This window comes from Thalassophryne amazonica, chromosome 10 (assembly GCF_902500255.1).
Source record: "Thalassophryne amazonica chromosome 10, fThaAma1.1, whole genome shotgun sequence".
NCBI classification, from domain to species: Eukaryota; Metazoa; Chordata; class Actinopteri; order Batrachoidiformes; family Batrachoididae; genus Thalassophryne; species Thalassophryne amazonica.
Window position 1 is genome coordinate 7,997,595 of NC_047112.1, and position 72,089 is coordinate 8,069,683.

A 72,089-nucleotide genomic window follows, 5' to 3' on the forward strand; every position below is an offset into this window, starting at 1 on the left:
TTCAATGTCATACAACTGTTGTGATTTTGTTTAAACAAAATGTAGTTGTCCCACACTATTGCCGTAATTTCCACCACAACACTGTAATGTCCCTTTAAACAGTTTGTATGAAAGATTGTTTGGGTAGTTTCTATGGAGATAAACAGTGACATCAGAGCACATATATATAGTGCCAAATCACAACAAACAGTTGCCCCAAGGCGCTTTATATTGTAAGGCAATGGTGTGGTGGAAATTACATTTACAAGGCCAATAGTGCCCGTAGTTAAAGACTCACCCATAAGAGTGGAGGAAAGTAGGTGCACACAGGTGGACTAATTCTTTGTAGGAGATGCAAACCAAAAGAAATTGGAGACTGTAAGATGGCAGCAGGAGAGAGTGTGGCCAGATAGCATAGGATAGTGGATTGTAGGATGACTTTAGAGACAAAGAAGAAGAAGGAGTGAGAGCTCAACAAAGGATCAGATGGTGGAAGCTGCAGGAGGAAGACTGTTGTGTGAAATTCAGTGAGCAGGTGAAAGAGACACTGGATGGAGGGGAAGCAGCGTTAGACAACTGGATAAGTACTGCAGACATGGTGAGGGAGACAGACAGAACAGTACTGGGTGTGACATCTGGACAGCAGAAGAAAGACAAGGAGACTTGGTGGTGGAACAAAGATGTCCAGGAAAGCATAAGGAGAAAGAAGTTGGCGAAAAAGAATTGAGATAGTTGGAGAGATGAAGAAAGTAGTGAGAAGTACAAGGAGATGTGGTGTACAGCAAAAAGAGAAGTGGCGAAAGTTAAGGAAAAGGCATATTGCAAATTGTACAAGAAGTTGAACTGAAGTATACTGTACACATAATGTATTTGTCATGATCTCATTATAAATTAAAATAAACAACCTTAAAACATATTTTTTTAATTATCTGAAATGTTGTCTTTTTTCTCAAATAATCTTTTTTTTTCTGAAAACTTTTTTCTCTTTTATTTTCTCATAAAGTAATTTTTCAAGAAATCCTTTCTCAAAACAACTTGTTTTACCATTATGTCTTCAAATCATTTGTTAACGAGTGTACTGTATAAACATTATAGTCATTCAGTTATTCAGTTTACGTAGCAGTGAGGTAGCTAACACTGGAAAATAGCAATTAAAAACTCTCCCTTTCAGCATTTTATTTCTTTAAAACTGAAAGGGACTAAAAATTGCACACAGTACAGCTGACTACCGCTAACAGCTAACACAAATGCTTGTTAGCTAGTCCATCGTACTAGCTAACATTACGCATGGTAGTATCAACAGCTTCAATTTTCACCATTTGCTCGGTAGCGTAGGTTAGCTAATGAGCTCAGCCATTGCTTTTAGCCATCCTGCTGCAGTGAATGTAAATGTGCTTATTATCACAGCAGTGAAATGGCTAAAACAAAATTCTTTAGTAAAGCTGGTTAGCTAGCTAGCTGATGAGGAAACGTACCTCCAAGTGTTTCTCCAGGCTTGATGAAGTCTTGGCGGATGACAACACCTATATTTTAGGTTTACAGAAATTACACTCAACATTTATGCTCTTGTAGCACACATTTTTTTAAGATCAAATTTATGGCAGTGTTGCCTGAAATTAAAAGCTGTTGTTATTATTATTTTTTTTTTCCACGTGGCATGGATGAACTGCTGCTGCTCGAGTCCTTCATCTTGTGGAAATTTTCGTTTTCTTCTTGAAAGTGTTGCAATTAGCTTAGAAAAAGTTTCCTAATTTTAAAATTGACATATTTTAATGATCAAAATATAATCAAGTAATCCTCGACAATGTAACTATAATGTGATTGCACATATTTTTTTTACAAGTAGTGTGATTATAGTTATCATTTGTAATCTGATTACATAATGCTGATTACATGTAATCTGTTACCAACCCTGATTATGAACTACTAAGTCATAATAATGTGGTAAGTCATATTATATACTGAGTTATAGTTACAGATCACTGACTCATGATGTGTCTTGTTATAATTTTGAAGTAGCATGACTTGATGTCTCATAATTCTGACAAATATTCTTAAAATTCGCATGTCCTGCTGTGAATGCTTTTTTATTGTTGTTGTTGTTTCTTTTTTTTTTTGCAGATGTGTGTAAAAGTGGCACATTACCTGTGACAATCAAAATACTACAGTTTGATAAAGTTTTGTATGAACTCCGTAATGATTTGAATCTAGTACATTTTTTACCTGGCTTTTGCCCCTTCACCCAGGACCTTATCAAAATTCAACACAATTAATTTCAAGTAACCTTATTAAAACAAATAATAATAATAATAATAATAATAACAGCAACAACCTTCATGGATATTATCAAACATATAACATCTTTATAAAACTGGACCTTAAGTGGTGAAGGATACCCCCCCCGCTCACCAATTAAATTCCAGGCCACACCCCTGCAACTATGACACTCTCGAAAAAGTAGCACATGCACAGGCCACGTGCATGTTTGTTTGTGTGTTTGTGCATGATGTGACGCTGATCCGAAGTGGAGGTCCGGCCTAACTTTAGATTGCTCGGATATGCAGCTGTGGCCGGCCGGTGCAGCGCCGCCTTTTGACCCGCTCTCTGTTTGCCGTGGTCGTGCACAGGAATTCGCCTCGGCCTCTCATGCCCGGTGCCAGCCTGCCTGGCACCACCAGATTTATTTTTATTCTTTACAAATTAAACTTTTTCTTTATACCTATTGACACATTCCACGACAGCTGGGAGCCTGATTGCATTCAGAGAAATAAATAGCAACAATTTGTGTCCCTGATTGCTTTCTAAATGAATCTGGGCTCCAATTAACTGCTAATTACAAATCAAAGCTCTTAAAATGTGTCTCTGAGACACTAAAAAGTAAGAGAGCACCAATTAAAGTTTATGTAACACAGTTAATTGCTTCTTGTTGCCAATGAATGAGACAGTCAGTGGCAATCTATTTGAAATGACGCAGTGGAGAGCAGCGCCACCTAATGGACTGGAGGTCAAGATACAGTCATCATCAAAAGTTTATTTACATTTAGTGAGGTAAACATCTGCATGTTTACCTTTGTAGGGATCATATCCAGGTAAAAAAGTCATTTCTAATGTCATTTTCATCTGATTTTAGCTTTCTCTGCACAAAAAATTGTGAAAGTCATTACTGCCAAAACAGAGTCAAGGATGAAAAAAGTTCCCCTTTAAAGTAAACCGACATGAAAACATGACCTCACAGGAGGATCGCACAAATGATCAACACAGTGTCTTAAAATGAGTTCATTCTTTGTTTTATTTATTTATTTAAAAAAAAAAGACATTAAATACAAATTATATCTGAATCAGATTCATTTCTCGGAGAAAATAATAGCTGTGTAATTTCAGTTTAGTAACACGAAAAGTTTGAATCAAAAACTCTTTGAAGGATAAAGTTGAAATTAAAACCCAAAATACATTTACCCGTGAACAGAGAGATTCTTAAGTGACCAGCAAGAGGAGGAATAAAATAAAATAAAATAAAATGTCAAAGCGTCCCAGAGACATGACCCTGGCTCTGAATGATAAAGTGGGATGACAGGGCATGCATGGAGAAAAGTGACGCACGGAGAGGTTCACTGGCCTTATATGAAACAAGGTGACCAGCGTGCCCAACTGACAGAATTAACCTATGAATTAAAAAAAAAAAAACACTCAACAGCTGAGCAACATAAGGAAAAGGTTCATAAAAAATTATTAGTGATTATATTCCCCAAAATACACTGAATTATAAAGACTTTACTGTGCAATCGGCGAGTCACTGAATTGTACATAAAAACCTAGTTTGGATCAGCTTATAGTTCTTTCTTCGATAAATAGCTTTATTTTTAAGTACTGTACATGATGTCAGACACGTAGCTGGCCAGAAAACAACAACAACAATAATAATAATAATAATAATATACACATAATAAGGAGTGAATAGCTTAATCATGTTTTTACAATCCTCCCTATGTGTCCAGTCTTTGTGTCGATGGGATGTAGCACCAACAGGTTGGTTGTAAGTTGTTGCCTTCTCTGGAGGATACGGCCGATTCCGTGCTATCGAGCTACTGGGCGAGCGTTCTCTGCCGCTGCTCTCCGCGCTTCAAGTCTTTACACAGGATTTGGGAGAGCATCCTCCTCCGCCAGGGGCCGCGCCTCCTCCTCCTCCGGACCCCCTGCCGCTCGTGTGAATGCATATGTGGTGCTGTGTCCACTTTGTGGAGGTTTGTTGGCATATGATCATACAAGCGTTTTCAAAGAAGCACAAAAACAAGCAACAACAAAAAGAAAATAGTTGCACTGAATGGAAGAGGGGTGTTTGCTAAGTCCGCTGTCAGAAGTCCCGGTGTAGCTTTGCTTTTATTTTTCTTTTCTTCCGAGGATGTTTTCTTACAGTATCGCACAGTTTCATCTATAACATTACCTCTGAGGAAAGGTATGCAGCTGCAGATAGGTCCAATTGTCTTTAACTGCATGCATTGACAGGTAGCGGCGCAGCTAAAGTGCTTTAAGTGCTTGTGCTTGGGCTTGAAGCATAGGGGCAGCTGGCACCTGCAGAGTGGGTCACACTGGGCTCACTCACTTAAAAAAAACCTACACTAGGTTTCACCAATGACAGATAAGCATGAGAGGGAAACAGATCTGGATTAGGGGGGATTAGAGACAAGGACAAGTTAGGCACAAAGACAGAACTATATGGGAGTGGAGGACAGAGACAGGCGCTTGAACAAACCCAGACCCGTTGGGGTTTTGGGAAATGAAGATCGGACAGACTAATCCACCCCAGTGAATTCAAAACTCTATCAAACTGTGAAGTTCCAACACAAATTTTATTCAAGTGTCTGTCTGAATGGGTGAGAATGAAGGGTTGGTGATGGAGTGTCTTCCTGTAGGACCTGCAATGGCTACTGTGTTTCCATACAGTTCAGCTATTTAGTAAAATCAGGAACTGGCTGGCAGTAAAAAGGTATTGGGCCAAGTCTAGCAGCATGTGCTGGATTCTGCAACCACAATCCTACTGACCGTCCCTGGATCCTGATTGGTAACCACCCATCCAGAACAGCAGCCCATCTCTGTGTCTAGAAACGAGACATTGATCTACCACAGTCAGGTGACTCATGGTTTTCCCCTTGGCGTTGCTCAATTTCTAGTTTCCTGAGCACAGAGGCACCTGCTTGCTTCATTATACTCAACCAAAGGTGCCACATGGCCACAACCTCGTAACTGACATTCCCTCACAATCAAAGTAATGCCGTGTAGTGTATGTGCTGTCAGGAAGACTCAGATTTCAAAGCTTCCAGTCAGATTATCCTAATTAGGAACAGCTGTAATCTCTAATAAGAAGAGGCTGGTTCCCCTTTCAGTCATAAAGTCACGATCAACAGGAAACGCACATTATTTTAAAACATCTATTCTAACATCTTTGCTGTTTGCAGTCGCTGACCTTAATACTACCTCCTCCACCCCAACTTCACCAGTTGGTCTCTGTCTGAGGCCGAGGTAGGCTCAACTCCTGCCTTCTTCTGATGGCAGGGTTAGAGATCTATGTACCTCAACACCATCATGACAAGGATGTCCATCACAGACTGTTCTAACATTTTCTACAGTATCACTATAGATTAAATTATTTAACTTTTTCTTGTCTTCTGAGTCATCATGGCAGAACTACACCTCATCTGGGTCTTGCTAAATAATTGCTCCTTTTGTACCTGTGGATACTCCGGAGAAACCATGAAACATGATTTCTTCACATACGAACTCAGCAGTCTTCTTTTAAAGATAGCTGTGTGATAGCTAGTTCAGTTAGTTTCAGTGAGTCGAGGTTCAATTTAATTTATTTAGTTTATATAGCACCAAATCACAACAGAGCTGCTTCAAGGCGCTTCACACAAGTAAGGTCAAACCTTATCAACCTCTCTAAAGCAAGCACACAGGCGACAATTGTAAGAAAAACTCCCTCTGATGATATTGAGGAAGAAACCTCAAGCAGACCAGACTCAGAGGGGTGACCCACTGCTTAGGTCATTCTACCAAAAAGGTTTAGAATAGGTAGAGTGTATAGGAGGCAGGACACGAACAACAAAGTACACTGCAAAATCTCAACTGATGAACGGAAATGTCATCAACACACCCATTTGCTCCATTGTGAATCCTGCAGACAGTGTTCTGTGGTATATGGACATGGGACACAGACTTTGCTGAACTGGCAGGTTGAAGCCAGTGTCTGATCCAACTATTTCTCTATCCAACTGTTTCTTGATCCTCTGGGTAATGTCTATATGAGTTCAGACTTCAAGTGCATGTGAGAAACATTCTTAAGTTATCAAACACTTGAAGCAGCTGTACCTGGACATCACAAATTTACTCCAGATATGATATTATAATGACTCTGTGGATGATGATACAATATTTGCTAATATCACAAAGTCTTCTGTGGTTCTTTCAGTTCCCAGTTAAAGAAAGGGATCTAATGGCAGTAGGCCACTACCTCTATCTGAATGTTCAGGAAGGACATGCACATGGATAGAATTTCAACATAAAGGAATGATTTTCACTTTGCATCAGTCATACTGGCTCGTTGACGAATCGATACATCGATATGCATCAATGTGTCTTTGCAACCAGACTAATCAGCATTTAGCTGCTCTGAGAATAAGGCTATTGAACTTGTATCTTACTCATACCAATTCATAATATTTTCATGCAAAAGGTTCGTTTTGACCGAATGTCAATATTTGACGAGTTGGGAGTGACAATACATGGCTCATATATGCTCATGGATTCATTCAGGCTCCTACCCAGTTAATGATTTTGCTAAATTGTTTAAATTTGCAGCTGTAGCAGGAAGCATCCAGCCTCCAGCCTCACCAATCACACTGGGCCACTTTGGTGAAATTCGTCTTGCAAACAGCTTAATGTGATTGGAAGTCCCATTAGGAATCCATCGTAAGTGCTGCTGTGTGTGTCGCCATGAACGACCAACAGCTGCCATGTTCTTTGAGGGCGCTTCAACACAAACTTTGCAGAGACCCGTTTCATGCATACAGGCGGTGAGTGGTGGTTACTGTCCTCATGGGGCCTGAACCTTTAATGTCTACTGAAGGGAAGACCACGTGGAGATGTTCGGTTTGAAGGCACTGGAACTTCACGGCTTGTTTCCCTTCCCTTGTCCCTGCAGAATGGTGAGAAGAAAGACCCTTTGGTGCCAAATACACGCGACACAAGTCAAAGCTTCACTTTGAACTGGACCCTGAGCCACATATGGTTTCTGCATTGCTGATGAACAGAGCACAGGGCTGGAGATCATCTTTCAAACGCCTCCGAACTGAGCTTAGCGGCACGTAGAATTGACACAACGGAGCGCTTCAGGAAACCACACTCACAATGCCATCATGCACAGACATGCAGCTGTGCACGAGTATGCCTATGTTTTGCAGGTGCATAGATGCTCAAGCATAAGGACACGCCAACACATGCGGTTACACACTGACAGACACACAGACACGGTGGTGGTGCGTTTTTGTTGTCACAGTCACAAACAAGTCCTCTTTTAAAAGTGAGTGGAAAAGTCCCTTCTTCCCCTCTCTCTAAAAGAATAGTGCAGATGATAGGATTCATTCTTTCTTCACTCTTTCAGCTTTTTTTCTGTTATAGAAAGGATAGAGGTTCCCAAAGCACGGGACTGAGAGCTTTGATAGACAGGAAGCTTGGCCAGTCCCCTCCCTCGGACCAAAATGTCCAAGAATCCTTCAAATTTTTACAGAAAACTACATGCAAGAGCAAAGTAAGTGCTCTCTCTCTCTCGCTCTCTCTCTCTCTCTCCCCCCGTTTCTCCACACTTCCTCCCTCTCTCTCTCTCTGCTCTCTGTCCCTTCTTGTCCCTCTGTGTTTCATTTGCTCTCCAGGTTGTAGCACTGCGTCTCGCCGCGCTCCCTGCCATCATAGCCAGGCAGAGGCTGTCCAAATTTGTCCACGCACCAACAGTAGCCCCGCCTCCTCCCTTTGGACGGACGACACTGCAAAAGAGACACCGAAAGAATGTTAGTACAATGTGGGTCAGAAATTATTTTATATATAAAACTCATCAAATTAAGCTATTTTAAGACATAAAGTTTTAAACAATTGGGGCGGGGTCGGTTTGAGTGGCAGGCAGCGTGTGCTGGTGAGCTGAGACCAGAGCCCCGCTAGCAGTGTAAGCTAGCTGTTGTGGGGCCAACTGCGTCTATCCTTCATTAGCATTCAGTGACACCAATGGACCCTCTAAGAAGTCTGTGCTCCAGTATTTCTGTTAAGTGAAATTTTCTTGTTATTTAATTTGTATGTTTGTATGGCTAGCACGTGTCAGTAGCTTGGTGGCATTAGCTCGACTGTTACCCCGTGGATACAGAATCAATAAGCTGCTCACAATTTTTATTACCTAAGACACCCATCATGAAGACCACTTCAATAAAACACCCGAACCAAGATTAGCCTGTTAGCTTAAGCATGTTCAGTAACTCTGAAATGGGCGTGAGTTTGTGCTTCATTCTACAACGCGCCACACACGGATACTGGAGTGCTTGGCACTACACAAGGCTAACAGTACAGTGATGGAGGAGGTCAATGGAGGCCAACTCCAAGGCAATCGCACAAGTCACCATCGGTTGCGGAGTATATCGAGTTGAAGCACTGTCCCCGCTGTTGTTCTGCATTGGCCTCAACCTCCTCAGCCAGCTCATCACAAACAGTGGATACAGATATCGTTTCAGGAGAGGACCATCAACCACTTCCTGTACATGGATGACATCAAGCTGTATGCCAAAAGCGGAGGTGTCAGAAGGCAGGACAGCAGATATGCAGGACAGCTCCAAGTACCTGGGAATCCAACAAGCCAACTGGCTCCATGAGGAAGATGCAAGAAGGTTCCACAGCCAAATACTTCGAGAAAGTCAGACATGCGGAGAAGATAGCTCAACAGTAGGAATAAGATCTGAGCCATCAATACATACGTGCTACCAGTCATCAGGTACCCAACTGGAATTGAAGTTGGCCACAGGAGGAGATAGATGCCACTAACGACAAGACATGAAAATCCCTCACAATGCAATGCTAAGGTTCTGTGACACTTCATATTCCAGACAGACATGCAACTATTGGCCAACCAACCAAATATCGTGGTGGTTGACAAGAAAAACCAAGAAGTACCAAGGACTGAATAGACAGCTGGAACAGATGTGGAAGGGTACAGTAATGTCCAAAGTGGTCCCAGTGGAAACAGGAGCACTAGGAGCTGCAACCCCCAAACTGGAAGAGTGGCTCCAGCAGATTCCAGACATCAGAGATCACTGTGCAGAGGAGTTCAGTCCGAGGAACAGCTAAGGTTCTGCCAGAACCTTCAAACTCGTGTGCTTGAGGAAGACACATACCAACCTCCCCTGCTTTGAAACCAGTCCATTCTTGATCGAGAATAACATTTTCTGCACATCAGCCAGTTTCCCACTGCTTTTAAACCAGCACAAAATTCAAGTATCTGCTTTAAATCAATTTAAGATGTGACCAAAGAGGTTTAAAAGTGGAAAAACTTCATCTTTAAGCAGCTGCAAAAAGTCTATATAACTAAAACAATTCTGTGCTTGTCACTGTAGCTGATGATGACGTTTGCAGTCTCGCTCACCATTTTGATTAATAATGGCTTCAGCTCTACTGCAACATCAAGGATGTGAAGTTTGAACAGACTGTACCAGCAGAGCAAAAACAAAAAACAGGAAAAAAGCACTAACGTCACTCGACCAGCTCCAGCTGAAGCAGCAGATGATCACTTTGAGACAAGTTGTGAAAACAGATTAGCGTTTCCAAGGTGAGGAATTACACTTTTCAACACCGATTTTCCATGTGCACGTGTGTATTAGCAACCATCTGCAGAATCAGGCCAAGTCCTGCCTCAGCAGAACACAACAGGGCCGCGCACGACTCGCACTCTCTCCCTGCACACACTGCCACAGGTGATACGTGTGTGTGGCGGCGTGCGCGGCCGTGCACGCCTCGGCAGGCCGCATCCTTCATTTTCAAGCATATCCACTCCGTTTACCTCGCGGAGCTGTTTAGTTTGCCCCGTCTGGCTGCTGCTGCACAGTTTATTTATCAGGCCTATATGCTCTCCACCAGTGGGGGTCAAACGATGAAAAAGTATGATTATTTGTGACAGATGGGGGAAGGGGATGAAGAACGCACTGAGTGAGGGAGAGTGAAGGAGTGTGAAGGTAAACATGGAGTTGCTAAAATATTTGCCAAGGCCAGTTGGAGGGCTGCAGGGAAACCAGTGCTGCTATTCTGGGCAGCTGGCAGACACTCAAAATCATCTGGAGCTGATTATGGGCCTGCGCGCGCACCGCCAAACATGCAGGCACATTCGTACCCCCCACCTGCTTACACACACACACACACACACACACACACACACACACACACACACACACACACACACACACACACACACACACACACACACACACACACACACATGTGTGCAGTTGGATCAAATGGCCTACTGGGAGCCGGGTTCTGTAAAGTGCCAACTTTATGAGCTCCATTTAAGGTGCACATAAAACAACGCAATTAGTTGAACCAGGATAAACTCTGGCCCAAAATATTCCTCCAATCCAGTGAGTGAACAAAAAAATCCACTGTTTGGAATTTGGAATACTTTGGTTCTGCACTTCAACATACAGGAATAAAAGAAACAAGCAAAAAATGAAGTTAAAACGGCTCATTTTGACATTTGATCTCCTCAAGGAGGTGCAATAACAATGAGCTGACTGAGAAAACATCTCGATCCTCAAAACTCAGTGGTATTTTTTTTTAACTTTATTCAACAATTTGTGATGAAAGAAAAAAGAAACAAACAAACAAGCAAGCAGTGGCCTCTAGTGGTCATCTTATGTTACTTATGAGTAACAACAGGCCTTAATGAGCAAAATGTGCATTTTTTTTAATGCTATGATTTTTGTGAATGTGATCACAGCGTTCCTCCAACCTCAATATGTAGTATATTTTTTGATTGAATAAAATTTGGTTGGGTGGTCCATGAGCAACCCCTAGTGGTCTGGGAGTATATTGGTAAAATATGACAAATTAAATCAAGATTGTATGCCAACGTAAATGTGCTTCTCAGAAACGACTCCAAAATCTTATAGATAGCAGCAAATATGTATAATTTTTTTTAAAAATTTTGAACTCAACTCGTACATAAATTCAACAATCTGAATGTCCTGTTTGGTGATTCTAGTACAACTGACCACTGTTTTGCAATATACTTTTTCAAGAGTTTTAAAAAAATTGGTTAAGTGGTCCCTGATCTGAAAAGTTACACTGATCTATCTATCTATCTATCTATCTATCTATCTATCTATCTATCTATCTATCTATCTATCTATCTATCTATCTATCTATCTATCTATCTATCTATCTATCTATCTATCTATCTATCTACCATAATTTCCGGACTATAGAGTGCACCTGGATATTAGCCACGCCCACCAATTTTAAAAAGAAAAAAGAAATTGTACATAAATAAGCCGCATTTGTCTATAAGCTGCAGGTCTCCACGTTGTAACATGAGATATTTACACGGAAAGATGTTAGACAGAAAGATTTTTTAACTTTTAATTAAATATGTACTGTAAATGCTTTTTTCCCGTGAAGTGTTCCACATAAACACTGTGTCTCTGCTCCGTGTGGAGCAGAGACACATCGCGCGCGCGGTGTCTCTGCTCCACACGGAGGACTGAGTAATTTAAAATTTTTCTTTTTATAACTTTCATTGCGTGCAGCCAGGATCGGATGGAGTCTGTGGTAAATGAGACGTTAAATGTAAATGTGACTTTTTTGACTTGTTGCGCCAAGACAGAGAACCGGTTTGGAAGGGTGGGAGGAGAAGGCTCCGCTCCGCTAACTGATCTGACAGCGCAACTTTGGTGCAAAGTGCCAGAGAGGGACTTTTCTTCACTAAAACTAACGGGTAAGAGCTTATATTTACACTGTGTGTGAATTTACACCACATGAGGAGCGCAGCTTCAGGAAACCAGTTGACAGCGTCAACTGACGTATTTCGAGTTATGAAAAAGCCTGTAAAAATCCATAAATTAGCCGCAAAGCCGAGTGTGAAAAAAGTAGCGGCTTATAGTCTGGAAATTATGGTAAGTAATTATTATTGTTAATGTTACATGTCTGCAGAAATTGTTCTCTGTGGCCTCCAGCCAGTGTTGCCACAGTAACTTTGAAAAGTTACTTTATTTACTTTATTTATTACTTCATACAGTTACATTTTACAGTTACTTCATCAGCAGCTGCGGACAACTTGCAGCTGAATGTAACTAATAAAGTAACTAGTAATCTAACTTGGTTATTTTTAAGCTTGAGCACTCAGAAAAGTAACTATTAGTTACTTTGCTGATTAGTGACTTTGTTGATTACTCAGTTTAATAGTAACCAAGTTAGATTACTAGTTACCTTATTAGTTGCATCACTTATTAGTTACAAGATGTTGGCAGCTGCTAATGAAGTAACTGCGTAAAGTAACTGAATGAAAAAGTAACTTAAAAAGCAACTTTTCAAAGTAACTGTGGCAACACTGCCTCCAGCTGGTAATAGTGTAATATGCTATACACACACACACACACGCACACACACACACACACACACACACACACACACACACACACACACACACACACACACACACACACACATATATATAAATATATATATATATATTTAGCATGAACGTCAAAGATTTTAAGCATGTTGAAACTTTTTCCAGGACCACGAAGAACAACAGCGTTGCCCAACTGACGCCAACTTTGCTCGTGCAGAGTCTGCCAGACCTCGACGCTGGTCGAAGTTTGTCAGCGTTTCACTCTCCATTGGCAAACGGCGGGCCGATTGTCAGCGTCAACCAAAGAAGCCACTGGCTGTTGTCCATTTTGGTTTTGACCCAGTTGAGGCTGCATAAAAGGTCAAGCGTCTGTCTTCAAATTCCAGGCACACAAACCAAAAGGAGCGAACCTGTGTGAATGCTTTGAGCCGACACTGTAGGTGGCAGACAGACAGGCTTCAGCACGTGACCAGCAGTCTGTTTCCGGCACAGTCAACATCCATGTGCAGCCGGAGTGCGTGATCAAAGGCAGCCATTAAAATACCTCACCAACAACTCCTGCAGCTAACGTGCTCCATCTCCTCACACGCCAACACACGAGGATACTTTCTACCTGTTCGGCCCCCCTCACAGTGCCATCAGCCGGGTCTGTGGCCAGCGTCTATTTTAGCTTTGACCCAGCGGGTGAGACTGCGGAGAGTAGCTTAACATTGTGTTCCTTCACTCCGATAAAGACGATCGAGTCGTGCATGTGCGAGCGCTCCAATGGGAGAGTTGAAAAGCCAAACGAGAGGTGGAAGGAGGAGGAAGCGCAAACTGTGCATGTGTGCATTCCCGTTGCTTGGCTACCTTTGAATTTCCGCTCAGTCTCTCTTTCATCTGGGAACTATTAGCAGTCATCTCGAGCGATCCTTTCTTTACAGCTCAAGTCCGAACATACTGCCGAGGGCCGGGTGTCCTTTTACAGCGACCCAACACTGGCGCAGACCTGGAAAGACAACGCTGCAGCTCCGCTTGGACGACGGTTTGCTGCAGAAATCAGGATGAAAAAAGTCCACGAATCCAGCTCGATTAAAGGAATGTTCCAAACACAAAATGTGGAAATTTTGACATTAGCAGCTGCTGTAAAACTTTTCCAATCGTAACCCAGTTTTATCGCAAAATAAAAACGCTTAATCAGGACGGGCCGGCGGGGTCACTGGTCTCTGTTGATGTCTACATCAACAGAAAGTTGTGTTTGAAATGTATCCTCAACTTAACAATCAACCTTATTGTGTTACCCTAAAACAGAGTGTCAGTGTTTTAGAACCAAATCTTATAGAGTAGATTTTAACTCTTAAAGTGTTGTTTTATCACTGCATAGAACTGTGTTGAGTGTTTGTTTTGTTTCTCAGATTTTATTGCATACAACATCCAATTTTTATATGTTATGTCCAAAAGTGAACCACTTCAACCTCAACTAACACACAACTTTTCCATTAATCCCTATGGGTTCCAAACTGTTAAGTTAAATAGTCACAGCCTCGAGTTTCATCTTTCTCAGTCAGCCGAGGCTAAAGGTTATGCAACAAATAAAACTGTGAAATTAGTGTTTTATCTTAACTGGGATGGGAACTGATCAGATTTCATTTATATTGATGTTATTGGTGCAGTCTTTTATCAATTGATTCCTGATCAGTGTAGATCTACACAGGGAGATTGGCATCATGGCATCACTATCAGAAAACCATGATGGCATTGATAAGCAGGAGTGATAACATCTGAGGCATATGTCTGTGATGGTTTGAAAAACTGTACCAAATATTAACACTGATTTTCACAGGTGGTCAAATACTTATTTGCAAAACCACAGGGTGTTCAAATACTTATTTTCCTCACTGCATATATATATATATATATATATATATATATATATATATATACACAGACACACATAAGGACTGGACCCAGATTTTGGCCGTAGCCCATGACCTTGACACTTACCCGAACTGAATCACCTTTTTCTTTGGCCGACCTTCAATCACTCCATGAAGTTTGATCCGTATAGGATCAAAATTCTTCAAGTTATTTGGTCACACGCAGACAGACAGGACTGTAAACAAAACCCCTGCGTGTGCTACCGCGTGCCAGGTAATAATTAAATAACTAAGCAAAAGCACAGGAGAAGAATCAGGTATGATGGAGAACCCCGTGGTCGTCCTGTGCCGCAAGTCAAGTAAATCATTCTTAGCCTGACAGCTCTGGTCTGCATGGCTGTCACTGAAAAAAAAGCACATTTCAGCCACGCCGCACATTCATAATGCCGACTTTATGGGATTTATATGAGTGTGTGTTGTGCGAATGAATGCATGCTCTTGTAATGTCCATCTTTATAGCTAATAGCAGCACCGATGGGCTTCACGGACATTAAAAAGAGCCTAGTCTGACCACAGGATAAACATGAGCTCATAAAATTTAATGTGTGTGTGTGTGTGTGTGTGTGTGTGTGTGTGTGTGTGTGTGTGTGTGTGTGTGTGTGTGTGTGTGTGTGTGTGTGTGTGTGTGTGTTGAAGCAGGAGATGGTGCATTCGTGTATTTTTGAAAGTGTGTTGGGAATAGTTCCCGGCTCTATACACTTTGCTGCATGAGTCGTGCAAAAAACGACCTTAAAAAAACGGGAATAATGTGTTTGTTTAGAGCAGCGGTCACCGAGCCTAGAGCCAAGAGATTACCGAGATTACCTGTGCTTCATATTTTCCTTCCAGATATTTTCTCTCTATAAGTGAGAAACTTCACCGGCACACCCAGGGTGTGTACAAAAGATAACAGAGGATATTTTACTTTATTGATCCATGTGACTGTTTTTTTTGCCTGAAGGGGGTTAATCCAAAAATACTTAATGTGTTTTCTGGAGTATAAACTGCACCTTTTTTTTTTTTTTTTTTTTGTAGGTGGCGCTCACTTTTTATCACAGCATTTCCTTGGGGGAGAGTTTAACAATGGACAGGAACTCAGTGTAGCACATGTGCACACCACAGCATATACTGCTGCTTCATATAAGGACCTTTAAATTCCAAAAAATATACAAGTAATTGTGGGAATGACAACATATTGGATGCTGCAGTTTGGAAGAAAGAAATTGTAAGATGGACTCTGATGAAGTGAACAGTGAATTTATGCAGGAAGCCCTCAGCATGTGGTGTGTACCATAAGGGCTTTTAAATTCCAAAAATGAGCAAGATGGACAACGGATGTGATATGATTTAAATGAAGGCAGACTGTTGACACACAGCTTTGGAAACACTACATTAAAAATCTGCTCTATAATGGATTTTTTTTTTTTTTGCATTGTTGTCTTGAAATTTTATTATTGGAGTTTCTTTTGTTTATTGCAGTGATTGTGGGATTTTTCTGGTAAACATGTTGCACCAGAGTACAAATCGGAGGACCTCCAAGGATAGTAAAAAAAACAGTGACATATACTCCAGAAAACATCACCGTCCAGTCTGAAGGGGGTCAAAGTGAGCAGATCTTAGGATTCAAGCCAAAATTCTTTCCTGGTTTAACAGCAACGCAAATGATTTGAACTCCACATTGGTAACCGATGATGAAACAGTTACTGGTTTTGTTTCCACAAGCTAAAGTGCAAACTGATCAACAAATCGTGGAAACATGAATCGCCAATCTCAAGAAGACAAGCTCCAAATGGAGACCACGTTCACTGTCTTTGAGAGCCAAAGCTTCATTCACATTGAGAACCTACCACATGATCCTACAATCAGGTCAAGCTTGGAAACATGAACCAGTACCAAGCATCGTCACATCCACAAGACTACGGAACCATCTCAGGTCCTGGATAGCAGCCACCCAGGCAGACAACTGGTCCGTCCCAACTTTTTAAAAGCAACCATGTATCTATAACTCACCGCTTGTTAAACACAACGTCATTCCAACAGCACCCAAGGATTCTCTGAAGAAACCTAGTACCAAAGACATCCAGTCCTCACCTTAGATCATTATATCCCACCAAAGTCTCACAACCATACACTAAGACAGGAAGCACCAGGACTCTGAAGACTTGGACCACCGCTCTCCTGTGTAGGTATTGGCATCACTAAACACCTCTGTCTAGGGACATCATGAGTCCATAAGCTCGTCTTAGGCACCTCTCAACCTCGAAGGCCAAGCAACTATTTATTTTTAACCTTTATTTAAGCAGGAAAAATCCCATTGAGATTAAGAACTCTTTTTTGACCAAGACAGGCAGCAGCAAATACAAATCACAAATACACAAATAAAAAGATGAAAACAATTAAAATTACAAGCATATTATAAAAACAAGTGCATGTTGGGAAGTTGGCCTCAAGTACTCTCAATGTGGGTTTAAGTGCTCAGCGAAATTAATTTCCACTACTCTTGCAACATATTCCAAGCAAAAGGTGCGAAGTGGAAAAACTAGAAACATGAATGTTGTGGTCAAGATGAGTGAATGCCTCGACAGGTTCAACACATTCACCGTATACACATGCACTTCTGATGGAGTCAAGGAATTCATTAAAAGCCTGGATCTTTGTCTTGATCCAGGATAATCACAAACCTCATCTTCTTGAGTGCTGCAATCAGGGCATCCACTAACTGAGGAAAGATCACGGCATTGTCTGGAAAGTCAAGGTCAGTAAGCTTTTCCTCATCGACAAACGCACCTAAGCTGCTGCTTTGCACAACCCGACCCTAGACCAACACCAAAGCCTCATCACATTAATTATAAGGCTGCGTCTCTAAGGAAGGGGAGTCCAATCCCTTGTACCTTTCCTCAAGTCATGCAAATGAATTATGTTTTTCAGTTATAACATATGATGCTGTACAGGCTCCACATCCACTACTCTTGCTTGCCTCTACTGGTGGTTGGCTCTCACTGCGGTATTGTATCACTTCCTGTTCCGGAGCACAGCGGTGTTTTTCTGTATCTGTTAGCTGTTTAATCTGCGCAGTTAGATTGATCTAGTTATCTAGATTACGATTTGTTTCCCAGTGTAATCTTTACGTGCCTTAACTAAAGCACTCCTTCTGCTGAATCACCTCTAAATTATTTACACATTATTCACTTTGCGTGTTTTTAGGAATCCGCTAGCTTAGCGTAGCTACTAGCTCTTAGCCGATTTAGCATGGCGGCTTCTCCTGTCTCTCTCGCACTTTTCTGCTCTGGGTGTGAAATGTTTAGTTATTCCTCGGCCTCCTTTAGCAGTAATGGTACTTGTAATAAGTGTAGCTTATTCGTAGCTTTGGAGGCCAGGCTGGGCGAATTGGAGACTCGGCTCCGCACCGTGGAAAATTCTACAGCTAGCCAGGCCCCTGTAGTCGGTGCGGACCAAGGTAGCTTAGCCGCCGTTAGTTACCCCCTGGCAGATCCCGAGCAGCCGGGAAAGCAGGCCGACTGGGTGACTGTGAGGAGGAAGCGTAGCCCTAAACAGAAGCCCCGTGTACACCGCCAACCCGTTCACATCTCTAACCGTTTTTCCCCACTTGACGACACACCCGCCGAGGATCAAACTCTGGTTATTGGCGACTCTGTTTTGAGAAATGTGAAGTTAGCGACACCAGCAACCATAGTCAATTGTCTTCCGGGGGCCAGAGCAGGCGACATTGAAGGAAATTTGAAACTGCTGGCTAAGGCTAAGCATAAATTTGGTAAGATTGTAATTCACGTCGGCAGTAATGACACCCGGTTACGCCAATCGGAGGTCACTAAAATTAACATTAAATCGGTGTGTAACTTTGCAAAAACAATGTCGGACTCTGTAGTTTTCTCTGGGCCCCTCCCCAATCGGACCGGGAGTGACATGTTTAGCTGCATGTTCTCCTTGAATTGCTGGCTGTCTCAGTGGTGTCCAAAAAATGAGGTGGGCTTCATAGATAATTGGCAAAGCTTCTGGGGAAAACCTGGTCTTGTTAGGAGAGACGTCATCCATCCCACTTTGGATGGAGCAGCTCTCATTTCTAGAAATCTGGCCAATTTTCTTAAATCCTCCAAACCGTGACTATCCAGGGTTGGGACCAGGAAGCAGAGTTGTAGTCTTACACACCTCTCTGCAGCTTCTCTCCCCCTGCCATCCCCTCATTACCCCATCCCCGTAGAGACGGTGCCTGCTCCCAGACTACCAATAACCAGCAAAAATCTATTTAAGCATAAAAATTCAAAAAGAAAAAATAATATAGCACCTTCAACTGCACCACAGACTAAAACAGTTAAATGTGGTCTATTAAACATTAGGTCTCTCTCTTCTAAGTGCCTGTTGGTAAATGATATAATAATTGATCAACGTATTGATTTATTCTGCCTTACAGAAACCTGGTTACAGCAGGATGAATATGTTAGTTTAAATGAGTCAACACCCCCGAGTCACACTAACTGTCAGAATGCTCGTAGCACGGGCCGGGGCGAAGGATTAGCAGCAATCTTCCATTCCAGCTTATTAACTAATCAAAAACCCAGACAGAGCTTTAATTCATTTGAAAGCTTGTCTCTTAGTCTTGTCCATCCAAACTGGAAGTCCCAAAAACCAGTTTTATTTGTTATTATCTATCGTCCACCTGGTCGTTACTGTGAGTTTCTCTGTGAATTTTCAGACCTTTTGTCTGACTTAGTGCTTAGCTCAGATAAGATAATTATAGTGGGCGATTTTAACATCCACACAGATGCTGAGAATGACAGCCTCAACACTGCATTTAATCTATTATTAGACTCTATCGGCTTTGCTCAAAAAGTAAATGAGTCCACCCACCACTTTAATCATATCTTAGATCTTGTTCTGACTTATGGTATGGAAATAGAAGACTTAACAGTATTCCCTGAAAACTCCCTTCTGTCTGATCATTTCTTAATAACATTTACATTTACTCTGATGGACTACCCAGCAGTGGGGAATAAGTTTCATTACACTAGAAGTCTTTCAGAAAGCGCTGTAACTAGGTTTAAGGATATGATTCCTTCTTTATGTTCTCTAATGCCATATATCAACACAGTGCAGAGTAGCTACCTAAACTCTGTAAGTGAGATAGAGTATCTCGTCAATAGTTTTACATCCTCATTGAAGACAACTTTGGATGCAGTAGCTCCTCTGAAAAAGAGAGCTTTAAATCAGAAGTGTCTGACTCCGTGGTATAACTCACAAACTCGTAGCTTAAAGCAGATAACCCGTAAGTTGGAGAGAAAATGGCGTCTCACTAATTTAGAAGATCTTCACTTAGCCTGGAAAAAGAGTCTGTTGCTCTATAAAAAAGCCCTCCGTAAAGCTAGGACATCTTTCTACTCATCACTAATTGAAGAAAATAAGAACAACCCCAGGTTTCTTTTCAGCACTGTAGCCAGGCTGACAAAGAGTCAGAGCTCTATTGAGCTGAGTATTCCATTAACTTTAACTAGTAATGACTTCATGACTTTCTTTGCTAACAAAATTTTAACTATTAGAGAAAAAATTACTCATAACCATCCCAAAGACGTATCGTTATCTTTGGCTGCTTTCAGTGATGCCGGTATTTGGTTAGACTCTTTCTCTCCGATTGTTCTGTCTGAGTTATTTTCATTAGTTACTTCATCCAAACCATCAACATGTTTATTAGACCCCATTCCTACCAGGCTGCTCAAGGAAGCCCTACCATTATTTAATGCTTCGATCTTAAATATGATCAATCTATCTTTGTTAGTTGGCTATGTACCACAGGCTTTTATGGTGGCAGTAATTAAACCATTACTTAAAAAGCCATCACTTGACCCAGCTATCTTAGCTAATTATAGGCCAATCTCCAACCTTCCTTTTCTCTCAAAAATTCTTGAAAGGGTAGTTGTAAAACAGCTAACTGATCATCTGCAGAGGAATGGTCTATTTGAAGAGTTTCAGTCAGGTTTTAGAATTCATCATAGTACAGAAACAGCATTAGTGAAGGTTACAAATTATCTTCTTATGGCCTCGGACAGTGGACTCATCTCTGTGCTTGTTCTGTTAGACCTCAGTGCTGCTTTTGATAATGTTGACCATAAAATTTTATTACAGAGATTAGAGCATGCCATAGGTATTAAAGGCACTGCGCTGTGGTGGTTTGAATCATATTTGTCTAATACAATTTGTTCATGTAAATGGGGAATCTTCTTCACAGACTAAAGTTAATTATGGAGTTCCACAAGGTTCTGTGCTAGGACCAATTTTATTCACTTTATACATGCTTCCCTTAGGCAGTATTATTAGACGGTATTGCTTAAATTTTCATTGTTACGCAGATGATACCCAGCTTTATCTATCCATGAAGCCAGAGGACACACACCAATTAGCTAAACTGCAGGATTGTCTTACAGACATAAAGACATGGATGACCTCTAATTTCCTGCTTTTAAACTCAGATAAAACTGAAGTTATTGTACTTGGCCCCACAAATCTTAGAAACATGGTGTCTAACCAGATCCTTACTCTGGATGGCATTACCCTGACCTCTAGTAATACTGTGAGAAATCTTGGAGTCATTTTTGATCAGGGTATGTCATTCAAAGCGCATATTAAACAAATATGTAGGACTGCTTTTTTGCATTTACATATCTCTAAAATCAGAAAGGTCTTGTCTCAGAGTGATGCTGAAAAACTAATTCATGCATTTATTTCCTCTAGGCTGGACTATTGTAATTCATTATTATCAGGTTGTCCTAAAAGTTCCCTAAAAAGCCTTCAGTTAATTCAAAATGCTGCAGCTAGAGTACTGACGGGGACTAGAAGGAGAGAGCATATCTCACCCATATTGGCCTCTCTTCATTGGCTTCCTGTTAATTCTAGAATAGAATTTAAAATTCTTCTTCTTACTTATAAGGTTTTGAATAATCAGGTCCCATCTTATCTTAGGGACCTCATAGTACCATATCACCCCAATAGAGCGCTTCGCTCTCAGACTGCAGGCTTACTTGTAGTTCCTAGGGTTTGTAAGAGTAGAATGGGAGGCAGAGCCTTCAGCTTTCAGGCTCCTCTCCTGTGGAACCAGCTCCCAATTCAGATCAGGGAGACAGACACCCTCTCTACTTTTATGATTAGGCTTAAAACTTTCCTTTTTGCTAAAGCTTATAGTTAGGGCTGGATCAGGTGACCCTGAACCATCCCTTAGTTATGCTGCTATAGACGTAGACTGCTGGGGGGTTCCCATGATGCACTGTTTCTTTCTCTTTTTGCTCTGTATGCACCACTCTGCATTTAATCATTAGTGATCGATCTCTGCTCCCCTCCACAGCATGTCTTTTTCCTGGTTCTCTCCCTCAGCCCCAACCAGTCCCAGCAGAAGACTGCCCCTCCCTGAGCCTGGTTCTGCTGGAGGTTTCTTCCTGTTAAAAGGGAGTTTTTCCTTCCCACTGTAGCCAAGTGCTTGCTCACAGGGGGTCGTTTTGACCGTTGGGGTTTTACATAATTATTGTATGGCCTTGCCTTACAATATAAAGCGCCTTGGGGCAACTGTTTGTTGTGATTTGGCGCTATATAAAAAAATTGATTGATTGATTGATTGATAAGCAGCAGGTTTGTCATCGTGGCCCATAGTAGCCTGTACTCAAGGTTCTTGAAATGGAGCAGCAGTGTATGGGCACAGGAAAATACTTTGCTTTACTCGTTGCCATAGTTGGAGCCAAGTTGACTTACAGGACTGTGAAGCTGGTGGGTTGATGAAGCAGATCCACCGGGTGCACTGACCTAGGCCATTTCATGGTCAAGGAAGGGACAGCCAGGATGCACTGCCACTTACCCAAAGCTAGTGGAGGGAAGGAGTACTTCTCCATTTGAGACCATCACTAAGCAAAGTCTAGCCAGGGCCTGTGGTAATCTAGTTGCATGACTGTGAATTCACTTCACGTCACTACGACCTGTATGCAAATATGATGAAGCACGTTCATAGATGTACATTTGCTGATGATGAGTCTGATGTGTCTGCAAGTACACTGTGTGATGTCAAACTTCCTTAGAGGTTTCTGCAAATAACCACAAGAGATGGTAAAAATGTATCATTGCAAACGTGGATTCTGCATAAAACTGTTCTACTGTGTGGAACTCAAAAAGGTTGATGCATCCATCTCTCATATTATGGAACAATCACAACAGAAAACCAATCTCTGTCCCCCAGTTAGAGGCAGGCGAGGTGGACTAGAAAGAGTGAGGAACAGAAGCAGAGAGACAGAGTGAAAATAGCCGTCTGGGTCGCTGAAGGTTGGCCGGTTATTATAAAGCCATTGTGGTTGATGTGTACGTTTCCACAGATCTTTCTGAGTCACGCTCTATAAGTCAGCCCTTATGGGCCTGGCAGCGTCAGGACACAGAGAAGGAGGGATCAGGGCACGCAGGCACCTGGCTCACATCCTTAACCCGCTGCCTCTTCCTCTCAAACACACTGTCGTCCCATTCACAACCTTCTGTGGGAAGATCGCTGGCCAAAGGAGGAAGGAAAAGCCAGGTGGGCTGAAGGGCAGAACAGGCAGAATAACAGAGCGGGCTGGCAGGACAAAAGGCGGGTCGATGGCTTTGGGCAGGATCGAGTGAAGGTAATGATGGGTGGATGACTGAATGAAAGAGAGGCAGAGACTTCCTCGGAGCGAAAGTGAGAGTCATGAGCGGGACAGTGTTGGGCATGCATGGCCTGCACCGGGATACTGAGCCAATTTATATAACTGCTGCTAAAAATACGTTCCTGCAGCCATCCTGAGGTGCAGCTCAGACTTCTCCTATGGTGCTGGGACGCTCACATTACCAGAAACATGTACACAGAAACCCACAAACACATACATACATACACGCCTGTGACTTTCTTGATGATAGCTGGCTGTTTAAAGTGACACCCCACCCAAAATGTGTTTATAGCAACAAAGGCTACACCTATGCTGCCTGTGCTGTGCTTTTCACGCAACTCCAGAAATCCAAGAGTCCGACCTCAGCTCAGACTTATTTGTAGAAAAGATGACAGTTTGTAAGAGATCGCTGGCGTTACTATACACACACGGTTGTGCGGAGGATTTGGCTTTTGAAGGTGCATTCCATTTCAGTTTTCTATAAAGTTGACCTTATACTGAAATCTATTATGCTCTAATTTATGCCCACTCATGAACGAGACCCCGAGACACTTAAACTCCTCCACATCGGGCAGTAACTCTCCCCTGACCCAGAGAGGACAGTCCACCCTTTCCTGACAGTGAAGTGGGTGAAGAAGGAGCTGAACCAGAAGACAAGGCTCTCGATTTATCAGTTGATTTACGCTACTATCCTCACCTACGGTCATCAACTTTGGGTATTTACCAAAAGAATAAGGACACAAATACAAGCGGTGGAAATGAGATTCCTCCGTTTGGCGTCTGGACTTACACTCCTGGATGTGGTGACAAGCTTGACTATCTAGGAGGGACTCTGAGTAGAGCCGCTGCTTTTTCGTATTGAAAGGAGCCAGGAGCCAGGAAAAGCTGAGGTGATTTGGACATCTGGTGTCATCATCTCTCTAGGGAGGACCCAGGATCCAGGACAAGCTGGAGGAATTATATTTCCAAGCTGGCTTGGGAATGTCTCAGGACTTGTAATAATAACTATAATTTATAAAAAATAATCTTCTGGTTCCTGCATCAGTGTTGAGTTTAGTTCCGTATCTGTGAGTCGGTTTAAGCCATTTTCAGTTTGCCATAAACTCCACCTCTCTACGTCTAGTTATTTTGTCTTTTACCCATCATACTGATTTTTATTTAAATATCCCCTGCCCCCCCGTGACCCTTAATTGGACTAAGTGGTTGAAGATGTGTGTATGCGTGTGTGTTTTCCCCCTTCTGAGAGAATGTGTCCCTGCAATGTAGAAAAACTGCTTTTCCCAGGTGTATTTTACTTATAATATTTTATTATATTGATGCAGATGTTTCCATCAACACTCTACAATTTGATGTCTTGGCCTGCAAATATAAAATCCTGATGATACTTAAAACATGGTGCAAATGTCTGCAGATAATTTGCTGCACAACAATCTTATGTTTTGGATATTGCAGGATACGACATATTTTCAATGATCATACGAAAACGTAAGGGCAGTATTTCATACATATTCCTTCATGTACATGTGTAATGCACATTTCCTGTGTAGCTTTCAAAAATGCATGTTAATGTTAATTTTATACATAGGGTTAGAATCATAATAAGTATAAAATAAATTTCTGCATTTTTTAAATTTAATTTTTTGGCTCAGATTAAATGCATGGTATATTTACAAGTGCATCTGAAAAATAAGTAAGAATATGTATAAATATTTGTTAATTAGTCTCTCACACATTTTACGACTAATTTTTCATCAGAATTGGTTACAGGGTGAAATATTTCCATTTCCATTTCGTTCTAAACTTTTCTGCTCAAGCTGGTATAAAAGTGAGCAGCACAGGAGCAATAATGATATTTAATGAAACACATAAATTATAGTTTGGTACATTACGTGAGTTACTGGATCTGAAAAACTACCAGATAAACATTTGTAGACACAAATGATTTTTAAGTTCTAGAATCTACAGTGGGGCCAAAAAGGTATTTAGTCAGCCCCTGATTGTGGAAGTTATCCTACTTAGAAAGATGAGAGAGGTCTGTAATTTTCATCATAGGTACGCTTCAACTATGAGAGACAAAATAAGAAAAAAAATCCAGGAAATCACATTGTAGGATTTTTATAGAATTTATTTGTAAATTATGGTGGAAAATAAGTATTTGGTCACCCACAAACAAGCAAGATTTCTGGCTCTCACAGACCCATAACTTCTTTAAGAAGCTCTTCTGTCCTCCACCTGTTACCTGTATTAATGGCACCTGTTTGAACTTGTTATCTGTATAAAAGACACCTGTCCACAGCCTCAAACAGTCAGACTCCAAACTCAACCACGGCCAAGACCAAAGAGCTCTCGAAGAACATCAGGAAGAAAAATGTAGATGTGCAACAGGCTGGGAAGAGTGAATCTACAATAGTCAAGCAGGTTGGTGTGAATAAATCAACTGTGGGAGCAATTGTAAGAAAATGGAAGACATACAAGACCATTGATAATCTACCTCGATCTGGAGCTCCACGCAAGATGTCATCCCGTGTGGGGTCAAAATGATCATGAGAACGTTGAACAAAAATCCCAGAACTACATGGAGGGACCTGATGAATGACCTGCAGAGAGCTGGGATCAAAGTAACAAAGGTTACACACTACACAAAGAGGGACTCAAATAATGCAGTGCCAGGCGTGTCTTCCTGCTTAAGACCGTACATGTCCAGGCCCATCTGAAGTTTGCCAGAGAGCATATGGATGATCCAGAAGAGGACTGGGAGAATATCATGTGATCAGATAAAACCAAAATAGAACTTTTTGGTAAAAACTCAACTAGTCATGTTTGGAGGAAGACGAATGCTGAGTTGCATTCCAAGAACACCATATCTACTGTGAAGCATGGGGGTGGAAACATCATGCTTTGGGCTGTTTTTCTGCAAAGGGGACAGGATGACTGATCCGTGTTAAGGGAAGAATGAACATGGCCATGTATCATGAGATTTTAAGCCAAAACCTCCTTCCATCAGTGAGAGCACTGAAGATGCAATGTGGCTGAGTCTTCCAGCATGACAATGATCCCAAATACACCGCTCAGGCAACGAAAGAGTGGCTCCGTAAAAAGCATTTCAAGGTCCTGGAGTGGCCAAGCCAGTCTCCAGACCTCAACCCCATAGAAAATTTGTTGAGGAAGTTGAAAGTCCGTGTTGCCCAGCGACAGCCCAAAAACATCACTGCTCTAGAGGACATCTGCATGGAGGAATGGGCCAAAATACCAGCTGCAGTGTGTGCAAACTTGGTGAAGACCTACAGGAAACGTTTGACCTCTATCATTGCCAACAAAGATTATGTTACAAAGTATTGAGTTGAACTTTTATTGTTGACCAAATACTTATTGTCCACAATAATTTACAAATAAATTCTGTAAAAATCATACAATGTGATTTTCTGATTTTTTTTTTTCTCATTTTGTCTCTTACAGTTGAAGTGTACCTATGATGAAAATTACAGACCTCTCACATCTTTCTAAGTAGGAGAACTTGCACAATCATGGACTGAATAAATACTTTTTTTTACCCCACTGTATATAATTCAACTTCATTTGCTTATTGATAGAAACTACCTCTTTTAGCCAGCAGAGGGCACAGTGCATTTGTTGAACACCAAATTGGAGTGTCATGTGACGTCTTGCTTGCCTCTACTGGTGGTTGGCTCTCACTGCGGTATTGTATCACGTCCTGTTCCGGAGCACAGCAGTGTTTTTCTGTATCTGTTAGCTGTTTAATCTGCACAGTTAGATTGATCTAGTTATCTAGATAACGATTTGCTTCACAGTGTAATCTTCACGTGCCTTAACTAAAGCACTCCCTCTGCTGAATCACCTCTAAATTATTTACACATTATTCACTTTGTGTGTTTTTAGGAATCCACTAGCTTAGCGCAGCTACTAGCTCTTAGCCGGTTTAGCATGGCGGCTTCTCCTGTCTCTCCCGCACTTTTCTGCTCTGGGTGTGAAATGTTTAGTTATTCATCGGCCTCCTTTAGCAGTAATGGTACTTGTAATAAGTGTAGCTTGTTCGTAGCTTTGGAGGCCAGGCTGGGCGAATTGGAGACTCGGCTCCGCACCGTGGAAAATTCTACAGCTAGCCAGGCCCCTGTAGTCGGTGCGGACCAAGGTAGCTTAGCCGCCGTTAGTTTCCCTCTGGCAGATCCCGAGCAGCCGGGAAAGCAGGCCGACTGGGTGACTGAGGAGGAAGCGTAGCCCTAAACAGAAGCCCCGTGTACACCGCCAACCCGTTCACATTTCTAACCGTATTTCCCCACTCGGCGACACACCCGCCGAGGATCAAACTCTGGTTATTGGCGACTCTGTTTTGAGAAATGTGAAGTTAGCGACACCAGCAACCATAGTCAATTGTCTTCCGGGGGCCAGAGCAGACGACATTGAAGGAAATTTGAAACTGCTGGCTAAGGCTAAGCTTAAATTTGGTAAGATTGTAATTCACGTCGGCAGTAATGACACCCGGTTACTCCAATTGGAGGTCACTAAAATTAACATTGAATCGGTGTGTAACTTTGCAAAAACAATGTCGGACTCTGCAGTTTTCTCTGGGCCCCTCCCCAATCGGACCGGGAGTGACATGTTTAGCCGCATGTTCTCCTTGAATTGCTGGCTGTCTGAGTGGTGTCCAAAAAATGAGGTGGGCTTCATAGATAATTGGCAAAGCTTCTGGGGAAAACCTGGTCTTGTTAGGAGAGACGGCATCCATCCCACTTTGGATGGAGCAGCTCTTATTTCTAGAAATCTGGCCAATTTTCTTAAATCCTCCAAACCGTGACTATCCAGGGTTGGGACCAGGAAGCAGAGTTGTAGTCTTACACACCTCTCTGCAGCTTCTCTCCCCCTGCCATCCCCTCATTACCCCATCCCCGTAGAGATGGTGCCTGCTCCCAGACCACCAATAACCAGCAAAAATCTATTTAAGCATAAAAATTCAAAAAGAAAAAATAATATAGCACCTTCAACTGCACCACAGACTAAAACAGTTAAATGTGGTCTATTAAACATTAGGTCTCTCTCTTCTAAGTGCCTGTTGGTAAATGATATAATAATTGATCAACGTATTGATTTATTCTGCCTTACAGAAACCTGGTTACAGCAGGATGAATATGTTAGTTTAAATGAGTCAACACCCCCGAGTCACACTAACTGCCAGAATGCTCGTAGCACGGGCCGAGGTGGAGGATTAGCAGCAATCTTCCATTCCAGCTTATTAATTAATCAAAAACCCAGACAGAGCTTTAATTCATTTGAAAGCTTGACTCTTAGTCTTGTCCATCCAAATTGGAAGTCCCAAAAACCAGTTTTATTTGTTGTTATCTATCGTCCTCCTGGTCGTTACTGTGAGTTTCTCTGTGAATTTTCAGACCTTTTGTCTGACTTAGTGCTTAGCTCAGATAAGATAATTATAATGGGCGATTTTAACATCCACACAGATGCTGAGAATGACAGCCTCAACACTGCATTTAATCTATTATTAGACTCAATTGGCTTTGCTCAAAATGTAAATGAGTCCACCCACCACTTTAATCATATCTTAGATCTTGTTCTGACTTATGGTATGGAAATTGAAGACTTAACAGTATTCCCTGAAAACTCCCTTCTGTCTGATCATTTCTTAATAACATTTACATTTACTCTGATGGACTACCCAGCAGTGGGGAATAAGTTTCATTACACTAGAAGTCTTTCAGACAGCGCTGTAACTAGGTTTAAGGATATGATTCCTTCTTTATGTTCTCTAATGCCATATACCAACACAGTGCAGAGTAGCTACCTAAACTCTGTAAGTGAAATAGAGTATCTCATCAATAGTTTTACATCCTCATTGAAGACAACTTTGGATGCTGTAGCTCCTCTGAAAAAGAGAGCTTTAAATCAGAAGTGCCTGACTCCGTGGTATAACTCACAAACTCGCAGCTTAAAGCAGATAACCCGTAAGTTGGAGAGGAAATGGCATCTCACTAATTTAGAAGATCTTCACTTAGCCTGGAAAAAGAGTCTGTTGCTCTATAAAAAAGCCCTCCGTAAAGCTAGGACATCTTACTACTCATCACTAATTGAAGAAAATAAGAACAACCCCAGGTTTCTTTTCAGTACTGTAGCCAGGCTGACAAAGAGTCAGAGCTCTATTGAGCCGAGTATTCCTTTAACTTTAACTAGTAATGACTTCATGACTTTTTTTGCTAATAAAATTTTAACTATTAGAGAAAAAATTACTCATAACCATCCCAAAGACGTATCGTTATTTTTGGCTGCTTTCAGTGATGCCGGTATTTGGTTAGACTCTTTCTCTCAGATTGTTCTGTCTGAGTTATTTTCATTAGTTACTTCATCCAAACCATCAACATGTTTATTAGACCCCATTCCTACCAGGCTGCTCAAGGAAGCCCTACCATTATTTAATGCTTCGATCTTAAATATGATCAATCTATCTTTATTAGTTGGCTATGTACCACAGGCTTTTAAGGTGGCAGTAATTAAACCATTACTTAAAAAGCCATCACTTGACCCAGCTATCTTAGCTAATTATAGGCCAATCTCCAACCTTCCTTTTCTCTCAAAAATTCTTGAAAGGGTAGTTGTAAAACAGCTAACTGATCATCTGCAGAGGAATGGTCTATTTGAAGAGTTTCAGTCAGGTTTTAGAATTCATCATAGTACAGAAACAGCATTAGTGAAGGTTACAAATGATCTTCTTATGGCCTCAGACAGTGGTCTCATCTCTGTGCTTGTTCTGTTAGACCTCAGTGCTGCTTTTGATACTGTTGACCATAAAATGTTATTACAGAGATTAGAGCATGCCATAGGTATTAAAGGCACTGCGCTGCGGTGGTTTGAATCATATTTATGTAATAGATTACAGTTTGTTCATGTAAATGGGGAATCTTCTTCACAGACTAAGGTTAATTATGGAGTTCCACAAGGTTCTGTGCTAGGACCAATTTTATTCACTTTATACATGCTTCCCTTAGGCAGTATTATTAGACGCCATTGCTTAAATTTTCATTGTTATGCAGATGATACCCAGCTTTATCTATCCATGAAGCCAGAGGACACACACCAATTAGCTAAACTGCAGGATTGTCTTACAGACATAAAGACATGGATGACCTCTAATTTCCTGCTTTTAAACTCAGATAAAACTGAAGTTATTGTACTTGGCCCCACAAATCTTAGGAACATGGTGTCTAACCAGATCCTTACTCTGGATGGCATTACCCTGACCTCTAGTAATACTGTGAGAAATCTTGGAGTCATTTTTGATCAGGATATGTCATTCAAAGCGCATATTAAACAAATATGTAGGACTGCTTTTTTGCATTTACGCAATATCTCTAAAATTAGAAAGGTCTTGTCTCAGAGTGATGCTGAAAAACTAATTCATGCATTTATTTCCTCTAGGCTGGACTATTGTAATTCATTATTATCAGGTTGTCCTAAAAGTTCCCTGAAAAGCCTTCAGTTAATTCAAAATGCTGCAGCTAGAGTACTAACGGGGACTAGAAGGAGAGAGCATATCTCACCCATATTGGCCTCTCTTCATTGGCTTCCTGTTAATTCTAGAACAGAATTTAAAATTCTTCTTCTTACTTATAAGGTTTTGAATAATCAGGTCCCATCTTATCTTAGGGACCTCATAGTACCATATCACCCCGATAGAGCGCTTCGCTCTCAGACTGCAGGCTTACTTGTAGTTCCTAGGGTTTTTAAGAGTAGAATGGGAGGCAGAGCCTTCAGCTTTCAGGCTCCTCTCCTGTGGAACCAGCTCCCAATTCAGATCAGGGAGACAGACACCCTCTCTACTTTTAAGATTAGGCTTAAAACTTTCCTTTTTGCTAAAGCTTATAGTTAGGGCTGGATCAGGTGACCCTGAACCATCCCTTAGTTATGCTGCTATAGACTTAGTGTTGTGAAAGTGACGTGACACGGACCCACAACAGGGGGCATTAATGAACGGACAATGGATAAGCCAAAAAGTAACAATTTAATGTTGTGAATCGCACAACAACGTACAGACAATAACAATATGGTGGACTGTCAATCATACACCAGGTGACGTGTGGGCAGGCTCGACGATAGAAGACGCCTGGAGAGAGAAGAGCTGGATCCCCACACAGCTTCCACCACCAACGGAGCTGAAGAACACCGGAGCCGCCAAGCCCTGCGCCCCAGGTGGCTGCTGTCTTCAGCAGTCAGACCCGGTACTGCTGGCAGAGAACAGAACAGTCCAGATGAGTGGGAGTTTGCACACTCAGTAATCACACAGTCTGTATTAAGTAAAGGAGGGAAAACCTCCACCTCCAATCACACACACTCGTGCAGCTCCTGGTCAACCACTTATCTGAGTTGGGGTGTGAGGCGAAGCCGTCGCTGTCACACCAAACGCCAATCCTCCAGATAAGGCAACACTCCAGGAAAACGGCTGCAAATAGAAGTTCAGGTTAAACACACACAGTGTCAGGCAGCAGAGAAATTACCTGAATGGTAGTTGATTTCTCGGCGAGGAGGTGGAGTTGCAGTCTGGTCTTTGTAGTGGTGGTGATGGGTGACAGCTTGTGTTGATTGATGACAGCTGTCACCTCCAGCAAAGCTGACGCCCTCTCGTGCTTGAAGCCCGCACTTCAAGCAGGGCGCCATCTTGTGGTGGTGGGCCAGCAGTACCTCCTCTTCAGCGGCCCACACAGCTAGCTTATAGTTAGGGCTGGATCAGGTGACCCTGAACCATCCCTTAGTTATGCTGCTATAGACTTAGACTGCTGGGGGGTTCCCATGATGCACTGAGTGTTTCTTTCTCTTTTTGCTCTGTATGCACCACTCTGCATTTAATCATTAGTGATCGATCTCTGCTCCCCTCCACAGCATGTCTTTTTCCTGGTTCTCTCCCTCAGCCCCAACCAGTCCCAGCAGAAGACTGCCCCTCCCTGAGCCTGGTTCTGCTGGAGGTTTCTTCCTGTTAAAAGGGAGTTTTTCCTTCCCACTGTTGCCAAGTGCTTGCTCACAGGGGGTCGTTTTGACCGTTGGGGTTTTTACGTAATTATTGTATGGCCTTGCCTTACAATATAAAGCGCCTTGGGGCAACTGTTGGTTGTGATTTGGCGCTATATAAATAAAATTGATGATTGATGACATCAACTCCTTTCAGCTAGAAGTAAAAGAAATAACAAACACATTTCTTGTCTTTTTTTTTTACCTCTGGCTTTCTCTATTTTATTCTTGTGCTGTGTTTATTTTTTTCTCATGCTTTTATTCTGATGTCTCCTCTGTGTTTATTCTCTGCAGCTTTAGTTCCTATTCAATGGTTTCTGTGTTTATGTCTTTTTGTTGACTTATGTGTAATTCCCTAGGCTTTTTAGATGTTCATAATTCGTCACTTGCGCACCAGATTGTCTAACTTCCTGTCAGCATTCTCTTGTGTTTCTTCCCCCTGTTTGCCTTAGTGTTACCAACTCATGCTGCCCTTTTGTATTTCTTGAGATTAGCCTGCCACTTCCTGGTTTGTTCACCTGGTAGGTTTGTTCGTTGTCTATCTGCCCTCAGCTTGTCTCTTTCAATAATCGGCTGCTTCCCTCAAGGACAAGGTTGCATGACAGACCGTTTTTCCTGTACCAGTCTTTCGCTTCATTAACCAATTCATTGTCTCACCTGTTGCTACCTGGAAAATATTGTGCTGCAGGCTTTTCTTGGTATGAAAATGAGACGTCCTGCTGTAGGGGCACCTGGATTTTTGACCCATTTAAAGCCTTACTTGGGCATCCAAACAAACACTCGAAAAAAGTCAGGAATACTTCATTCAAATGATCCAAAAAAAAAATCCAGATTTCAAGAAAAATCCTGAAAATTCTCATGGCTGCTTTTGTGTTCTCTCACATTGCTAGCTGAACCTATGTTCAATAAACCATCTTTTTTCCCCCATGCTCTGTTATTATTCTCTGCCTTGGGGTCTTCTGACAAGCCATTGTATGTAGCCTGAAGCACACACCTGGAATCAAACCCAGATCTGTATATTTGTAGTCCAGCTCCTATCCCACAAAGCAACTTGCTTTCATCTGCATAGTGTTGTGGAAAATAGGCTCACAACTAGGGGAATGCCTGTTGGGGTGAAATACGGAGGGGACCTTGTGTGCCTCATGGTCACTAGAGTAACTATGAAGGTGCATCAGAAACCCTGAACATGTGATGGTTAATGGGGTTCTAGTGAAACAAAGAGTTTTCAAAAGTGGATCAGGTGGAGAAGGTGATGACTTGTAACCCAGTGGCTGTGAACGCGGATGAAGGCTGCAGCAGGTCCTCGGAGTCAGACTGTCTGAGATTTCCCAGCCAATTGACCAGGCTAAGGATTTGTCAAGGGCCATGTGAATGTTGGCGTGCCACGACATTCCCACGTTAAACAAACCCACACACAAGTGGAGTTGGGTAAGGAAGGACATCCGGCATAAAACCTCTGCCAAATTCTAAAGTGGATCTATACTGGATTTGCTGTTATGATGCCGACCAAGTGGGGTCGGCTAAAAGTGAAAAACTTGCAGAATCACAATAAGAATAGAAACAACACCAAATTGACACAATATTGTAGACTTGGGAGACGGGTGTATCATTGCTGCTATAGTCATTTCCCAATAGGCCAAACAAAGACTAGGAACCTCGTACCCGGTCATGGCTGAATCTCGGTTTCATCCATGAGCTGTTATATTCACCCACGAGTGGCTGCGACGACAGCGGAGTTTCATTTCATGGCACTTTTGAACTATTTCCAGTGTGTTTTGTTTGTTTTTGCTTATTCCTGTTACTTTAATTCCTTTTAAAACAAATGACAACAATAACAGCGGTTTGGTTTAGTTTAGTTTCTGTACTTGTAAAAACTCAAACAAGCTCTTTTTTACCATTATTGCGCTCATCTAATTTGCCTAATCTTCACGGTTCTTCACAAAAACCCAAATATGGTCGCTCTAAAAGGATCTTTGAGCAGCTAAAAGTTTTTGGTGGGAAAATTCCAAATCAAGCGACAATCGACATTTTCAGCAGAAATCGTCTGCTGTATTTCATCATGAAATGATTTTGTTGTTGCCAGTGTAACATCTTGTGTGGGTTGTGTGTCGTTATGCCCTGTTTTCTTTCCCTCAGGCTCTCGCCCCTCCACCCCCTCACTCGTCCCCTCCTTCCTATCTCCCTGCCCTCCCCCTCTGCTCCCTTCTTTTCACAGTATTGTCACCCTAGACGGTTCACACGGTCTCCTCTTCGCCATGTTTCCGGTCATAAATCTCTGCAACACACCGTGAAGGCACATCCCCTTTGGATGGATTTAACCTGGCCAGCCTGCAAAACCGGTGACAAAACCTGGCACACCGCTGCGCGCGCACACACGCACACAAACACAAAGACACACACACACGCACTTTCCTGGAAGATAGTTGCTGATCAGCTCCAGGAAAGAAAAAGGAAGAGCATGATTTTAATTAAGGCACCGACTCTGGGACTGGGAAAGGATCAGGAACTAATCGGAGAGGAAGATTTTACTAAAAGTGTCTCTGAGTCATAGTGCCAGTATTTTTTTTTTCGTGACTCATGCATTTTCTCAGAAAGCGTTCTGGTTCTGCAGAATTACCCCATTAAGGCTTTCCAGCTCAGGAACTTGGGCGATGTTAGACTGTAAGAACTTTAAGTTGAGAAAACTTAACTTACTGTCTCTCAACTCAAAGCAGGAACTCAACATTAGAGAACTAATCTGGACCAGGTTGTGTACACCATCAAGTCAGCTCTGGAAACAGCCTTGGTTTCTGGATAGCAACCACCCAGGCAGGTAACCAACCTATCTGTAACTTTCAAAAGTATCCAAAAGTAAGTCTGGGGGACGTTCAGGGTTGTTGCTTGGAGACAACAGCAACTCATCGTGGGTCCAAGACATTTGCTGCTTTGCTGTTGGCTAGGTTGGGCGTTGTGACCATTGGAACTGACAAGTGCCTGGATGCTTGGTTCCATCAGCTCTGTTTGGTATGTCAGACATTTCTATGTTGTACTTTATTTACAGTATGGTCAGAGCAGATGGTCACCTCTCTGAGTCTGGTCCACTTGAGGTTTCTCCCTAGAATAAAAAAAAAATGCCACTGTCACCAATGTGCTTTCTCTGGAGCTGGTAAGGTTAGATGAAGCCCCTTGGGGTGACTTTTGTTTTGGTGCTATATAAATGAAGTAAATTGAATTGAATCTATTTTCCAGGTGCAGCCAGGTGAAACATGGACATGTCCTTGGTCATCTCCAGCTTTGGGATTTTCGACACTGAGGTACCTACATGCTCGATCATGCCTAGAGAAACGAACAACATGGAGAAAATGCTGCAGGTCATGTTCCTTTAAAACGCAGGTGATACTCCCCTTCTGAGTGTCTCAAAGTACCATATTTTCCAAAGTATAAGTCAAGGCTTTTTTGCTCATTTGGAAAGCCCCGTGGCTTATACTGTTTTATGTCCCAGGGAATAATTGTTCATTTGAGACAGCCACTCCAGTTGTACCCAAGATTTCTCCAAAGAGATCTCATACTAAAGCCCTCTGAAGCCACTGGTTAGAATCTAAATCTCACAGCCATACAGGGAGCTCCAGACCACTAAAGACTTGGACTTTCATTCTCCTGCAAAGGTATCAACATAAGGAAACACCTCTGTCCATCAACCTCATGAATCCACAAGGTCTTCCCAGGCAGCCCTCTATCTCAAAGGCTACACCATCCATTGTACGTTATTCCTGCAGAACACCATGAGGCACTCCAACTCCTGCTGATGATGGTTGGAAGCCAGTTAATAGGAAACCTCACAGCAAACAAGGGCAGACAGAATTCTGTAAAAGCTAAACAACCATTATGATGAGTTCAGGCTAAATTTCTGCTTTTATGAGGGATTGTTCATGGAAACATTTTAGGCTGAGAATCAACAAAATATTTGTCTGTGACCTGCACTTGCTCTCCAGCCAAAGCAGAGGACAGGAAATTAGTGTGGCCAGACAGATGAGAACTTGAATTTTGACTGGATTCTCACTGTTGGCTCCCTCTTCATGTGAGGGCGGAGTTTGAATGTCTGTTAAAGACCTTCAAGATACTGAATGGTAGTGGGCAAGGAGCTGAGTTGGTTCTACCATGATACAATATACCTTATTGTCCTCATATGGAAATTGATGTTGGACTCAGATCCTGCACACATATACCACCTGGGGTCAATGGACGCGCTGGCGCGTCCAAATACATTTTTTGATATGTTTACGTGACTATCTCTGCGAGAGATTGTCATAGCTATTTCATTCAACCACACTCTAAAACTACAACTTCTTAGTTCTACTTGCCATCTTCTCTCGAGACAATCCCTCACTCACAGCCAATCCTAGAAGCAGGAGAATATTACATGCTTTTTATTTATTTTTTTAATTTGCAAAAATAAAGAAAACAAAAAAAACAACAACTTTTTTTCATGTCATTATGGGGTGTTGTTTCTTTTCAGCACTGTAGCCAGGCTGACAAAGAGTCAGAGCTCTATTGAGCTGAGTATTCCATTAACTTTAACTAGTAATGACTTCATGACTTTCTTTGCTAACAAAATTTTAACTATTAGAGAAAAAATTACTCATAACCATCCCAAAGACGTATCGTTATCTTTGGCTGCTTTCAGTGATGCCGGTATTTGGTTAGACTCTTTCTCTCCAATTGTTCTGTCTGAGTTATTCTCATTAGTTACTTCATCCAAACCATCAACATGTTTATTAGACCCCATTCCTACCAGGCTGCTCAAGGAAGCCCTACCATTATTTAATGCTTCGATCTTAAATATGATCAATCTATCTTTGTTAGTTGGCTATGTACCACAGGCTTTTAAGGTGGCAGTAATTAAACCATTACTTAAAAAGCCATCACTTGACCCAACTATCTTAGCTAATTATAGGCCAATCTCCAACCTTCCTTTTCTCTCAAAAATTCTTGAAAGGGTAGTTGTAAAACAGCTAACTGATCATCTGCAGAGGAATGGTCTATTTGAAGAGTTTCAGTCAGGTTTTAGAATTCATCATAGTACAGAAACAGCATTAGTGAAGGTTACAAATGATCTTCTTATGGCCTCGGACAGTGGACTCATCTCTGTGCTTGTTCTGTTAGACCTCAGTGCTGCTTTTGATACTGTTGACCATAAAATTTTATTACAGAGATTAGAGCATGCCATAGGTATTAAAGGCACTGCGCTGCGGTGGTTTGAATCATATTTGTCTAATAGATTACAATTTGTTCATGTAAATGGGGAATCTTCTTCACAGACTAAAGTTAATTATGGAGTTCCACAAGGTTCTGTGCTAGGACCAATTTTATTCACTTTATACATGCTTCCCTTAGGCAGTATTATTAGACGGTATTGCTTAAATTTTCATTGTTACGCAGATGATACCCAGCTTTATCTATCCATGAAGCCAGAGGACACACACCAATTAGCTAAACTGCAGGATTGTCTTACAGACATAAAGACATGGATGACCTCTAATTTCCTGCTTTTAAACTCAGATAAAACTGAAGTTATTGTACTTGGCCCCACAAATCTTAGAAACATGGTGTCTAACCAGATCCTTACTCTGGATGGCATTACCCTGACCTCTAGTAATACTGTGAGAAATCTTGGAGTCATTTTTGATCAGGATATGTCATTCAAAGCGCATATTAAACAAATATGTAGGACTGCTTTTTTGCATTTACGCAATATCTCTAAAATCAGAAAGGTCTTGTCTCAGAGTGATGCTGAAAAACTAATTCATGCATTTATTTCCTCTAGGCTGGACTATTGTAATTCATTATTATCAGGTTGTCCTAAAAGTTCCCTAAAAAGCCTTCAGTTAATTCAAAATGCTGCAGCTAGAGTACTGACGGGGACTAGAAGGAGAGAGCATATCTCACCCATATTGGCCTCTCTTCATTGGCTTCCTGTTAATTCTAGAATAGAATTTAAAATTCTTCTTCTTACTTATAAGGTTTTGAATAATCAGGTCCCATCTTATCTTAGGGACCTCGTAGTACCATATCACCCCAATAGAGCGCTTCGCTCTCAGACTGCAGGCTTACTTGTAGTTCCTAGGGTTTGTAAGAGTAGAATGGGAGGCAGAGCCTTCAGCTTTCAGGCTCCTCTCCTGTGGAACCAGCTCCCAATTCAGATCAGGGAGACAGACACCCTCTCTACTTTTAAGATTAGGCTTAAAACTTTCCTTTTTGCTAAAGCTTATAGTTAGGGCTGGATCAGGTGACCCTGAACCATCCCTTAGTTATGCTGCTATAGACGTAGACTGCTGGGGGGTTCCCATGATGCACTGTTTCTTTCTCTTTTTGCTCTGTATGCACCACTCTGCATTTAATCATTAGTGATCGATCTCTGCTCCCCTCCACAGCATGTCTTTTTCCTGGTTCTCTCCCTCAGCCCCAACCAGTCCCAGCAGAAGACTGCCCCTCCCTGAGCCTGGTTCTGCTGGAGGTTTCTTCCTGTTAAAAGGGAGTTTTTCCTTCCCACTGTAGCCAAGTGCTTGCTCACAGGGGGTCGTTTTGACCGTTGGGGTTTTACATAATTATTGTATGGCCTTGCCTTACAATATAAAGCGCCTTGGAGCAACTGTTTGTTGTGATTTGGCGCTATATAAAAAAATTGATTGATTGATTGATTGATTGATTGTTGTGAGCAGAATGTTGAGGGGAAAAATTGATTTACTCCATTTTGGAATAAGGCTGTAACATAACAAAATGTGTAAAAGTGAAGCGCTGTGAATACTTTCTGGATGCACTGCATACGTTTCACATTCAGAATGCTGAGATTGTTCTGAACATTTTCATCTGCAACGCATGGACATTATATTTTATGCAAGTACCTTCAAAGGGGAATTTTTCAATGTATGTTAAAATCAAGAAAACACCCTTAAAGCCCAAAGGGAGCATATCAGTGAAACACTGGAGCAAATCAACATATTGCATATTACACTTTCTGCATGTCACCCGTACTGCACATATCATAAGAATACCACAGGCTACTGCACAACTCCTCCAGCCTCAAGCAACATTTTTTTTATTTAATTGCTGTCAGTACAAATGCATGCTTTGGCTTATGATGGGGTACAACAGAGCACAGAGTTTATACTCTGTATCACAGGGAGTGGGCCTGCTGAGGGTTTGTGAGGTTAGGAAGAAAACAGCAGGACTTGAGCTTTTTAAGTTTTTGCACTGACACTGTGGAACAACCTACCAACTAAAAGTAGGAATTTGAGGTAGATTTGACAGGCACCAAGTAGCACAAGTGTCATGGTTAGTTTCCACCTGATGCATTTCTCATTTTTGCACCAACATTCTTTAAATATAAACACCTGAGGTCATTTGTGCACCCACAGCTGGTCTTAAAACGAGGTGCAGCGCTGGTGGAAGCAATCAGGACATCAGTGAATAAAGAGTCTGCAGAGCCGAACACGAAAGGACCTGGTGTTGGCCTGTGGACTAAAACGTGCCCCCAGCAACAGTGAACATGACTGCTTATTTTTAGAAAGCTCTGTTTTAGGTTGATGTAAAACCACCATCAGTCCTCTGAAAGAGGAGGGAGACCAGACGGTTGCTACAATATTTAATCGTGCCCTTTTTCTGGAATGTTTTGATGCATATTTAAAAAATAAATATCAAGTATCACATGTTGAACTCACTTGTAAAAGCTTTAAAGTTTGAACTTTGAACTTTAAAGTAAACAGCACATACTGCTTAAGTGATTAAAAGTGAAATCTTTTTTTGAATGATTATGATGCAAACCATCTGTGCTCTGCATCCTGGGATACATCCATGTCCAAAAGTTCATGTTACCAATCAATCACAAATATTTCGCTGATCAATGCAAATTTTCCCTCCAAGCTGTACTGGTTGTGGAGATACAGCAGAAAATATTTTTTGCACACCATGTTTTTGATGACCTTGACCTTTGGCCAATTTGCTCCAAAAGTTAATCATCTCAAGACACAGGACTGATTACAATAACCTACTTCACTATTTTACCGGCTGGCACGTGAAAAATGTTTCCATTTTCTTCACATGGGACCAATTATCTGCACATTTCTGTATCGGGTCTTCTGGTTGGTACAAAATAAGGCCTTTAATGACATGAATGTCTGAAATGCATCGTTTAAAGCTCTTAAATACTGCAGACAATGAAAATAAGAACTCAACCAACAATTTGCATCACTTTTTACCAAAACTGGAGCAGCCTGAATTTTTCACCACTGTTTCAAAGTAAATTTGACTTTGTCACATCAGAAATACGGCTGACTGCAAATCTTGGCAAAATAAAGCAATAATAATACTGCGCCCCCTACAGTAGGTCATAGGTGACTATGGCCCCGTTCAGACTGGGGTTTGCAATCTGACAAGAGCCATATTTGGCCAAAAATCTTGCTAGGATTTTTTTCTGAATCTGAACGGTGCTATTCAGATTCAAGGCTGAATATTTTCTTTCCAGCCCTCAGAGGTCAGTTGAGCCAGATATGACCGGGATTTGCAGAGTTCTGCATGCAAATGTGGCTGGAATCCAGCTGGCTCTGGGATCACAATGTCAAACTTCGTCTATCATGTCCAGATCCACAGGTACACACACCGCACTCTCGTGTCCAGATCCAGGAAATTCTTAACAAGAGCTTTGGTGAAACTGCAAGGAATACGACTTTAGCTGCACTGACTTTGGATGTGACTTTGGACCCTAACCCTGTCCTCTAATAGAGAAGCAGGATGCAAACTATGCACGTGCGTGCACACACACACACACACACACACACAGAGACACACACACACTTCAACCTTGTTGGAGATCAGACACTGCACCAAAAGACGGCACAAGACGCCCGGAGAGCAGTTCACATCAAAACTGTGAAGCTTTCTGTAAAATAATTACTATTACTTTCTATGAAGTTGTTCCATTTCATTGTGATGTGTTTGCAAATATTTTTCACACTTAATCGGAGTTAGAATGATTCCATATTTGTTACTAATCCTGGGGCTTGGCAGGAATATGGTTCACCTTTTATGTATTTTATGTAATTTCTATTTCTTTTTATACATACACACACACACACACACACACATATATATATATATACTTGTATGTATATATATTGAAGTGGATCTATGGCACAAGTATTTCAGCTTCAGTCTTAATGGCACTAAATTGTCATGTTGAAGAGTTAAGTTTCAGCTGCAATGCATCCTGGGAGTGTGCTGATATGACGAGTGTGTTGTGTGAACACAAAACAGAACATTCATTCAACTAATTGTTTTGAATCACATCAACTCATGTTTGAGTTCCAGAAATGCAAAGTTGCTTTGAAGAGAAAACTTTGCTGCATATAAAACGACGTGTGACTGAACTAACGTCCCGTGTGATGCTTCACATCCTGTGAGTCACCCGCCTGGATGCTCCGCCTCCCTCAGGTTGTGTCCTACCCGACTACGCCAACAAAATTGAGCTTTTTTATTCCTCTCTTCCTCCCTGCTATTCATCTTACAAATGAGTAGGCTATGGGTGGCCTGAGTCTGTAGCATGGCCGAAAAAAAAAAACAAAAACCCAAACCCCTAACCAATACCAGCCTGTTTGTTTTCTTTGCCTCACCAACAGCACCCCACACCCTCAACAAACTACCGCCATCAAACAAGTGCCATGCATACTCTCTCGGCTGTGCCACACACACTCGCAAACCGCATTCTTACATTCCTACCCCCCACATGCTCCTACACCAAACACACCTGACCAACTTCATTTCCTGAGCGGTATGAGTCACGCGGCTGCGGTACATTTACCGGAGTAATACGTGCTTATTAGCCATTCTGATAATACCGTGTTGTTGTGGCTGTCAAGGCAACCCTGGGCTGCAGAAAGGGGATTGTGCCTGTGTGGTTGTGTGGGATGAGTCGTGAGGATTCTTTGGAAGTGTTGAGGCATGCGGTGAGTCTAATTGTATGTCCGCAGGTGTGTGTTTGTGTGCGAGCGAGAAGACAGCAGGGAGAGCCCTTCACCTGTTTTTTCTTGTAGAAGCCCTTTCTGTCACAGTTGGGTATGCGGAAGCCTCTCGGGTTGAGCACACTGCTGATTTTGAGGCTGTTCAGGATGCTCTCCATCTCCCGCCGACACGGCCCCTAGCAACACAGCAAACACGCCCGATAACATCAATATTACACATCAACACAATCGCAAAAAGCTGAAAGGCGCCTTCCATTAAACTGTCAGTTCAGTAGAAGTTCATATGAAGAGGTTAAATGAGACCTTCAAAACAAGGTGGGACGTTCTCGTTAAAAAACAAAACAAAACAGACAACCCCTTGTTTGTTATTCTTGCTCTGCAGCAGCGGGTAGCTCAGCGGATGAGGAGCTGCCCTGCCATTATGGAGACCTGGGTTTGAATCTGGCTCATGCTGCCTGTCTGTGTCCTGAAACAAGACACTTAATCTGCAGTGTCTCAAACCACCCACCTGTAAATGGGTGCCTGCACTGGCTGGGGAAGTAACCTGTGTGGGACTGGCGTCCCCTCCAGAGGGTGTCGTAGACTCTCAATCGCTTAACAACCAGAATCTGGAGATAAGCCCCAGTACCAATGGGCCTCGGGGCCTATGCAGGACTTACTTCTTGTCTGTTGTTATTAAGACAGGGAAGGTTCCTGGTTAAAAGTCATTCCTGCCTATTCTGGAGTAAAACTTGTGCAAAATCAGCATGCAGATCCACTTGGGTTTGCTGTGACAACCTCAAGTGAAAACAACGGACTTACTCACTCTGCTGTCTGAGTGTATATTTAATGCCCCTGTCTCAAGATGATTGACAGGTTTCATCAAGACCAGTGGATCAGTTTTTGTAAAACTGACCAACATGTCCATCACAATCATCAACCTGTTCTGGGTTCTGCAACATCTCAGCGTGAGGAGCACGGTGGTGCAGTTGTTAGCAGTCTTGTCTCACAGCAAGAAGATCTGGGGTTTGATTCATTTAAATACAGACCTATTTGTTAAAAAAAAAAACACACACAAGGGGTCAAATTAGGACTACAAAGATATTGTGTGGTGTAGCCCAAAACATACCTTGGGATATAATCCAGACTGGGCATTATAGACCCCAGCCTAGGAGATTTTATAGCCCAAAACTTGCCACAGGGTGTAATCCAGCCTAGGTTATTGGTCTACCATCCAGGACCACAGATGGTTCCATGTGGTGCATGTGGCAATGCATGACACTCTCACGTGCTATCAGACTTGAACTGATATTTTATACCTCGAGGTATATTTTGGGTTATGCCAGACTATACCCGGGTATTGTGAAAGTGGTTCACTGTTTTTAAACAGCTGTATCAATATTTCTGATTTCCATATAAAACAGCAACATGTGATCCTTGACGGAATTGCTGTTTGTCGTGGGGTAACTCACATACTCGTTCTCCCTCTTGTTCTCCAGGGAGAAGTTGTGCATGTCTGTATTAGCTCCTCCTGACACCGATTCCACCTTGTAGCTTTGACTCCTCCTGCTTTGATCTTTCTTGATCAGTTTGTTGTGCGGGGGAGGTCTGGCATCCATCGACCCTCGAACGTGCCCCCCACCTTCCGCAGTGGCCAACCCAGGCAGCACCGTCACCACTGCAGTCATGTTAGCACATTCTTCATCTACCTGATTTCCAACGTTGTTCTCTGTGGGGTTGTAAAATGATTAGATGTCAAAGGAAGGTTGTGTCTCAAACATGCTGTCAAAGTAGTTTTTGTTCCATTTGAGTGTGTTTAATTGGATGATGGTGATGGATCAGATGCCTCAGGAGATGGACTACCAATCTCTAGACCTGAGTCACGCAACCTGTCTGTGCCCTTGGACAGGACATTTCATCTGCATCGTCTCAGTCCATCCAGCTGTAAATGGATACCAGCCTTGGCTCAGGAAGTAACCTGTGACGGACTGGCATCCCATCCATGGAGAAATAAAACTGTTGCTTTAGCTTCTTGCTATATTTGTTAAAATCTTAAAAATATCTTCTGCTGAAGAGTGCAACAAGTTTTTAATGAGTCTCATATTGTGGAGGAGGATCAGAACTTGGCTTCTGGTCAGAAAACAGGAGGTTCTGATTACTGCATATTGTAGCCAATTACCATGTTCACTTATTTTGATGCAAGATTAAAATCCAATAATTCAGGTTTTTGGGTTGCAATTTTTCCCAATGTCACTAATTTTTAAAACATGTTTAAAACTTTCCTGATTGCTCACAGTCTTCTAACATCATATTTATCATTGATTACACCCAGTTTCAATCCCTAATTGGATATGTTTCCTTTTCTTCTTTTTTTTTTTTCTGGCCAAAATTGTCTGCAATGGAGTATCAAAAATCAATAATGTCAGACAGGCTTTTAGGCTCATTTTATGCTTGACTTGATTTAAGATAAGTATATAAGCTAAATTTGATGTAATTTTGTTGGACACTTTGGCTGTGATGTGGTGCAAGGCACTTTGCAGTAGGGCAATGAAGATTCCAACTTTAATTGTTAAGTTGATGGAAACACAATATTTTGTGTGGAATTAAGTAGCAACTCATCACCAACTGAAGGGTGTGCAATAAATACACAATCGGAGCTGTTCAAAGGTTTGCATGCACAGATTTTCAAAATTTTAGAAAAGAAAAAATAAGTCCTATATAGGCAGAGAGGTCCATTGCTGCCTCAAGTTCACACATCTATACACTCTAAAACATTGCAGCTGTGTTTAATTGTGTCCACTTGCTACCTCTCTTTAACATAAAGAGCTCTTACGAGTTTTGGATGTTGAACTCAACTTTACAACTCAACTCAACTTGTAAGAGCTCTTTATGTTAAAGAGAGGTAACATAACTAAACACATCTGCAATGTTTTAGAGTGTAGTCTGAAGCGGATGAGAGTCCATGACTTCCCTAGATGGGACACCAGTCTGGCACAGGTTACATCCCAGTCAAATCCGGTACCCATTTACAGCTGGGTGGACTGCTACTATGCAGGTGAAGCGTTTTGTCCAAGGACACAGACAAGTCAAGCACCTAGGATCAAACCAAGGTCTACAGATTGGTAGTCCAACTCCTATCCTGCTCAGTAATGTTTTAGAGAGTGCATACAGAAATACCAATCAGGAAGAGTGTTTTTTTTGGGGGGACACAAATGGTTGTTGTGAAAGAAATGGGTAATTTTACTTGCGTACACATGAATTTTGTCAAAACAGAAGATCAATCGTGCTGGCTCCCATTGGTCAAGTGGCCACTGTCGGCATCACTTTCAATTTCAATTTCTATTTATTTAATTTATACAGCACCAAATCACAACAAAGCTGCCTCAAAGTATTTCACACAGTAAGGTCTAACCTTACCAACCCCCAGAGCAAGAACACAGGCAACAGTGGTAAGGAAAAACTCTCTCTGATGATTTGAGGAAGAAACCTCAAGCAGACCGGACTCAGAGGGGTGACCCACTGCTTGGGCCATGATACAGACTCACTTGACAATACAAATATGGAGGAAATTTTTTTTATTCTTTCTCTTCAAAGTGGCAGAGGTTGGACAAACTCACCATCAAGTCACTCTCAAGTCATGAATCAGCAAGTTCCAAGTCAAGTCTCAAGTCATAATGACCGCCAATTGTTTGCAAGCTGACTTGAGACTTGACTTGGGACTCGCAGATTGATGACTTGAGAATGATTTGACAGTGACTTCGTCCCACCTCTTCAAAGTGGGGGTCGATATCCATGATGGGTCATCAAACATTCCATCCTCTAATCAGACCTACTGCTGGCACAACTTCTTATTTGCTTTGCAGCTAAACTCTTTTGGAGAATAAAATCACACAGGATGCATCAGTAGCAACACCTTTTCACACGGCACACACAACGGCCCCAGGCAAAGTTTCAATCAAGTTTTTAACAGATATTCCAGCAGTCTGGAATCATTTTGCCTTTGTGGCTCCAACTGAGTTGATGACTCCAAACATTTTTAACTTGCTCTCTGTTCCTGAAGTTGGACACATTCTAGTGCATCCAGCGTTCACCCACACTGAACAGCAATGAAACATCACAGGATCTGATTAAAGCATCATGGCACTGTTCGCCCAACAAGACCTTCGAGAGTCTCCGAGTGATGAATGCTTGCTGCTCCAGCATCTAATCCAGCAGGGATTTCCTGAAAGTCTAAAAGAATCCTGCAAAATATAGTTAGCTCACTGTTTTGTGGCCTGTTTGGAGACATCGCCGAAGCCAAGTAATAAACAGAAACATGACGATTTCATATCCACAAATCAAGAGATAGAGTCATGAAGGCAGGCTGAGGGCAAGCAAGAATTTTTAATGAGGCAGATGAGAAAATATGCTGTGTATGTGTGTGATGGGGACTAAAAGTGGAGTCGGTTAGGGCAGTAAGAGGTAAAGTGGGAGATGAGGGAATAGATGATATTAATAGCAGACGGCGTTGGCAAAGATTCCTGTCAAATTGTTAAAGACAGAGCAGAGCAGCAACCATCTGACCAAGCAGAAAGCAGGAGGGGAACGACGGGGTGGAGGGGGGCTCAAAGTGCTACTCCCTAATATAGGAGAGGACTAAGCAAGTCGCCATGTGCCCATCAGCCAACCACACCACCGCAAGGCCACAGTCGGACAGACGCTCATGCTTCCCTCGACGGCGATAACTGACCCAAGCGCCTCGGAGACTGCCCGAGGAGGCAGAGCGACGATGGAAACACACAAGCAGCATCTGACACACACACACACACACACACACGCACGGTTTTAAACCTTTAACTTGAAGCAGATTTTGCATTTGAGGACTGTGGTGTGGACGGGCATGTAAGGGTGTAGCTCATGTGGGCAAACAGGCTGCTCGCCCACTCTTTCTCCGCAACCACCCGACCAATTAGTGATGTGTTGGGGATCCACGGTCTCCCCAGAACTTCAAGGAACAACGTCAAGTTGAAAACAAATGTGGATAACACAGTCAAGAGACGGGTCTCATCCCGAGGCGGCAAAGACGATAACCAAGAAAACCTACGGAGCTCTACATTCCTGCAAGCACATTTTTATTTATTTATTGACAGTTAAAAGTTTTATAAAACCTCACGAGGAAGTCTGGGCCATTTTGGATAAACACGTTACGCAGTTTGTTTGTATAATGGCACATGGATAAAAGGCACAAACTGTGGTGAGGACAGCTTGTTAATGTCTGGGAGGAGAGAACTTTCTGTAGCTGAGGCCTGATGGCGGTGAAAACCACTTGGCTGAACTTGCACTGTGTGACCACCAGGGGCTCTAGGGTTAATTCCCCACTAGGATTTTTTTCCATCTCCAGCACACTGCAGATATAATAAAAAGTAAGGAAGCAGCACTGTTTGTCATGTCTGTTCTTTATTGATGCCTCAAAGGCTGGAAAAGTGCTTTCAGAAGGATCACTTCTTCCCACAGTGGCAGAAAGTCATGTCTTCCATCAGAGGACGTTAGCAGGGAGACAAGAGGTAAAGGGTTTGGATTAAATAGTGGAAGAATCGGTTAATGAGGCTGGCATGTTCATGCGGTGTGCTTTTGTCACTCTGTGCTCCACCCACACCTGCACGCTAAAAGCAAGATGGTTGAAATGTGTATCCAATCAAGTTGTTGTTCAAAACAGCCAATCCAGATTGTTAACAGTGGACTCAATGTGCATATTTTTCAATTTTGAGACTCAAAAACATCCTTAATAACTTTGTCCTACTTGAAGTCAAAGATACTGAGAAGGCCACAGAGTGGACATGAGGAGGTCCAGTGGACTTGTCACAGGTGGATCAATGTATCTGTTGAAAACAGCCAGTACTAGACCAGTTAATTATACTGGTAGACAGTTTAACCTATCTGTTTTAGACTGCAGTGGTAAGAATCTGGATTGGTTTGTTTTGAACCAGAAGTTGATTGGACACACTTCTGGTTCATTTCAACCAACTCATTTTTTAGCGTGATGAGCTAAATCAGTGAAGCATTCAATCAATAAGAGATGTCACAAAATAATACCACTGCCACCACCGCCGCTAACTTCTGTAAGGAAGAGCCCAACAGGCATAGATGTACTTCATAAATATGATGTAACAAAAAACCAAACATGTGAGAGAGACAACCAGCCCATCCTCACTTCTCAAAAGTAACCATCTATCTGTTGCATCCAGGTGAAACGTGGGCATGTCTTTGGTCATTTCCAGGCCCTGAGGTCTTCAACACTGAGGCATGTGGGTATTGGATCATAACCAGAAAAACAAGCCACGTGTTCAGATGTTTACGATTGATTTTCCCTCATGATGCAAGAGATGCTCTGTTCATTAGACACAAAACCACTCCAGCTGTACCCAGAATTTAGAATCCAAGTCTCATCACTGTGACCACTAAGACAGGACACATCAGGACCCTAAAGAGCTGGACTTTCATTCTCCTGCAAAGGTATCGGCATCACAGCTCTCAGTCTCAAAGCCCGAGGACCACGAGACATGAATGTCATGTTTCCTGTTGTCATCTTACATCTTCTTTATCTTCTTCTGGATATTCCAGTTTGGGGAATATCCCACAGCAGATCATCTGTCTCCAGCTGACCCTGTCCTCTGGATCTTTCTCTGTCACACCAACCACCTGCATATCCTCCCTCATCACATCCATAAACCTCCTCTTTGGCCTTGCTCGTCTCCTCCTGCCTGGCGGGTCCATCTTCACCATCTTTCTCCCTATATATACCCTGGATCACACTAACTTCTCTTAAATGACTTTAACCCAGAGATTCTCAACCCTGGTCTTCAGGGACTCCCTAACCTGAGCATTTTTTATCTCTTCCTGCTCTGCCAAAAGCTGATCAGGTCATTCATTCAGTCATGAGTGAATTAATTAGCAGTGGGAACTGCCGCCAGAGCAAACCGGAAAATACTCTTAAACATGTTTTAATCTAATAAAATCAAAGAGAAACTGGTTCAGACTGCTTTTATACTTCTGTTATCTGGTACATATCCAGATATTATCTGTTACTGAACTGAACCTAAGTAGCTTTAAAACAAATGTAAGTTAGCTTAACCTGAATTTAACAGGTTACAGTGGATGGATTGTAGAACTGACTATGAGAGGGTCTAAGTGGCCTTAGGTCACTGCTGCAGTGCTCAGGACCATATTGCTGGATAGTTCATAGTTCTTACAGGCAGGAACTGGAGACATGTCAATCACAAAGGAAGAGTGAATCACAACCTTTTTTTTCTTGCCCAACTCTGGGTACAGTTCTCCGCTGGGTGACCTTGTGACCTAAATAGTGAGGTCATCTGGTACCTTGTGAGTGCTTTGGAGTTTGTTGTAGGTTGTGCCAGCTCATGCAATACAGTCTCCAGAAACCAGCATATGATTTTGCACTCACTGAGCCTGTGACCTAATTAATATGCAAATCAAGTTACTGCTGCTCTGATGAATTCTCCCAACCCATCCCAAGGACCACCACTGGTGGAACCCATGCAACTTCTTTTGTTAGTTTGGTCCCAAAGGCCTTGGAGATATTCTTGGATGTATGGACAGGCTGGACTATGTCCCTGACAGTACTTTGTTCAGGTGGATGGGGAATAAGAGGTTTGTCTCCTACCTTGGCTATTGTTTAAGGTTTAGAGAGAGAGAGATGTCTTGAGTGTCTGCCTCTGGGACCACTGGTGTGTGACAATGGGACTGCTGAGTGCTGACACACCACACAATCCTGTGGCCAATCCAAATAACCAGGAGGAAGAAAACACAGAGTGGGACTCCGAGAAGCCTGACGTCAAGCAGAGTCTAAACACACAACAGTGCGTCAACAGACACAAGTGCCATGTGTGCTGTTTGTGTGAGCAGTGTCCATTCACACAAGACACCAAGCACACACATCATGTCGCTAACAACAGAATAGAATTATTTTTGTCCACCAGTTGTCTTTTTGGATTTGTGGATCAGTGATTACATGGAAGGCTTGAGGACTATCAGATTCCATAATTGGAATACGTAAGAGTAACTGTACTCTATTACAGTTACAGAGGGGAAAACACAACATAACATATTAAACATAACTGTAGATTAATGACAACATATACACCGACTAGTTAAATGAACTTGTAGAGTTATTCATTGTAGAATTACATGAAGATGAATGGAACTCAGTGCACTGAGAGTGCACTGTAAAGTATCTTTGAATATTCCAAATCTATTATTAATAGAAAACAAATTGCTCTGTTTATGTCACCAAGACTGAGCATGTGAAAGCTGGTGAGGAGATAATTGTGGACATTTTAATTGAGATATTACAGCAGAACCTCAAATAAACACATGAGATTAATTACAGATTTAAAAATAATAGTAATTTTTATCAGAAAAAAATATTGAAGTTTTCCTCTATCAAATCCCCTCTTCTGCTTCACAGCATTTGTTTGGATCTCCATTTCAGACCAGAAAAGTAGGAGTGCATATTTTCATACTGTGTGTACAAAAATCCACGAGGATTACTAGAAGGAAAATAAGGACAAGGACACGGTCTGATATACTGACACTATGTATGTGTGGTATTCTTAGCTACTGGTTTTGCATTGTGTGTGTGTGTGTGTGTGTGTGTGTGTGTGTGTGTGTGTGTGTGTGTGTGTGTGTGTGTGTGTGTGTGTGTGTGTGTGTGTGTGTGTGTGTGTGTGTGCACGATGATTACGCGCTGGCTGCGTCTATGGAAAAAGTGGCCAATTGGCTATTACGCAACCATTAATTGTGCGTAAACCTCCAAAACCATTCCTGGTGTCATTCGGTCAAACCTTTAGAGCTCAGTGCCAAACCACACTCCTAAAAATGGCCAACAAACTCACGCAGAGAACTTTTACGCACGCGTCTCTGTTCCATAACAACAACAAGTTGAGCATCTTAATCAGTTCAGCGCACTTAATTGGTGTTTCCACGGTCGTGGATCTGCCCAAACTTGAGCAGCACGTGGCTCAGGGAGGAATGCGCAAAGAACAAGGTATGTGCCAAAGCGCAAACGCTGCCTACCTTGTTTTTGCGCAGGTATAAGAATGCTGTTGAGTTTTTTGGACGCGGCACTGGCGCACACTCCCCGTCCCTCCAGCAGAGCTTGCAGGGGTCTGATCTCTCCCGGCTGGTGCTGGCACGTCAAGCCGGAGCCGCAGCGCGCCGTGTACACCCCGCACGCCTGCCCCTCGGTGAGGGCGCATGTCATGCAGCAGCCGCAGCCGGGCTCCCGCACCCTCTCCGCGCACTCCTTTGGCAGCGGCTTGCACTGCAGCAGCGACCCGGCGTCGCACGGCTCACACCGGACCACCGGCCCCACGGTGCCGGCCAGCCGGGCGAACGCAGCCAGCACAGCGGCGAGGCAAAGCACACACAGAGCGGGCATTGTGCGATTAAAATGGTCACAAAGGCACCGAGTTGTCGTGTAGGCTTAAGGGGACTCTCTGTGACACAGCGAGCCGGCCACCCTTCTCCATCTGTATTTGTTTTACGCAAACTTCTCGTTTTATACAGGCAGAAAAAAGAGCCAACAAGTCACACCTCCTCCGTATGAATAATGTAATCGCAGAGCCCCGATATGAGGGACACCCAGAGCGGGTCAGAGCCCATCAACTCCGACCGATCATTTCACGGGTGATTTTTGTTTTTTTCCACGCGTAAATCTGACCTGCGATGTCACAGAACTGGCTTTATATATAATAATAATAATAATAATAAGAAGAAGAAGAAGAAGAAGAAGAATAAAAAAACTACTGCAAAACTATCTGAACTTGCAAGAAGCAGCAAATTCAGACCTAAAAATATATTCACATTACAACAAGAGCTCTTTGTGACATCATAAGGTAAATATCAAATTTGCATTTCTTTGTCAGTGACCCACAGTGAGGTTTTCTCCTAATGCAACACCAAACCTTTTGAGTTGAAAACTCCCATAAACATAAGAAACAAGAGGACGAGTCACATAACCTCCAGTTTCCCCTGTTAGCTTTAGCTGAGCTAAAATATTTAAATTAAAGAGTTCAGCCAAACATAAAGGCTACTGTGGATAAGTCATCAAATTAGACTGGAATCAGTTCAGCATGTCTGTCAACTTGGGAGGAAGTTCAGGCTCCAGAAATCACATCAAGCTGCATTTATTTATTTATTTATTTATTTATTTTCAGAATTTCATGCTGGTGATGGGAAGAAATGTTTGAAAAGTCCTTCACCATATAGTCCATGGGCCAAGTAGGTTATTGATATGAGTTCAGCCTCAGCGCACCATGATCTATACAAAACATGCATGGTGGCCACCCAGAGTGGCAGCTACAGCCAGGCAGGGGTCAAAATTCAAAAATGCTCCAATCATATTGAAGGGTAGATCACATTTTTCATCATAAAGATTCCAAAAAGATATCGTTTGGAGTTTGTAGGTTTGAATTTTATGGGGTAAAAACTGTCAGAGTCTTCAATGTCCTGCTGCCTTCTCGACATAATGTCCAAACTCAACATCGCCTGTCACCCATATATCCCCAAATAAATGAAAATTAATGAACACTGCACTTTATAAAAGTCCCCATCACTGCTGTGCCTCCTTTAATGTTTATTTATTGCTTTTAGGAGCCATTTTGTGCTCTTATTGTTGTGAATTTTGCAGCAGTTGTTTTATCCTGTTTTTGTTGTACGTGCCCTGTCAGGGCAACATTTTTTTCAGCTGTATTTGGAGGTTGTTTGACAAAGGTGGGCTGTTTGCTGATGTGCTCTATAGTTGGGCTCCTATTGCAGGTATTTGGCCCTAATTTGCATCCAAATGAGCAAATCCGGCTTGATGTATTACAATAGCAGTCAAAGTTTATGTTTCCTACTATTATTACTGACTACATCTGAAAACAGACAAGTCCCAAGACATGACTGCTCGTGTGTAAGAACATGTCAGAAATTACTACACTTTTCCACAAAGCTAGAATGTGTGTGTTTCCATCTCAAAACTGTCTTCAGTTCAAGAGTGTAACATGCTTTGTGGGATTTATGGTCTGGATTTAGGTTGCAGAGGAGAATCAGGAGACTTCTGCTCACAGAATGAATCCCTATGACCGCATGTTGTACCCATACGCCTGCCGTCAACTACGTCGTACTGCTGCAAGCTCACGTTGTTGCATGCTGATGAAGTTGTACACCTTCCCCACTTCACAGTCAGCTTTAACCCCACTTCAATGAAACTGCTCACAGCATGCTCCAAAACAGAAAACAATCTGCATTTTATTTTAATTTGAGCTTAAACTGTAGCCTGGCACCAAAATAACCAAGAAGCACAAATGAAATCAAAAACAAGGCCATGTGTAAAATGAAAGTAAGATGCACGCCCAGTGTACTTCAGAATGCACATGTGGAACGAGGCATGTTTCAGACTCGACGCTCCAGTTTGTACTAATACTTCACCCCATGCTCTGGCCAAAATCCATCCTCTCTGCTCTAATCCATCCTCTCTGCTCTACACTGCTTCCTTCGGTATACCCTGACTTTTGCTAAATACTGCCCCCCTATCTGCACAAATTACATCCAGTTATCTGGACTGAAATTTCATCTGTGCTGTATATTGAGCATGTATAGCATATTTGACAATAAAGTTGACTTTGACTTGACTTGACTTTGACTTATTCACATCTTTTTGATCTTGGTTTTAAGTTTGTTTCTATTAAAGTGCTGCTTGATCCGTCTGCACGTCAGCAAGAGGTCTACAATGCCCTGATGGATTTTGTGTTCAGCTCTGGCTTGCAGCATAGTCTGTGAGAAGAGTGTCGGTCTGCCAGTGAAAGGCAGCAATGCACTGACTGGTGCGCAGCCTGCCGGAAATCCATAAGAAGAAGAAGACTTATTCACATTTTGTGTATTGCAGTGTGTTCTGATGTTATAGTTTTTTTAAAACAAGTTAAAGTCTTTCCAAATAGGTCATAATGTTTGACAACTACTACTTTTACCTTTTACTTATACACCCATTTCCAGGCCTCACTCAGAAATCCTATTTTTACTTTTTTGCCAAAAACGTACACATTCAGGTGTCAAATATTGCAATGGGAGGCCACCTTCAGTCACAGTGGTTTACAAATAACAAATAGATTTTGGGTTGAGTACATTTTCATCTGAATGAAGTTTGCCTTTGACATCTTTCCTACTTTCTTTGAGATTGTGTGACAGATTTTTCTTGAATTTCCTTCAGGATTACCATTCACGCCCCCAGTGTTGCTTTCAAACTGAATTTTAGTAATTTCATCAAACTGATTTGGTTGCATTTCACAAACTGGGCCTAGAAAGTTTAACAGGGTCAAAATGGTATTTTTTTTCCAAAATTCATTATGTAGCGTATACACATTTCTTTTTCAAATAGTAGAGAAGCTTGAATCTTCGACTAGACTGGGTTGCTTGACGTGAGGACATTTCGCTTCAAATCGCAGAAGCTTGAATTGCAAAAAAGAAAAAAGCTAAAATTCTTGCTCTGGTAGTCTGACTTCTGTCTTGACTCTTGTAGAGAAGAATAAACAGAAGCCACAAAAGCTGGAGTTTTAAACCTAACCAGACCCCTCCTACCGAGAGGCAGACTGCTAAGCCTAGTGACTAAACAATAGCGCTAATTAGCACCTATTGTGCTCTAGTTAGCACCCTCCTAATGACAGGGCAGCTGTCCCTCCTAATGATGGAACGGATGCCTCTCCTGATGGCTCCCTTGACGACTCTCCTGATGACGTGAATGATTTATTACCATGAACAAAAGACTAAAACTGCTTTGACCTGAGTACCCCATTGTAAACAGGGGACAAAGCGTGTCTCAGACCCCCTCCCCGGTTAAGGCTGGGTTTCAACTGTTTCTCATAGAATGCCTCCATGACCCCTCTCTCAAACCATTTCTTCTCTCTGGCTAAGATTTTAACTTCTTTTTCAAATGCAACCTTCTAGATTTAATTATTCCATTTAGTTTTAGAGAAAAAGCCAATTTATGTGACATAAATAAATGTAAAATGTATTGGAATTGTAAACATTTTTGTCGATTTTCTCAGAATTGACCATTTTTGCACAAAATAGTCAATTTTCATGCAAAATCTACGGAACTGGTGTCAAAATGTTCTGAAGAACATATTTGTTCATAATATAGCATATTTAAAGACATCTGGGCAAAAAATGACTGTATGTTTATTGAATCACCACCGCCACCACTGCCAGGTCCATCCCTGACAAAATTATTTCAATAGACCAGAAGTTCGTTGATTTATGTCCAAATGTTATGACATGTACATACATATTACTGGAAAGAGAACATCCTAAGCTTTACAATGGCACCAAGATTGTTTTGATAGGTCTTCTCTTCTCCAAGAAATTACATCTGTTGTTCATAAAAATTAATCAGAGCGTTACAAGTCAATCAATCAATCAATCAATCAATCAATTTTTTTATATAGCGCCAAATCACAACAAACAGTTGCCCCAAGGCGCTTTATATTGTAAGGCAAGGCCATACAATAATTATGTAAAACCCCAACGGTCAAAACGACCCCCTGTGAGCAAGCACTTGGCTACAGTGGGAAGGAAAAACTCCCTTTTAACAGGAAGAAACCTCCAGCAGAACCAGGCTCAGGGAGGGGCAGTCTTCTGCTGGGACTGGTTGGGGCTGAGGGAGAGAACCAGGAAAAAGACATGCTGTGGAGGGGAGCAGAGATCGATCACTAATGATTAAATGCAGAGTGGTGCATACAGAGCAAAAAGAGAAAGAAACAGTGCATCATGGGAACCCCCCAGCAGTCTACGTCTATAGCAGCATAACTAAGGGATGGTTCAGGGTCACCTGATCCAGCCCTAACTATAAGCTTTAGCAAAAAGGAAAGTTTTAAGCCTAATCATAAAAGTAGAGAGGGTGTCTGTCTCCCTGATCTGAATTGGGAGCTGGTTCCACAGGAGAGGAGCCTGAAAGCTGAAGGCTCTGCCTCCCATTCTACTCTTACAAACCCTAGGAACTACAAGTAAGCCTGCAGTCTGAGAGCGAAGCGCTCTATTGGGGTGATATGGTACTACGAGGTCCCTAAGATAAGATGGGACCTGATTATTCAAAACCTTATAAGTAAGAAGAAGAATTTTAAATTCTATTCTAGAATTAACAGGAAGCCAATGAAGAGAGGCCAATATGGGTGAGATATGCTCTCTCCTTCTAGTCCCCGTCAGTACTCTAGCTGCAGCATTTTGAATTAACTGAAGGCTTTTTAGGGAACTTTTAGGACAACCTGATAATAATGAATTACAATAGTCCAGCCTAGAGGAAATAAATGCATGAATTAGTTTTTCAGCATCACTCTGAGACAAGACCTTTCTGATTTTAGAGATATGTAAATGCAAAAAAGCAGTCCTACATATTTGTTTAATATGCGCTTTGAATGACATATCCTGATCAAAAATGACTCCAAGATTTCTCACAGTATTACTAGAGGTCAGGGTAATGCCATCCAGAGTAAGGATCTGGTTAGACACCATGTTTCTAAGATTTGTGGGGCCAAGTACAATAACTTCAGTTTTATCTGAGTTTAAAAGCAGGAAATTAGAGGTCATCCATGTCTTTATGTCTGTAAGACAATCCTGCAGTTTAGCTAATTGGTGTGTGTCCTCTGGCTTCATGGATAGATAAAGCTGGGTATCATCTGCGTAACAATGAAAATTTAAGCAATACCGTCTAATAATACTGCCTAAGGGAAGCATGTATAAAGTGAATAAAATTGGTCCTAGCACAGAACCTTGTGGAACTCCATAATTAACTTTAGTCTGTGAAGAAGATTCCCCATTTACATGAACAAATTGTAATCTATTAGACAAATATGATTCAAACCACCGCAGCGCAGTGCCTTTAATACCTATGGCATACCAAAGTCCACCCTTTTTGATACACCAGTATATGAAATGTGACCATTTTCCTCTTGAAGTTTTGCTTTCCTGAGTTTTGACAGACAAATCTGCATAATTTAGTTCCCTAAAAAGCCTTCAGTTGGTTCAGAATTCTGCAGCTAGAGTACTGACGGGGACTAGCAGGAGAGAGCATATCTCACCCGTGTTGGCCTCTCTTCATTGGCTTCCTGTTAATTCTAGAATAGAATTTAAAATTCTTCTTCTTACTTATAAGGTTTTGAATAATCAGGTCCCATCTTATCTTAGGGACCTCGTAGTACCATATTACCCCATTAGAGCGCTTCGCTCTCAGACTGCGGGCTTACTTGTAGTTCCTAGGGTTTGTAAGAGTAGAATGGGAGGCAGAGCCTTCAGCTTTCAGGCTCCTCTCCTGTGGAACCAGCTCCCAATTCAGATCAGGGAGACAGATACCCTCTCTACTTTTAAGATTAGGCTTAAAACTTTCCTTTTCGCTAAGGCTTATAGTTAGGGCTGGATCGGGTGACCCTGGACCATCCCTTGGTTATGCTGCTTTAGACGTAGATTGTGGGGGGGTTCCCATGATGCACTGTTTCTTTCTCTTTTTGCTCCGTATGCATCACTCTGCATTTAATCATTAGTGATCGATCTCTGCCCCCCTTCACGGCATGTCTTTTCCTGGTTTTTTCCCTCAGCAGAAGACTGCCCCTCCCTGAGCCTGGTTCTGCTGGAGGTTTCTTCCTGTTAAAAGGGAGTTTTTCCTTCCCACTGTTGCCAAGTGCTTGCTCATAGGGGGTCGTTTTGACCGTTGGGGTTTTTTTTATAATTATTGTATGGCCTTGCCTTACAATATGGAGCGCCTTGGGGCAACTGTTTGTTGTGATTTGGCGCTATATAAGAAAAAAGTTGATTGATTGAGTTGATAATCTGCTGCCTCTACTGGTGGTTGGCTCTCACTGCGGTATTGTATCTTCCGGAGCACAGTGGTGTTTTTCTGTATCTGTTAGCTGTTTAATCTGCGCAGTTAGATTGATCTAGTTATCTAGATTACGATTTGTTTCCCAGTGTAATCTTTACGTGCCTTAACTAAAGCACTCCTTCTGCTGAATCACCTCTAAATTATTTACACATTATTCACTTTGCGTGTTTTTAGGAATCCGCTAGCTTAGCGTCACTACTAGCTCTTAGCCGATTTATCATGGCGGCTTCTCCTGTCTCTCCCGCACTTTTCTGCTCTGGGTGTGAAATGTTTAGTTATTCCTCGGCCTCCTTTAGCAGTAATGGTACTTGTAATAAGTGTAGCTTATTCGTAGCTTTGGAGGCCAGGCTGGGCGAATTGGAGACTCGGCTCCGCACCGTGGAAAATTCTACAGCTAGCCAGGTCCCTGTAGTCGGTGCGGACCAAGGTAGCTTAGCCGCCGTTAGTTCCCCCCTGGCAGATCCCGAACAGCCGGGAAAGCAGGCCGACTGGGTGACTGTGAGGAGGAAGCGTAGCCCTAAACAGAAGCCCCGTGTACACCGCCAACCCGTTCACATCTCTAACCGTTTTTCCCCACTCGACGACACACCCGCCGAGGATCAAACTCTGGTTATTGGCGACTCTGTTGTGAGAAATGTGAAGTTAGCGACACCAGCAACCATAGTCAATTGTCTTCCGGGGGCCAGAGCAGGCGACATTGAAGGAAATTTGAAACTGCTGGCTAAGGCTAAGCGTAAATTTGGTAAGATTGTAATTCACGTCGGCAGTAATGACACCCGGTTACGCCAATCGGAGGTCACTAAAATTAACATTAAATCGGTGTGTAACTTTGCAAAAACAATGTCGGACTCTGTAGTTTTCTCTGGGCCCCTCCCCAATCGGACCGGGAGTGACATGTTTAGCCGCATGTTCTCCTTGAATTGCTGGCTGTCTGAGTGGTGTCCAAAAAATGAGGTGGGCTTCATAGAAAATTGGCAAAGCTTCTGGGGAAAACCTGGTCTTGTTAGGAGAGACGGCATCCATCCCACTTTGGATGGAGCAGCTCTCATTTCTAGAAATCTGGCCAATTTTCTTAAATCCTCCAAACCGTGACTATCCAGGGTTGGGACCAGGAAGCAGAGTTGTAGTCTTACACACCTCTCTGCAGCTTCTCTCCCCCTGCCATCCCCTCATTACCCCATCCCCGTAGAGACGGTGCCTGCTCCCAGACCACCAATAACCAGCAAAAATCTATTTAAGCATAAAAATTCAAAAAGAAAAAATAATATAGCACCTTCAACTGCACCACAGACTAAAACAGTTAAATGTGGTCTGTTAAACATTAGGTCTCTCTCTTCTAAGTCCCTGTTAGTAAATGATATAATAATTGATCAACATATTGATTTATTCTGCCTTACAGAAACCTGGTTACAGCAGGATGAATATGTTAGTTTAAATGAGTCAACACCCCCGAGTCACACTAACTGTCAGAATGCTCGTAGCACGGGCCGGGGCGGAGGATTAGCAGCAATCTTCCATTCCAGCTTATTAATTAATCAAAAACCCAGACAGAGCTTTAATTCATTTGAAAGCTTGTCTCTTAGTCTTGTCCATCCAAATTGGAAGTCCCAAAAACCAGTTTTATTTGTTATTATCTATCGTCCACCTGGTCGTTACTGTGAGTTTCTCTGTGAATTTTCAGACCTTTTGTCTGACTTAGTGCTTAGCTCAGATAAGATAATTATAGTGGGCGATTTTAACATCCACACAGATGCTGAGAATGACAGCCTCAACACTGCATTTAATCTATTATTAGACTCTATTGGCTTTGCTCAAAAAGTAAATGAGTCCACCCACCACTTTAATCATATCTTAGATCTTGTTCTGACTTATGGTATGGAAATAGAAGACTTAACAGTATTCCCTGAAAACTCCCTTCTGTCTGATCATTTCTTAATAACATTTACATTTACTCTGATGGACTACCCAGCAGTGGGGAATAAGTTTCATTACACTAGAAGTCTTTCAGAAAGCGCTGTAACTAGGTTTAAGGATATGATTCCTTCTTTATGTTCTCTAATGCCATATACCAACACAGTGCAGAGTAGCTACCTAAACTCTGTAAGGGAGATAGAATATCTCTTCAATAGTTTTACATCCTCATTGAAGACAACTTTGGAAGCTGTAGCTCCTCTGAAAAAGAGAGCTTTAAATCAGAAGTGTCTGACTCCGTGGTATAACTCACAAACTCGTAGCTTAAAGCAGATAACCCGTAAGTTGGAGAGGAAATGGCGTCTCACTGGCGACCAATTTTATTCACTTTATACATGCTTCCCTTAGGCAGTATTATTAGACGGTATTGCTTAAATTTTCATTGTTACGCAGATGATACCCAGCTTTATCTATCCATGAAGCCAGAGGACACACACCAATTAGCTAAACTGCAGGATTGTCTTACAGACATAAAGACATGGATGACCTCTAATTTCCTGCTTTTAAACTCAGATAAAACTGAAGTTATTGTACTTGGCCCCACAAATCTTAGAAACATGGTGTCTAACCAGATCCTTACTCTGGATGGCATTACCCTGACCTCTAGTAATACTGTGAGAAATCTTGGAGTCATTTTTGATCAGGATATGTCATTCAAAGCGCATATTAAACAAATATGTAGGACTGCTTTTTTGCATTTACGCAATATCTCTAAAATCAGAAAGGTCTTGTCTCAGAGTGATGCTGAAAAACTAATTCATGCATTTATTTCCTCTAGGCTGGACTATTGTAATTCATTATTATCAGGTTGTCCTAAAAGTTCCCTAAAAAGCCTTCAGTTAATTCAAAATGCTGCAGCTAGAGTACTGACGGGGACTAGAAGGAGAGAGCATATCTCACCCATATTGGCCTCTCTTCATTGGCTTCCTGTTAATTCTAGAATAGAATTTAAAATTCTTCTTCTTACTTATAAGGTTTTGAATAATCAGGTCCCATCTTATCTTAGGGACCTCGTAGTACCATATCACCCCAATAGAGCGCTTCGCTCTCAGACTGCAGGCTTACTTGTAGTTCCTAGGGTTTGTAAGAGTAGAATGGGAGGCAGAGCCTTCAGCTTTCAGGCTCCTCTCCTGTGGAACCAGCTCCCAATTCAGATCAGGGAGACAGACACCCTCTCTACTTTTAAGATTAGGCTTAAAACTTTCCTTTTTGCTAAAGCTTATAGTTAGGGCTGGATCAGGTGACCCTGAACCATCCCTTAGTTATGCTGCTATAGACATAGACTGCTGGGGGGTTCCCATGATGCACTGTTTCTTTCTCTTTTTGCTCTGTATGCACCACTCTGCATTTAATCATTAGTGATTGATCTCTGCTCCCCTCCACAGCACGTCTTTTTCCTGGTTCTCTCCCTCAGCCCCAACCAGTCCCAGCAGAAGACTGCCCCTCCCTGAGCCTGGTTCTGCTGGAGGTTTCTTCCTGTTAAAAGGGAGTTTTTCCTTCCCACTGTAGCCAAGTGCTTGCTCACAGGGGGTCGTTTTGACCGTTGGGTTTTTTCCGTAATTATTGTATGGCTTTGCCTTACAATATAAAGCGCCTTGGGGCAACTGTTTGTTGTGATTTGACGCTATATAAATAAAATTGATTTTATTTGATTTGATTTGAAAATGACACTGTGACTTTAAATTTAGATCTTTTCAAAACCATTTCCTTCCACCTGCAGGGAAGCTTTGTGTTCAGCCTGTTTCTACATCTCTGGAGGTTTCCACCCCACTGGCCACATCCCCTGCTAGTACCAATGGTATTTGGGTGAGTGCTGTTGGTGTAACCCCCACGTGCAGCTCTGATAGAACATTCCTCTGGGCAGGTGAGCAGCTAGGTGGCCTCAACAACACACCAAAGCATACATATCATTGCACACACTGGCTGTGTGTAGGTGACCGCACGCTCAGTGGTGGGTGCAGCTGAAGAGGTATTACTTTACTGTTCAGGGCTGCAGAAACCTCCAGTGCTCAGATGTGCACGTGTCGGTCACAGAACCGGCACCGTAGAGCACGCGCAGACTGCATACCTCGCCGGTGTGGTCAGAGATTCAGCGTGCTCACCTTTCGCATACTCTGAGCAGATCTGGTGATCCAGGCAAAGACCCAGGACCTTACCTCCTCTATGCCCCACCCCTCACCCCCGCCCCGCCCTTCCCTGACCCCACAGGACTTCAAATTATTAGACAGAAAATGTTCAGATTCTGCAGGCTCAGCATTGCTCCCCCATCCCCGTCTGGCATATCCTCCAGTTCTGCAATAACAAACATGAGAGGGGGGCACACGTTGAGCAAATAAAGCAATCAGTATCGGCTATTGTGCAATTTTCACCACAGAAGCAGAAAAATTGTTGAGACTGCATTATAAAAAATAAAAAAAAACAAGCACAGGGTAAGGCAACACCTCCAGAATAGTGAGAAAACGTCTCAGAAAATGTCTCCAGCTAAGATGAATTTTCTTTCTATGTGCTCCTTTCTCCTCTTTCTACAAGGTTTCATGTCTGAAATATTTGGCGTTTGACCTTTGGCTTGTTTATTGTTGGTCCAGTCTGCGATTTACAGAAAGCCTCATTTGTATTTCTCAGTTTAACAAATTCAACAAAAAGACAGATTTGGACAAACTGTACCCTGGTTTTGGGAACACAGAATGTTCTGGGTTTATTTGGTTACACTGTGCCCGCGACAGGGTTCAGACTGATTGTTGTTTCTCCAGCTGAAGGTAGCTGTTAACCTCCAGACGATACATAAATAACCTCAATGTATACAGCATTCTAAACATTTGTGACATTTTTGCTTGATTTGCTAAAATTCGCAGCAGAGACGGCCCGCGGTAAAGGTCAACCAGTCTGAGCACTCAGCACACAGCAAAGATAAAATGTATTCTTATTGTTCTGACATCACTTCCAGATTTTCTATACCTCTTTCTTTAGGGAAATAGGGATTCAGGGACCACATGTTATAGTAGGAAGACAAGGCTTTGGAAAACTGGTTGTGAGGAAACCTGGTGGAGGGATCGGACATATGCCACAGAAGAACCATATAAATTTTGGAGTGGATCAATATAATTGGGTGGCTTTACAAACTGTTAAAGAAGAGTTGATAAGTCTCAATCTTTCAGCCCCTCTCACTGTGACCGGAGGTTTCTGGAACCAAACATATTTATTGACTGTGAGGAATTCTGGTTTTTACAGTGTTCAGTGTTCACTGTTCAATGCTTGTATGAAAGGGTGTTGGGTAGGATGTTGGACTGGGTGTTGGGTAGGATGTTAGACTAGGTGTTGGGTAGGATGTTGGACTGGGTGTTGGGTAGGATGTTGGACTGGGTGTTGGGTAGGATGTTAGACTAGGTGTTGGGTAGGATGTTGGACTGGGTGTTGGGTAGGATGTTGGACAGGGTGTTGGGTAGGATGTTAGACTAGGTGTTGGGTAGGATGTTGGACTGGGTGTTGGGTAGGATGTTGGACAGGGTGTTGGGTAGGATGTTAGACTAGGTGTTGGGTAGGATGTTGGACAGGGTGTTGGGTAGGATGTTAGAGTAGGTGTTGGGTAGGATGTTGGACTGGGTGTTGGGTAGGATGTTAGACTAGGTGTTGGGTAGGATGTTGGACTGGGTGTTGGGTAGGATGTTGGACAGGGTGTTGGACTAGGTGTTGGGTAGGGTGTTGAACTGGGTGTTAGGTAGGGTGTAGTGTAGGGTGTTGAATTGGGTGTTGTGTAGGGTTTTGGACTAGGTGTTGGGTAGGGTGTTGGACTGGGTGTTGGATAGGGTGTTAGGTAGGTTGTTGGACTGGGTGTTGGATAGGGTGTTAGGTAGGGTGTTGGATTGGGCGTTGGGTAGGTTGTTGGATTGGGTGTTCAGCTGGGTGTTGGGTAGGGTGTTGAATTGGGTGTTGGGTAGGGTGTTGAGCTGGGTGTTGGGTAGGGTGTTGGACTGGGTGTTGGGTAGGGTGTTGGACTGGGTGTTGTGAGTGGGTGTGGAAACCAGTGACTTAGGTGCTTTTGTTGAATAGGAAAGCTTTATTGACCTTGACTCTTCAGACAATCTTTCCAGAATCAGTGGATACTCTGACTGTGGCACTTGGGATGCTGAGTGCGGAATCAGAGTGTCTAGGTTTGAGATAGTCCTGGATAAAGACTAGGAGTCAAGCTTTTAAGGAGTCATGAGGTCACTTGACAGGGATACCGATATCTGGCAAATGAAGGTCCGAGTCTTTAAGGTACTGTTGCTGCCTGTTTTGCTGTATGCTTGTGATATTTGGATGCTAACCAGTGACCTAAAGGGACAACTGGATGTCTTTGGTACTAGGTGTCTTCGGAGGATCTTTGCGTACTACTGGAATGACTTTGTATCAAACAAGCAGTTACGTATGCTGAGTTTACACATAATGACGACAAATCACGAATGCCACAAATCTAAATTCGTGACTGAGTATCACAAATTAAATTGAATTTCATGATTCGGGGCAGAGGCGTCACGTGCTGTCACAAACTGTCGTGACCTGTTACCACACATGACGATTAATGACACGAATCACCAGTGAATTATCACAAATCATGACATACGGTCAAGAATATTGTCCCGCACTGCTGCGCACCATTGTGAATCATCACGTGAAAGCGGATGATGGTTCATGTCAGTTCTTGACAGCTTTTGTGTTGATTCATAACAACATATGACAGTGTGGGCTCTAAGAAGCATCAAGAATACACTATGAACGCTGTCACGCTCTATTCATGACAGCATTGGAAGATTTTTTTGACAGCCAAAAACATGCTCTACGAGTATCACAAATATCACAAACTGACACACGCTCTTAAGAACCCTAATCAGATGTGCTAAATCACGTTACAAATGTCTCAAATGTGGCACAATTGATGAAAAAATTATATTCGTAATGCATCGCCTATGTGTAAACGCAGCATAAGAGAGACAAAGTTAAGTAAGTAAGTAAGTAATGCAAGTAAGTAAGTAAGTAATGCAAGTATCACTTGCATTATGAGGGAGCATCAGCTTCAACAATTTGGCTATGTAGTGACTTACTCTCTGCATGATCCAGCACGCAGGTGCCTGAGTATTGAGGACCCCAGTAGTTTGAGAAGGCCAAGTGGATACCCACTTTTCACCTGGCTGCAGCAGATAGATGGTTATTTCAGAGACGCAGGAATGGACCGGTTATCTGCCTGGATGGTCGCCATCAAAGACCATGACAGATCAATGGTATCTTGGATGCAGCGAAGTGTAATACTAGTGCATGTGCCCAGACTTGACTTGACTTGTGGAATTCTGACTGTCATGGATTTGAAGGCCTTGCACAATGAAACAAAGAAAACATGACTTAAATATGAACATCAGTTGCACATAATCAGGTTGTGGCTCAACAACATAAATGGTAAATGGACTGCATTTATATAGCGCTTTTCCATCTGCATCAGATGCTCAAAGCACTTTACAATTATGCCTCACATTCACCCCGATGTTAGGGTGCTGCCATACAAGGCGCTCATTACACACCGGGAGCAATAGGGGATTAAAGGCCTTGCCCAAGGGCCCTTAGTGATTTTCCAGTCAGGCAGGGATTTGAACCCATGATCCTCTGGACTCAAGCCCAGCACCTTAACCACTAGACCATCACCTCCCCTAAACATAACATTCCTGGACTTTCTAATATTTTCCAAGGTATGGGCAAGGTTTCAAACTTTTCACCTTCTGGGATGCATATTTGTGAATGTGAGAAGGAACTTTAAGAATTTGGTGGGTCAAGATTTTAACAATTCTTTTGGGCTGAGTGCAATCATCATCAAGTACCAGTTCGGTATTGCCATCTGTCTGCCAGAAGTCCCTCGATTGTACCCAGTTGGTGTGTAGGACAGTTTGGTTGACGTCTTCCATTGACGACCCTCTAACATTGATAGCATCCCTGATGTTGTCCATCCACCTGTTCCTTGGTCTTCCATATCTCGTGGCATTTTGTGATTCAGCATCACAAAATATACATTAATGTATTGTTCATGATATTGTCACAAAACGTGCCACATTTTTATAACTTTTATAACTTTTATAGCTTGAATTCATTTGAATACATTCCGTGACGCAAGCACAAAATGAAAAGTGGTGCTGGGGGAGTTATGGTTAGTGGGAGGGGTAGGGTAGATAAAAAAAAAAAAAAAACTGTCACGAAAATGTGATTCATTTCGTGACGGGAGCATGAAAAACTTAGGAGACTGGGTTGAGTTTTTAACACTTTTTTTGGGCTACGTATAGACAAATATAAAAACAAATTAAAAGTAAATAACTAAGAAAATGATGATTCTTTTTCAACCAAAATAGACTGTTTCCCTAATTACAGTTTTTATTAATGATCCAGCACATTCCAGTAATAGAGGCTAATGGAGAACAATTGGATTAAAAAAGTATTAATCTGTCAAATTAAATTTTTCTCTTCAACGAAATTTCACGAAACTTGGTAAACATTCCTTCAACCAGCCAGAATTCCTAATGCTGGTCTGTTTCATGTCACACTGTTAAAATTGTGCTTTCAGTCATTAGTTTTGTTTTTCATGCTGATGGGTCGATTTCCCATCACAAAATGGTAAGGATGCAATTTTGGTTAATGATGTTGACTGTGGCTTACGAGGGAAAGCATAAATAATCTGTTCTTACAAGTTGTTGATTTGTGCAGACATTTTGGTGTTGAGGAAAATCGTTTGCCACTCATTGACTCATTCGGGGCGCTGACAGCAGAGACAGACCTCGTTAGTCACGGTGGAAAATGAAGCTCATCTAATGAAGCCATGCTGCATTTCTGCATACTGATTGTCGGCGTTTTGGGTCCTTAAGAGAGAGAAAAAAAAATTCTAAAGTGTATAAAACAATTCGGATTTGTATTGCAAAATAATAATTAGTGAATTACTGTTTTTAAAATATGTTGATTTTGCCATCATTAATAGCTGGAACTAAAAATACTTGTGTAGCGATGTCACAGAGAAGTTTAACTGATCTTATTCATTACATTTATGTAAAAGATTTTAAAAACTGTATGCTTCAGCATTACGGGAAATGCATGTACTTGGCTAAAAGTTAAATGATATAATTAGTATTAAAACACAAAATCCTGGAAAACTTAATTAATATGTGATAGTTGTTTTTTGAGCATTGGCTCACATCGGCACCGAACTGGTGCAGCAGGGGCGGTGTTGCATGAACACGGCCCGACCGCTGTCTGTCAGCGTCTGCCTGCTGTGCTTTAACAAACATCTGGAAGAAGGACCAGAAAGGCAAGAAGAGGAATGTGAGCAGCAGTTTCACTTTCACAAAAGCACATCAAAGTGGCTGCATGTGGAGTCCCAGAAAAATAAAAGAACCAGAAAAAGGACCTGAGAGAGCCAGAATGTGTTGTGGAAATATCCATTATGATGTGTTTGTGGTGAAGTCTGTGCTGCTTGTTTTGTTGCAGTTATGTGTAGAAACTCTGAGCAGGAGGCCCAGGTCCTGCCCGATAATGCCTCCTTCTTATGGGTCAAACAGCACTGTGGTACTGTGGATGGAGATCATGCATGGAAGCCAGGAATGACCTTCCAGACAGCATAGTGAGGATAGATCACAGCCGGCGAGCTTCTTTAGGTTGGCGCTGCCCGTGCTGCTGAGCAGAGCAGGTTGCCATGGGAAGGAGATAACAGACTAGACAATCTGGCCTGGTGCTCTCAGGTTGACCAACTCAAGTGACACTTTCCTGAGCGTGTGCCAATTCCAGGAGGCTAAGCGGATCAGTTTCCCCTTTCTGTTCTGACACACATACCGAGCTAGCACCACCGAGTCTTTCAGACCTGCTTTTTGCCAGGCACGTTCGCAAACGCTCCTCCAAAGGCTTCAAAAAGCCAAGTTGTCTCTCTGCAAAGACAAAGTCCTCGCTAAGAGGATTGTCATCTTAAAACTGCCTCTCACATGATGACCACAGCTCAGCAGCAGGCGAAGCCCAACACACATGTGCATACAGATTCAAACAAATGTGACGGACAGAACGGAGACAGAAGAGACATCGTATAAGATACTGTGACTGGCAGAAGTAAAACCTGCAGGAAGAAAAAGAAAAAAGCATAAATGACATGACACAGTTGGGGAGTGAGACAGACAAAGATCTAATCTCACATCTTGGATAGATAAGACTTGAATAGAGTGGGTCACATGTAGTGATGTCACAGGTGGTGATGTCACCTCCAGAGAGCAGATGGCTTGTCTTCCTTTCAAAGAAAAAGTCTCCCAGAGGAAACTAGATGACATTCAAAGGACACATACCTCTGCCAGAGTGATAATGGACAGCCAGCAGAGAACAGCCACAATTGTGATTTTTTTTTTCTCCAACAAATCTTTGTGATGTCATAAAGTGTGATTGTTAAAGACAGAGATAAAAGGAAAGATGATGAAGCAGATCCTAAATCTGACAGTGATTGTCTTTCCATGAGGTTATTTAGAGAACATACATCTCTGCCAAGGTTCAGCATTCTGTTTGACAGCAGCACAGCTGGCTGGGTGTGATTGTTAAAAAAGGAAAGAAGCTGAGGCAGATCTTAAATCTGGCATTGACCATCTCTCCACAAGATCACTGAGAGAACACACATCTCCATCAAGGCCCAGTGTTCTGTTTGACAGCAGCACGACTATGTCTTTGTGATGTCACAAAGCAAGAATGTCAGAGGTCAAAGCAAAATGTCTTAAGAAAGACACAAGGATTAGTTTTGATGCAGATGTGGATCACAACTGAAATTTCAAGAACTCCTTTTGGATTGAAGGATCATCTATGTCACAAGATCAAAATCATCGCCAAACTTCTTTTTTTTTTTTTAAAGATATGTTGTACAAAATCAAACAGGCAGACCACATAAACTCCACCCTCCTCTTTTGGTTGGCAGATGTAATCATTTCTGGGAAAAAAAATATAATTGTTTCAAGACAAATTTCGAGATGGAAAACAACCAGTCAGAAAGAGAACCAGAGACAACTGTACCAGATCAAAATTCTGTCAAGCGTAATATAAAGGTTTTGCCGGCCACCTCATGGGTTATTTTGTCACCTTTGACATGTCTGCCACTGTTCAAAAATGAAAAAAACTCTAGAGCTCCAGCTTACATCCAGTGCAAAGTAACACCTAGTGCAGTACAAGGGTCTTTGCTATATTCCACCTGACACAGATGTTACTTGGGCGCTGTTGCCCAGCGCCCAGGTCATCTGATCGATACCCCTTACAGTCATGTGGGCACGTTTGTGTAAAGATGAGGTGTGGCTGAGAACCACTGCAACGCAGCTTACATAAACAAGTTTACAATGCATGTGCACCCTTCTAAATCTGCACGTGATGACACATTCGTGCATGCATGCACACACACACGCGCACACACACACACACACACACACACACACAAAACATTCACTTGCTCAGGTAACATGGTAAATAATGTGACATTGTTAATGTGCAGGCATGCAGAAAGCTGTTGCAGAGTTATGTGTCATAAAACGCCCAAAAAAGGTTAATTGAAAAGAACTAAATTATTTAATCTTCTTCGTTGTGATTTCACAAATACGTGTATATGAAAATTAGTGTTACACTGATAACACAGTCGCCGCAGCAGGTCACACAAGCCGTCACACCAACACCAAGCTCCTGGCTTCGTTTCACAAAACTGAACACTGAAATTTGTGTTTCCAATCCCTGCTGCGACTGCAGCTCAATGCCGCAGACAGCTCTGCACTTTGTCAAACGTCTGGAACGTGACCCGACACCGAGCAGATGTTTGCTGGACTGAGCTAAAAGGCTCCGTTCTGCTCACAGCTGCAGCGCGGCTGAAGCTCATCGCCTGTAAACCTGAATCCTGACACACTGTTTGGATTGCGAGTGACTGATGAGGCCATGATGTGGGACCTTTCCATTGTGACATGTCTTAGCTGCTGCTCTCGGGCAGCTAACAGCTGCTCTGAGTGGTGACTAGCCGAGGCCTAATGGATGATTTCGGTGTGGTAAACGTGGAGGTGATGACAGACTGTGGTGGATAAATTAGGTGCAGCCACAATGTTCACCGTGTAAGATGGCACCGATCTCTCTATACACCGATCTCTCTATACATGCTAACTATCACAGACCCACCACTCATAGGTTTGGAAAGTCCTTCACTGGATTTTAAAGCTTTTGTAGCTTCATTACTGAGCATAAAAAGTAACCAGCTTCAAAACAAACAAACAAACACCATCACGGTCAAGTTTGAGTCACCATTTCACCTGCATGCCTTGGAGGTTTCTAATCAGTTCTTTAATACAATCTTGGAAACTGAGAAGGTGTCTGAGGAGTGGAGAAGAAATGTGCTGCTTCCTATTTTTAAGTGCAAGGGTGATGTGCAGAGCTGCAGTCACTACAGAGGCATTAAGCTGATCAGCCACAGCATGAAGTTATGGGAAAGAGTAGTAGAAGCTCGGCTTAGAAAACAGGTGAAGATCTGTGAGCAGCAACATGGTTTCATGCTGAGAAGGAGCACAACAGATGCAATGTTTCCTCTGAGAATACTGATGGATAAGTATAGAGAAGGCCAGAAGGAGTTACATTGTGTGTTTGTGGATTCAGAGAAAGCTTATGACAGGGTGCCAAGAGAAGAGGTGTGGTATTATATGAGGAAGTCTGGAGTGGCAGAAAAATATGTGAGAGTAGTGCAGGACATGTACAAGGATAGTGTGACAGCAGTGAGATACGCAGTATGAATGACAGACTTATTCAAGATGGAGTGGGATTATACCAAGGATCAGCTCTGAGTCCTTTCTTGTTTGCAGTGGTGATGGACAGGTTGACAGATGAGATTAGACAGGAGTCTTCATGAACTATGATGTTTGCAGATGATATTGTGATCTGTAGTGAGAGTAGAGAGCAGGTTCATTCTACCCTGGAGATGTGGAGATAAGCTCTGGAGAGAAGAGGAATGAAAGTCAGTCAGAGCAAGACCATGTGTATGTGAATGAGAGGGAGCCCAGTGGAATAGTGCGGTTACAAGGAGTAAAGGTGGTGAAAGAAGATGAGTTTAAATACTTGGGGTCAACTGTCCAAAGTAATGGAGAGTGTGGTAGAGAGGTGAAGAAGAGAGTGCAGGTTAGAGCGGGTGGAGAAAGGTGGCAGGAGTGATTTATTGCAATTCTCTTTGGGAGTGACGAGGATGGACAAATTTTGGAATGAACATATCAGAGGGACAGCTCAGATGGGACGGTTTGGAGGCAAAGATAGAGAGGCAAGATTGTGATGGTTTGGACATGTGCAGAAGATGGACCCAGGGTATATAGGGAGAAAGATGTTGAGGATGGAGCTACCAGGCAGGAGGAGAAGAGGGAGGACAAAGGTTTATGGATTTGCTGAGGGAGGACATGCAGGTGGAATATGCAGGGGAGATGGAAACGATTGATCTCCTGTGGCGCCCCCTAACAGGAGCTAAAACCTTTCAAATTCCATTTTACCAAACTGCATGTATTCCATTTTATCAAACTAGAAGCACTCAGAGAGTGCAAACCTCCGCCAAGGCCATGGGGTCACTGACGCCATAACATCCACACGCCGTGGAATCTGTTGGGAAAGTGTAGTGACACGGACCCACAACAGGGGGTGTAAATGAACGGAAAAATATAACAATTTAATGTTGCAAATTGTGCACAACGGAATACAGACAAATGCAGTTTGAGAATGATAGTCAATTATACGAAAAGTGACGTGTGGGCAGGCTCAAGGATAGAAAACGTCCGTCCAGAGAAGAGCCGGGTCCCACACGGCCTCCACCACCAACGGATCTGAAGAACACCGGCGCCGACAAGCCCTGAATCTCCAGGTGGCCACCGTCTCCAGCTGTCAGACCTGGTACTGCTGGCAGGAAGCAGAGACAGTTAATGGTGGGTGTGTGGATACACACCCAGTAAATCCTCACACACAGATACAGTTCCTCCGGGAGGGAGCACCTCCACCTCCTAAGTA

At 42.4% G+C, this 72,089-nt stretch overlaps 1 protein-coding gene across 1 annotated transcript; it reads right to left on the reverse strand.

Moving 5' to 3' along the window:
* Positions 1–3,244: 3,244 nt before the first annotated feature.
* Positions 3,245–51,698, reverse strand: igfbp3 (insulin-like growth factor binding protein 3). Its single transcript, XM_034179386.1, has 4 exons — positions 51,257–51,698; positions 43,657–43,913; positions 42,262–42,381; positions 3,245–8,012 (listed from the first exon to the last, which is right to left on the reverse strand). Exons 1-4 carry the CDS (start codon positions 51,618–51,620, stop codon positions 7,887–7,889), a joined length of 867 nt encoding a protein of 288 aa, XP_034035277.1. The 5' UTR covers positions 51,621–51,698; the 3' UTR covers positions 3,245–7,886.
* Between the last annotated feature and the right edge of the window lie 20,391 nt (positions 51,699–72,089).

What these genes read in the sequence shown, in the direction of transcription:
- igfbp3 (XM_034179386.1), bottom strand. Translation starts at nt 51,620, where the DNA reads ATGCCCGCTCTGTGTGTGCTTTGCCTCGCCGCTGTGCTGGCTGCGTTC. An exon ending in ACAAGAGGGAGAACGAGTAT is followed by an intron (nt 42,382 to 43,656) that starts GTGAGTTACCCC and finishes CTGTGTTGCTAG; the next exon opens with GGGCCGTGTCGGCGGGAGAT. An exon ending in GCTTCTACAAGAAAAAACAG is followed by an intron (nt 8,013 to 42,261) that starts GTGAAGGGCTCT and finishes TCTCTTTTGCAG; the next exon opens with TGTCGTCCGTCCAAAGGGAG.